Raw genomic sequence first — 72,089 nt, 5'->3', positions numbered from 1 at the left:
CCGCATCAGTAGAGACTGTTTAGGGGTTGCTAGACATGCTTCCAATTTTCTCAGGTATAATCCCACGCATACCGTGCAGGCGTTGTCATGTTGTTTCATCATCACACTTAGAATTGTTTACCTTCAACCTTCTTCTTCCCCGTGCATTCCAAGCCAGATTCTATATTCCTTGCTGCTTGCCAGACAGTTGCTGGGGAAGACCTGTGTAGGCTGCGTCCTACCTTGCTGCTGTGTTCCTTCCTAATAAACCCTTTAAGTACAACTTACTGCATTGTTGTGGACTTTACAATTTGGGGACCTTGTCAAGGAACCCCAAACTCACTTTATGGATAATTTTTCATTTTCATGGATTTCGCTTTCTACCTCGTTGGATTTATTCATCCCTTAATCCTTGGAGCCTTCCTATTGATGCCTTATTCTTGAGAGGATTTATTCTTGAGAGGATTTATTGTATCTCATTTTCTGTGAACAGCTCCACGGGAGGGATTTTCGCACGTTCTGAGTGAGTACACTTTTGTTCTCTGGATGAATTGCGCAGAATTTACCTTATTTATATTTATTTATTTTATCAACTTATATGGCGCAACAGCTACCCAAAAAGGGTTTCCCGGCGCCTAACACACAGCCTGGTAGATAGTGTAGACTGCGTAAGTGATCAGATTACTGGTTAAACAACCAGGTTTTTATCTCCTTTCGAAACCTGAGAGGGTTTTGCTCTTTGCGTATTTGAATTGGGAGTGTATTCCAAATGACGGGACCCAGGTAGGCAAAAGATTTACCTCCCATCCTGGCTAGCTTAAATCTGGGGATACAGAATTTTTCAGCTGCTTTTGATCGTAAATTCCTATTAGGGATGTAGGGGGACGCTAGTGCCTGCAAATATTTAGGAGCGGTACCTGCCTTGAATTTAAACATGTAGTTTAGGGCTTTAAACCTAATGCGATTCTCCACCCTCAACCAGTGCAGTTCACGCAGGTAAGGGGACACGCTGCTGTTTTTAGGTATGCCACAAAGAAGACGAGCAGCCACATTTTGTACAAGGCATTGACCACCGTTTTCTGAATAGGGCTAGGCAGCATCCACAGGATCTTCTTGAGCCATCTCAAGATGGTAAAGCAGATGCTCACTACTTTGTTGACTTGCTGTTTCATGGACAGTGAATTGTCCAGGATTACACCCAGATTTCTAGCCTGCGGCACTGGTGTCGGGAGATTTCCCATCTGGGCAGGCCAATGTAATGAGTTCCAAAGCTCTGGTTGCCTGCCCAGAAGGAATATCTCCGTCTTATCTCCATTTAATTTCAACTGGTTAGTTGACATCCAGTTGAAAATGGATAGCAGGCCAGTTTTAAGGAGAGATGGGGAAGAAGTTTGGGGTTCAGATAGTGAGAACACAATCTGAGAATCGTCGGCATACGACATGAAGGTTAGACCCGCTTTTTCCACTAGATCTGCTAGGGGTCTAAGATATAAGTTGAAAAAGAGCGGGCTAAGGATGGAGCCTTGCGGTACTCCATGAGGGGAATTGAAAATTCCCGAACATGCCGTTGCCGATGATATTTGAAAGGTCCGATGACTCAGAAATTATCTAATCCATTTCAGTGCATTTCCGCCTATTCCATTTTTTCCAGTAGAGCGATTAGCCTTTTATGCGATACGGTGTCAAAGGCTGCGCTTAAGTCAAATAAAATAAGCGCAACCGTTTGACCATCGTCGAGGAGTTTCCTCATGGTTTCAGAAACACCCAATAGGGCAGTTTCTGTAGAGAAACCCGCTCGGAAGCCTGACTGGGTGGGGTGAAGTAAATCATTTTCCTCTGAAAAAAGCGTCAGGGCTGAATGCACATGTCTTTCCAAGCATTTGGAAAAAGCAGGAAGGAGTGAAATAGGCCTATAATTGGCCAATTTATCCGGATCGGCTGTAGGTTTTTTCAACAGTGGTGTCACTATAGCATGTTTCCATATCTTTGGCACTGTGGTAAGCTCTAAAGATGAATTTAGGGTGTCCGCAATGATTTTGAGGGCAGGTGTGTCAAGTAATTTTATTATCTTGATAGGAATGGGATCCTGTGGAGAACCAGATTTTATCGTCTTCATAATTGAGATGAGAGCATCAGTTGTAATAGGGGGCCATTTGTGGAGGGTCTGATTTATGGATGGAGTGTACTCCCAGTCTTCCTTAGGGGCGGTTGTCGAAGTGTTTTTATCTATTTCGACAATCAAATTGTCAATTTTATCAGAGAAAAATTGAGCTAAGTCCTGGCATTGCTTCATGTTTAGGGGTCGCGTTGGAGCAGTAGTTTGAGCCCCTGCGAGGTCTTTAACTGTATTAAATAACATTTTTGATTTATTCGCAGCTTCCATTATGGTCGTGGCTACATATGTAGTGCGAGCTTTCCTACATGCAGTATGATAGAGATTTCTAGCTGTATGATACCTGTTTTTTTTATTAGGATCGAAATCTCTGCGCCAGTCTCTCTCAAGTGCCTTGCATTTAGTTTTTTCGTCCTTAAGAGAGTCAGTAAACCAGGGGGCCTTGGGACGATGTAGGTTCCCCTTGGTCTTAGTCTGGGTTAAACCGGCATCTGCCGCATTGGTGAGCCATAGTTGGGTGGCCATGGCAATGCTTTCCATATTGTGATTTTTATTTGGGGGATGTGAGTTTAGGTTCGCATTAAGATTGGAGATGTCTAGAGCTTTCCAGTTTTTCCTCAGAGAAGGCAGTGACCTGTTTTGGTCTGTTGAGGTACTGGGTATGGTAAGATAGACTTTAACTAGAAAATGGTCTGACCAGCATACAGGGATATTTTCTATCCAGGTAAGTGAGGGAAGGTTTGACAATATCGGGTCAAGTAGGTGTCCTGCCCTGTGTGTAGGCCCTGAGTTAATAAGATGAATGTTTGTGGCTAAAAGATCATCCAGCAAATTCATGCATGTTGTGTTTGATTTATCTTCTAAATGAAGATTAAAATCTCCGATGATAGAGAAGTTTTTGGATGTTAATATAAAAGGGGTAATATGATTTGCTAGTTCCGTAGCCCATTTGGTGCCATTTCCGGGAGGTCGGTACATAAGAATATCGGACAGCGTGAAGTTTGGATTAAGACATAATTTAAAAGATGCAGCCTCACTGTCAGGTATAACTATCGATTCAAATGTGCAAGTAAATTGTTTATTGTAAACAATCGCGATTCCACCTCCGGTTTTAAGGGTTCTGTCCAATCTGGCAATCGCATATTTGGGAGGAAGGGCCATAGCTATATCGGGCCCTGAACCTTAATGTAGCCAGGTCTCAGTGAGAAACAGGGCGCTAGGTTTGTTGTCCATTAGCAGGTCGAAAATCTCAACCTTATGCATAGGTAGGGAGCGACAATTTAAACTGTAGAACAGATGGTTTTCGTTAGTAGGGTGTGCTGGCTTCACCTGCTTACTACGTCTAGTTCTACGAGGGGGGGTAGGGCTGACAGGATGTAATTGTGTAGCTACAAAATGGGCAGGAAGCAGCGCCCAGACGAGGGATTTCAAGCAAAGTGCAATTGTCATGTTTGACGGGGCGCAAAGATTTTAATAGGTCAGATGACATTACCTTTGAGAGCCTGGGTAGAGGAGTATAATCACTAGCCCCATGTCCCGTACTGGCACGGACGGGCACAGACGGGCTCGTCTTTGGCGTGTCTTCGGCGCGGATTCGGCACGGGTGCTGCGCGTCCTCGCTGCGCATGTTAGGCATCCTCAGTGTTTTGTAGGGGCCGCGCTATCAGTCAGCACTGCCTCCCACCGCTACAACCAATCACTGCCTGGCAATGTGAAAATCCCGGAAGTAAGCCTGCACCCTCCACAACAAACAAGCCTAGCGCTTGCGGTGGACCGGGGTGACAGGGAAAGGTTCAACACAACTAACGTGGATGTAAAGGTTCTCCAATGAATTAAAATCAAGGTACAAGAAAATTACATTTTAAAAGTAAAATAAACGCGATTCGTGCAAATTAGCAAATCAATTTACGCAGAGCGCAATCAGCTTCAGTTCACGCTAGGGGCGATAGGCGATCACAAGTGTCTTCTTGTTTATGCCACAGAACCAGAACTCTGAGAATAGCGTTTGCAGAGTTTTTTTATCATTTGTGGTTCAAGAGGATTTTCTTTCAAGTGCGCGCCTTAATTCAAAAGTAAATCCCTGTATTTTCCATCAGCGCTACGAGCAGAAGCGGCTGACGTCCATCTGCTGGCCTCCGCTGTGACATTCAGAACGTCCTATTCTTGCACGTCACTCACCCAAGCTACACAACCACAGTGATTCGTAAGACGCTCCGAAGGCTCTTTTTCAACACGTCTAGCACGCAAGCTACATAATCGCGCAGAGCGCTACGTGGCAGCCATTTTAAGACTCCCTGTATCCATAGCTATGCCGCAAACCTTTTGCCGACGAAGGATTTAATTTAATTACGCAAAGGACTTCAAGTAAGCTTCCGCTTTCTATTACAACAGCCTTTGTTTTTCTTCTTAGGAATCCTTCTAGTAAGAGGTTATTCTACTTTTTTTTTTCATTTTTACCGCTTGGATCTAAGAGTTCATTTCTATGTCTATTCAATTACATAGTCACTTCTTCCATTCACATTGGTTGTATTGACTTTTTACCAGCAAAGTACTTTCCATCTTCTTTTCGTGCTGCAACATGGCTACTCAGAATTTCACAATTCAATTCCCACAAGCCTTTTGGCCTACAGGATCAGCACCTTGCATGAAATGGCCACAGTGGAAGGCTTATTTTCTAAACTTTATTGAGACTATAGATGAAGATGGAAAGATGAAACCAGAAAGAAAGAAGAAACTCTGTTGGTGCTTGTGGTTTAAAGATTTATGATGAAATGACAAAAACCACTGGTGGGGTGATGCAAATGTTTTCTCTGATATCCTAAAAGATTTTAATAACCATTTCTCCCCTAAAGTATTCATAGGTATAACAAGATATACTTTTTTCCATAGGAAACAACAACCAGGTGAGACTATTGATGTTTATTTTGCTGCACTTAAGAAAATGGCTGAAGTTTGTAAATTCAATCATCTTCAGGTGCAATTTATAAGAGATCAAGTCGTAAGAGACCCAGCGATCCAAGACAGACTTTGGATTAACGGAGATGCTGATCTCAAAGATGTGTTGGCTATTGTCAGAAAGGCTGAATTATCTGGTCGTAGTGCTAAGGCAATTAAGAATGAGAGTAAGGAAGCTCCTGAAAAAGTTGTTTCTAAAGTTCAAAACAAATCTAATTTTAAACAAAAGTTGCAACCTAAAACCAAACCTCGCGATTCTAAAAAGAGTGATGATCTAAAATGCTACCTTTGTGGTAGTGATTCTCATTTAGCAAATAACAAGTTGTGTCCTGCTATTAAGGAAAAATGTTGCAATTGTGGATTGATTGGGCATTATTCTAGAGCTTGTAATCGAAAAAAAATAAGAAAGTGAAAGTTATTTATGATTCTTCTTCAAGTGATGATTAGTGCATTGTTAAGAAAGTTATGCACTGTTCTGTTAAGGGTGATTGTACTGACAACCATAATGAAAAACAATTCATCTTTAACATTAATGATTCTTCTGATAAACTGATAAGAAAAAAACAATTTATAATATGTCATTAGGTGGATTTCCTATTGATTGTATATGCTGATTCTGGTTCTCCGTATACTATTGTTAGTGTACACGTCTGGAATTCTGAATTTGTACGTTATTTAGGCAATAAACTTTACACTCCTGATATTTCTCATGAAGGCTATTTTGGAAAAAAAATGACTTGATTGGCTTTAGACCCTTAAAGTTTAGGTTCAAAGGGAGAGAATCTTTAGGTAAATAATATGTTGCTAAACATGGCCCTTCTGTACTCAGTTGGAAAGATCAAGGGAACCTGAACATTATTTTAAATCCTAATAGTCCAGATCCTGTTGATGATGGTAATGAAATTGGGAACATCATGTTATCTAAATTTCCTAAAGTTTTCAGTGGTAAAATTGGCAGTTTTAAAGGAATTTGTACACCGCATAGTTTTAAAAGGCAATTCTAATCCTAAAACATTTAAGGCAAGAAAGATTCCCATTTTGATTCGTGGTGAAGTAGAAAAAGAATTAGAAAAACTTGTTAAGGAGGATATCATTGAACCAATTGAATCCTCTGAATGGATTTCTCCAGTGGTGGATGCCAGAAGCGCCAATGGCAAAATTTGCCTCTGTATTGACATTTGCCATCTAAATGAAAATATAGTTGTAGACAAGTTTCCCCTGCCAAAAATTTCTGAAATGTTATCTTTAGTAAATGTTGCCAAATTTTTTTCTACGATTGATTTGTCATCGACATATCATCAGTTTTTACTTGATGATGATAGTAAACACCTTACTGCATTTATCACACCTATGGTGTGCTTCCAGTTTATAAGAATGCCCTTCGGTTTGGCTTCTGCCGCTGCCATTTTTCAACGCATTATGCATCAATTATTTGGCAAGCATCCCAAAGTGAGATTTTTTTCCAGGACGATATTCTTATTTTTGGGAAAGATACACAATGCTGTTTTAGAGGAAGTTTTAAGTACATTGTAGGAAAAGTGATTGACCATAGAACACTCAAAATGTAAATTTGGTGTTAAATCTGCAATGTATCTTGGCCACATGTTCTGTGCTGATGCCGTTGCTACAAAACCAAAATTAGTAGATGCCATAAGAGAGGCTCCTTCTCCTTCCAATAAGGATGAAATTAGACTATTCTTAGGAATGGTAGAATTGTACGCAACGTTTGTGGATGGTTTTTCCAGCAAGGTTTTCAACATCAGGCAACTTCCTTATAGCAACGTTAAATTTGCATGGTCTGAGGTGTGTGAAAAGGAATTCAACACCATTAAAAAAGCCATCATCCATGCTCCTATATTATGTCCTTTTAACATGGATTATGTTTCCATAATTACTGTGGATGCTGGCAAAAAAAGACTAGGAGGTGGACTTTCCCAAGTTGATGAATTGGGTAAAGAATGTATAATTGCGTTTGCGTCTAGGGCACTTTCGACTCCTGAGTGTAAATTCTCGGTAATTGAGAAAGAAACCTTGGCAGTGGTTTGGGCTTTGGAACATTTTCGCAGTTTTGTATGGGGCAAAGAATGCATTGTCAGATCTGACCATAAACCACTTATCAAACTTCTTACTACTGAGGGACTATTTAAAGCTTCAGCCAGAATAGCCAGGATGTCTATGCGCTTACAGGATTTTGTTTATAAGATCGAATATGTTCCTGGCAAAAGTAATGGTTTAGCAGATTTTCTGTCTCGTATGCTTTCAAACCTACAAGAATGTAATGTGAATGAATGGGATTCCTTGCAAGTTGCCCTCGTTCATGATCAGAGCCCATTTTTGCGTGGAGGGGAGGAAATGGAATGAAGAGTATGTGAAAGAAAGTGATTTAGTATCTGTTATTTCTTTCATTCACCAGGGTTGGCCAGAAAAATCTAGAGTATCTTCAAATCTAGACCTTTCTGGGAGGTAAGAAATGATTTATCCGTTTTGGATGGTACTATTTTTCATGGGGATAAAGCCATTCCCCCACATCATTAAGAAATTCTGTGTTACAATTGTGTAATGAAGACCATTGTGGCATTGTGAAAACCAAACAGAATGTTAAAAATGGTACTGGTGGCAAGGAGTTGATCTCCATGCAGAAAGAATTGTGAGAGAGTGTGTTGTTTGTTCCAAATGTGACAAAGCACTTAAAACATTAAGACCCGATAATTATTCCTGAGGGTCCGTGACATACTGTGGCTATAGACATCATGGGTCCTATAGGTGTCAATCCTAAATACATAATATCAATCATTAATATCTTTTTAAGATGGCCTAGTATTACCATTGTAGAAAAAATTTACTCTGTCAATATTTTAAAGTTTATGGACAAAGTTTTTATTATCGCTCATTAGCGACAATGGAGTACAATTTGTGTCTAAATTAGCAAAATCTTATTTTGAGAGGATTGGTGTAACTCACAGGACCACTTTCTTATATAACCCTAGTGGTAATGGTATATGTGAAAGATTTAATAAAGTTCTTAAGAATGCCATTCAAATTGCTGGTATGAAAGGGAAAGATTGGGAACCTCAAGTTTATAAAGCCATTTGGACATATAGAACCAACATTCATGATACGTTAAAAATGTCTCCTTTTGAGATAATGAGAGGCCGCACTACTAGAACTAAGTGTAATCCTGATTGGTTGCACAAAAATCCCTGTTTAGATATCTGCATGAACCAAGTTTAAAATAACATTCTTGAAAAATATTTGCAATACAAACGCATTTTTGATATTAAGTTTGGTGCTGGTGCTATGGATATCAAGGCCAGAATGTGGGTCAAAGTCAAAAAACCCTGGCAGGTCCGAAAGTGCGAATCTCAATTTTCTGAACCTTTGATGATTAAAAATGTTTCGCAAAATGCTGTTCTTTTGAGTGACGGCAACATTTGGAATATTAAGAGGATTGCTTTTTATAGAGGAAAGAATGACTTAAAGAATAACTTAGTTGTTTCGTCTCCTTCTTCTTGCACAACTCTTGATGATATTTATCAACCTTTTGAGAAGGAGGAACAAGGTGGTGTTGCTGTATCTGAACCCATCACCACTTCAGAATCAAGTAATGTGTGCTCTTCTTCTGAAAATGTAATTGATGATGTGGATACCCCTGTTGTAACATCTGGTAACAGTATTGTTCCAGAATCTGAAATTAATTATGCTCCATATGTAAATGGAAATGTTGTTACATCTGATAATATTGTTCCCATTGAATCGAACAGTAATGCTGATATGTCTAGGAAACGTTTATGCTCCAAACCTAAATGGTTGGAAGATATTGTATGTAGAATTATTACATTTTTTTTTGTTGTTGTTTTTTTTTGTTTTTTTACTTAAGGAGGAAGATGTGTCATGTTGTTTCATCATCACACTTACAATTGTTTACCTTCAACCTTCTTCTTCCCTGTGCATTCCAAGCAAGATTCTATATTCCTTTCTGCTTGCCAGACAGTTGCTGGGGAAGAAGACCTGTGTAGGCTGCGTCCTACCTGACTCCTGTCTTCCTTCCTAATAAACCCTTTAACTACAACTTACTGCGTTGTTGTGGACTTTACAGGCGTTCCAAAGGTTATCAGTTTGGGAGCAGCTCACCAGAGCCTTTTATCAGTGAAAGTAGGTAGCAACGCACTGCTTGCATGTAACAACGCTATTACCCCATAGCTTCTAGGTAGTTGTAGCTTACTTTTTAACACAAAGTTCATCTTATTTTTCAGCTAATGCCGTCTTTTGAAATCGTATCTCTAGACACCAATTTTTCGGGATTCCTCCTTCATCAGTAGAGAATATTTATGGGTTCCATAGCGTCTTGGTTCATGGTTTTGGACAATTATGGATGCAAAGAGGTTTTTTAATTTCCACAGGATCGCCTATTAGAAATAGGAAGAATGTTAAGAATCTATTGGAAGTGTTACAACTGCCAAAGGAAATTGCAGCCATGAAATGCCCAGGGCATCAACAAGCAGTAAATACTTTGCCATTGGCAATAGATAAGCTGACTCAGGAGGTAGGTTGTGTGCCTTACTAGCATACAAAATCAATGGAGGTTTCACAGTAAATGATGGTTTCACTTACAAAACTGATGAAGAATGTGCTAATGCAATGTTGATGGAAATAACTGACACTTGAGAAGAATTGAAGAGAGTAGAGTAAACTGCAACAGACATTTTATAGAATGGGTGGATCAAAGCAAGTTGTACCAAAAATGGCAAGGACATTTGGATGTCATAAAATGAAAGACCAGTTTTGCCAGATAGCCTGTTGTTTAAAATGGCTAGGTATTATCATGCATGCACACATTTGAGGAGAGATGCAATGGCAAGGCTTTTCAGACAAAGTTGTTTTAATCCAAGCTTTTGATTAAATGCTGACGGAAATTGCAGGAGGTGTGTCACATGCAACAACTGACACCAGTCAGAAGCACACACCTAGTGAGAGCAGGTGGTCCTTTTAACAATTACAAATTGATTTTATCGAGATACCTTGCAAAATGGGCTGAGATATAGCCTTGCGATTATCTGTGTATTATCACGGTGGTTGGAAGCCTACCCAACGAGGAGAAATGATGGTCTCATTGTAGCTAAACTGTTACTACGAGAGATCCTCCTGAGGTTCGGAATTCCACACTTCAACAACAAAGTGATAAACATGCTATGTGCTTTATTACAGATTGAACAGAAATTAAACAGCAGCTTCAGACCAGAAGCGTTCCGCATAGTTGAGAAAACAAACAGAATAATAAAATACAGATTAGCAAAAGTTTGTGCTTTAACAACATTGAAATGGCCAGATGCATTACCGTTGGTACTGATTAGTGTCCGATGTATTCCAGATAGAAAGACTGGGTTCTCTCCACATGAGATACTCATGGGGAGGCCTATTGGGTTACCTGCTGTTCCAACTAATACCTTGGTGAACATTACTGATCTGTTTATAGACTACTGCAAAGCCCTGGCTGATGGGGTTCGTTCTATCTCTCATCAGGTAACAGCTGCCACGCCAGATTCCCATCACGAACAGTGCCACAACCTCAATCCTTGAGATTGGGTCTTTATCAAGAAGCACGTTTGGAAGACTTGTCTTGGACCCAGATGGAAATGCCCCAACCAAATTCTGTTTATAGCATACACTGCTGTTAATTGTGCTAGAGTCCCAAATTAGATTCATTCCACACACACACAGAGTAAGCAATCCAGAGGAAGGATCGCTGGTCTATGATCCTGAAAGAAGAGCACTAGTAGTTGCACCACCAGTGGAGAAACCAGACCAACCAGTGGCACCTGCTAGAAATCAAGCAGGAGAACATGCAGCAGAACAAGGAGAAGTAAAGGGTGAAGATGAAAGAGAAGTGCAAGTTCTTGAAATATTGCAAAGAAAGATCGAAAACTCAAGTGGTGAAAGATGAGAGGCTGAAACACAATTAGGAGAGAGGCAAAATGCTGCTGAAGAAACGAGCACTGAACTAAAAGACAGTGCTGACAAGCTGAATAGTCACATATGTAGAGTAAGAAAGAGATAAAAAGTCTATCAATAGTTCGTATTCCAGAAATAGTATCTGAAGAAAGTGAGACAGAGGACATCAGTTTACTTGACCCAAATCATCAAGTTGTTTTAAAATCTAAAATAACTTCAATACCTTGCAGAAGATACTGAGCCCCTGAAAAGGGTTTCTATGTAAACTCAGCATTGATGTGACTCTGTAAGATTTATGCAAGGTAAATCCTGAACTACTAGAACCTCCATGAAAATAAAATAATTTTTCAAGCAGAAAAGATTTCATTAAAATACAGAAGTCCAATGGTACACAAGAAAAAAATTGAACAAGGTCTATTAGATGGTTATTATTTTAGTTATTTGTTTTACAGAAGACTAACCTAGGTCCGAGAAGAAAGTTACAGAAGAATAGTACTAAGAAAAGGTAACCAGTTAAGAAACAAGCGCACAGCAATCAGGGAAAGTAGCAGCCCTGAAGAAGTCTAATGCCCTGTACTGGCTAGACGAAACACGTGTTGGCTGTGCACTTCCTTGTGAACTGGATTTTTTGATTTCATTGAAGAAATAAAACTTGGACATTGTCAACTGGAATAATGACTACTAGAGGATTCTTCTCCATTTAATACTGACTCTTATGAGTGCTTGGAAGAGCAATTCTTTAATTTGTTTAATTCCCCCTATTGGAGGGTTAAGTGTGGGGTTGTGGTAACCGACCCTGTTTCTTCTTGGAGCACCAATTTTGGACAATTGTACTGCTACTTTCCCTGATTGCTGTGCGCTTGTTTCCTAACTGGTTACCTTTTCTTAGTATTGTTAATTCAGTAACAGAGCAGCCACAAGGGTAAACATGAATAGAGATAAGGAAGCCGAACAACTTTTTAGTAACCTGATTGCAGGTGGCTCAATTGGAGCAGCTGTAGGTACCTCTCAGAATATTAAAAAAGAGGGCCTGAGAGCTACGTTCGTGAAACTAGAGTCACTCAAGAGAACAGAATTGAATAAATGGTGTGATGCTGCTACATTAAAACAGTACTTGGCACTTAATAGGATACCACGTGGGTTGAGGTCACAGATCATACCCACATATGAGGAATTGGAACCGGATTTGTATATCACATGGGAGAAAGAATTGAATGCTAGTTCTAGAAATCTAATTAATATTCTAATTGAAAATGCGGATAGAAAGAGTGCAAAATTATTAGTAGAGATACAGAAGGTTGAAGATGAGATTAAAGAGCTCAACCTTCTGGAGGCTACTATCAAGAACTATACGTTATTAGATGAGAAACTTAATGAATTACAGATGGATATTAAGAGGAGGAAAGCCAGGAAACTTAAACGCGACGAAAATGATTACCGCTCTGGTCATGTGTATACATTCGCTAAGCGTTTTGATTACCTAATAATGAAAGAATCCGAGGTTAAACAAAAAGGCAGTGTCCAGTCTAGTAGTGATGCTGATGCATCTTCTAGTAATCTATCAAACAGTGAGAATGAAGACTTGATAGATCCTGCTACAGCCCCAACCCCTGAGATGAATTTTTTAGAGGAAGTACAGAGATTGAGGAGAGGGAATCGAGATACGGGCACAGGAACCGAGACTTGAGTGCAAAAAAACTAGGAGAGGGAAGAGAGGAAGGGGAAGAACAAGGAGTAAGACGGGATGAGAACTAGGTCATTGAAAAAGTAACTGGGGTGGAGGATTTGCTTGTAAGAGACATTGAGATCATGAATCTGTCATCTTATGAGTTATCTGATAATATGACTACATTATTGAAGAAAGGAATGGGGTTTTGCCCAATGATGACATCTGACTGGTTTATGAATAAAATTGATCTGTATAAATTTGTGAGACGGTTGAAACTTAAGAAATTCTTTGCTAATGAACCTGAGAAAGTTAAACATGTGGAAATAAAACCTGTGAGCAATATGACGATTCAAGAGATCAAAGAAACACAAGTACTACTCTCCCTTACGGAGAAAGAAGATGATCCGGTGACAATCTCAATGATCGAGTTGGTAATTTGGTTTGGCCTTGTCTTTCTTACCTTTTTATTATTCCTCTTTTGCACTATGGTTGGTTTAAGGGTGTATTCCTTTATTTAAGATATGTTATAACTATAAGGTACTGCAGTACACTGTAGTGTTTTTGTATGGCATTATACTATCTCTTATATACTGTTATTTGGGTTGCAGCCCTGAAGAAGTCTAATGCCCTGTACTAGCTAGACGAAACACGTGTTAGCTGTGCACTTCCTTGTGAACTGGATTTTTTTATTTCATTGGAGAAATAAAACTTGGACATTGTCAACTGGAATAACGACTATTGGAGGATTCTTCTCCATTTAATACTGACTCTTATGAGTGCTTGGAAGAGCAATTCTTACAGAAGAATAGGGATGACATATTAGGAGAACATAGAGTAGGGTTAAGAATTGTCTGACATCCGGAGAGGCACCCGTCAGGGTTGCCTGCTCTCACCGCTTTTATTTGCACTAGTGATGGAGCCCCTGGCGGCGTTGATCTGGCAGAACCCCCTCATCCGGGGTTGGGCCTGGGACCTGAGCCAGGTCGATAAAATTTCTCTATATGCAGACGTCGTTCTGCTCTACCTTGCAGACCAAGCCCAATCCGTCCCTGGATGCCTGGAGGCTCTCTCGGCGTTTGAGCGGATCTCGGGGCTCCGACTTAACCCAGCAAAATCAACCTTGGTCCCTCTACACCCCTCTCGGGCGTGTTTTGATTGGCAGGCGGTGATTCCTACTACTGACCCACGAGACTTATCGTGATCCACGACTGGTTTACGGGCGGCTGGTCCGACCCAGCTTACCGGGTGGAGCTCAGTACCTTGGACTTTGCACAGATCCAGGGATTCCTATACGGCTGCCCAGTGCCGCAGGCCTTGCCCCCAGTCACCAGGACGGTGCTCACGGCCTGGCGTACTGCCCTCCATCATGTGCGATTGGACCGGAGGCTAACTAGACAAACGCCGTTATGGAATGGTGCCTGGCTGAGGGAGGTCTCATCCTTGGGAGGTTTTCGTCGCTGGGACCTGGTGGGGGTCTCGCTGCTTGGAGATATGTGGGCGGGGGACCACATGCGATCCTTTCCTGACCTACAGCACCGACACGCCCTTCTCCACTCCCAGTTCTATAAATACCTACAACTGCGACATGCTCTCCACACGCACCTCCCAACACCCACCTCTCTCCCGGAATTCAGCCCCCTGGAGACCCAGGTGATGATGGGGAACCTGGGGCGGGTGGGGGAATGGGAGGGGGGGAGTGTCCCGTATATACCGGGCTCTTGTGAACAACAGCGCTACATCTCTTGACCGGCTTAGGGAGCGATGGGAGGGGTGAGTGGGTCCTTTAGAAGAGGCGGACTGGCGGAACGCCCTTATGGCACCCAAAACCCTGACTTCATCCTCTAAGTTATTCCTGGTCCAGCTTTACTACCTCCACACAGCGTACCTCACTCCAGCACGTCTCTTCCAAGCCGGCATGAGAGCTTACCCGGCATGCGCGCGCTGTGTCTCTACTAAAGCGGGCTTCTACCACATGGTATGGCTGTGCCCGGCCGTGGCGCCGTTCTGAAGGGGGGTGGAACTCGAGCTCACACGGGCCCTGGGGTGGGAAGTCCCCCATGACCCGATGCGCTTGCAATTGGGGGTGTTTGATGGCCTAGATGGCTCCAGGGCTAACAAGCGTTTCCTGGGGACAGCTTTGTCAGTGGCAAAGCGGGACATAGCAGCGGGTTGGTCCCAGGCAGCGGCTCCAGCGGTGCGGCGATGGAGGAGGGGAATGGATTGGTGCGGGGTACAGGAGGAGTCTCTCTTTGAGGCCCGGGGTTGTCCGGAACTATTCGGTAAAGTGTGGGGCAAATGGTTCGGCTTAATACCACTGTGAAGGTCCAAGTCTTGCTATGTCACTGTGTTATTTGGACATTGATGTACCCACTCAGGGAGGGCCTACTTCGCCTGTGTTGACGCCAAGGAGGGGAGGTGTTTTAACGGTGATGTGTGATTTGCTACCAATTAATTTGTTTGTTCCAAAAATTTCAATAAAAAAAATAATTGTCTGACAGGGAACAGTCCAGAAGAGAAGAAGAAAAAATATAAATAAACGTCAATAATTTATAATTGCTGACTCAAAAGGATGTGTTGCATTAGAAAGCATGGTAAATGCATTATTTGTGTAGTTTTCGTAGTAAGTTTTATTGATTTCCATAGTGCCAATAGGATTTTATTTGACATCCGATTCAGAAACCCCTAGAGTTAACATTGCTAATATTTATGCACAAAATTTTAGAGACAATACTTTTACTAAACAGTCCACAAATTTTAAGGAAGAGGATTACTCTGCTAATGCCTATTCTAGGTTAGTGCAAGAATACTCAACTTCTTTCGATGTTAAGAATTATTATGTTAGTGCACATTTGCCGGCTTCAGGTTCAGAAGAGGTCACCTACTATCACTTACCTTTATCTTATGCAATCTCATGTAGAATTTTGCTTTGACCACTGTATACACGAGAACATTTTGAATTTTTATACTCCACTTACGATTCAGTGCTATCACAAGTGCCTCTTGGGGAAAGTAGGAATTTACACCCACAAAGAAAAACAATGAACATAGCCTGGTATTATTTCTTCCCACATTTGCCTATAAACACTATAGAAGCTGACAAAAGAAATTTGACGTGTCTAATGCATCCAAAAGAGAAAGCCTAAATTATGACCTTAAAGGAAAGATACATAAACATGACAAAGACTGCTGATCAAAAGCGAGACGTGTTAGAGAATGCATGGAAAAAGTAGAAGAATGAATTTAGGAAGACAATGAAATATCCAAATCTCAGATTAAACCACCAACTTAAAGGGAAGGATTGTTTTTCATAAAAGACAAACTCAGAAACAAACAAAATATGTAGGGATTAGTAGTTATGACCATACTTTCAAATTGCGGGGGGAAATTGGCAAATTTTACAGAGAAGTGAAAATGTAATTCCTGGGGAATACTACATTTGAGGATCGAGTGCTTACTTTTTATTACCTGCTGATTGGGAAAAGACATGTTATTTAGGTAAACTTAATTCCAAAAATGTGTCATGTCAGAAGCATAGAAGCAATAACTTTAAAACTACCATGCAGACATAAGCCAAATGTAGGTAGTGGAGATACCATCAGTAGGGATAATATTAAATGATGAAAAGATCAGGAAATTTGCCACAGATATGGGTAAAATGGCAACCACTGCATCTGGAGCTTTATTACTAATTAATTGCTTAGTGGTCTATGGTTTTACAAGACCGTCTCGCACAAGACATCTATCTGGCTGAGAATGGGGGTGAGCTTTGTCACATGCTAAAGCGAAGTCATTGCCCGTACATACCTGAGGAGAGTAGGAAAATAGAGGAATTTGCAGGTAATATGTCAAATTAGAGACTTGGAAACACAAAGTCTGTATGAAACTTTTCGGGAAGGGTGTGATTACAATTGTTAACTGGTCTCAGCAGCTGGGAAAGGAATATTAAAAGCTATATAAATACCCATACTAATTATTGGATTATGCCTAATATTCCTATATGTCTCATATTTGACCTGTATCGATTTTCTGCGCAATAGACGCGTTTCTTATCAACGAAAACGTTTCCAAAAAGACATGGATTTAGTGGGAATAATGAATGCCGAGTACATGATAACACTCCAACACTCAAGGGGTATAAAAAGGAAGAGACCGGATACACTGGAAGAGGAAACTGCATTTTAGATTCAGTTTTGAAAATGAAACAACAAATTATATGGTGATATACATCATCAAAAGGGAGGGAGTTTGGGAAAAATTACTATATAATTGGAAAAATGTACCTATTTACCATGTTAGATTTGTATTTTTAGAACACATTTAAATGCTATTGAAATGCTTGCTTTAGAAAATGACTCACAAAAAAAGGGTATGCACTTTGTGAGAATATTAATAAATAAACTGAAACTATAATGCATTATAACTAATTCAGAAGTGAAAGGTGTTGTTAGAAATGCTTCATTTATAAATGCATGTTTTCAACATTTTGCACCAAGCAACTATACTCTAGCCTGTGCACTTGAAAAAAGAGACCGGGGAATGGGGTCAAGCACAATTGCACCTATCCTAAGTACTGCTTTGTGTAAATTTTTAGGTACCATGGACCGCAGATTCAAAACCCCTAAATCTCCTAAGACAAGGACTGTCTAACTCTCAAAATGTAGCACAAAATGCCCCACACACTAATTATAGTTATATCTCAAATTTTCAACAGTAACAACAATTATTATGTACAAAGATTAATACAAATCAGCGATAGCAGAATCAGTGGCGTTGTTTGTAGTGTATTCTTTATTTATTCTTCAGATAAAAAGACTGTAGCCGTAGCCAACGCGTTTCGTCCTTCAAGGACTTCTTCAGGACATAAAATCTAGTTGTTTTGTATTTTTATCATGTATTTTCAGTAAATCTCCAATCAGATTCAGCTTGATCTCAAAATCTTACAAATGTTTCTTTCTTTTATTTCCATAACAAAAGTGACGAGTGCCTCTTGCACTGAATAGTCAGTCCTGATTGAGTATTTCAATTCCTAATACATTTCTCAAAGGTTTTGGGCCCGCTCCATAGTGTGGCGTCCTCCGTAGTCTGGAAGAGGAAACTGCATTTTAGATTCAGTTTTGAAAATGAAACAACAAATTATATGATGATATACATCATCAAACGGGAGGGAGCTTGGGAAAAATTACCATATCTTTGGAAAAATTGACTTATTTAACATGTTAGATATTCATTTTTAGAACACATTTAAAAGCTATTGAAATTCTTGCTTTAGAAAATGACTCACAAAAAGTGAATGCACGTTCTAAGTATATTAATAAATAAACTGAAACTATAATGCATTATAACTAATTCAGAAGTGAAATGTGTTATTAGAAATGCTTCATTTATAAATGCATTTTTTCAACATTTTGCACCAAGCAACTATACTCTAGCCTGTGCACTGATCAGGCCCAAAAGCTATCCTTTCACATTCACTCGCAGTTAAGAATTCTGTGCAACTGCCTAATATTGATGTCATCTTAAGAAATGTGCTGATCATGTTCATTTAGTTTCTCCCCTCATGTTAGATCATTTCACTAGAATATAATAAACTTATTGAAACTGTGAAGAATAACTTGTGATATATGCTTTCACATTACTGACTAGTCTTTATCTATCGAATAAGCTTATAGTACATCTTTAAACTTAGGTAAGAAGATTTTAGTGTAATAATGAATTTAGAAAACTGTATCAACCGTGACAACCATAGTGCAGACTGTAATAATCATAAGAAGATGGATCGTATGGCCTATGACACCACGTTGTGGACTGTTCTGATTGGACGTCAAGTGGAGACACCATCAAAGTTGACACTTTTGTGAGAAAGCTATAATAATGAGGTAGTGAGACACACCTCTTTATTTCCTTTGTTCGTTCAGTGGTCCTGCTGCTGTATTTTTCCTAAACCCTAGATTCCTCTTTATGGAGAGTGGATTCCTTTTAGATATTCTTGAGGTGACTTGCCTTTTTTAATTCATGGTCGATGCTACAGTACACATTGCTGTTATAAACACAGTTGGTATAGCAACTGTAGGAAATCGGCTGAGTTTTTCAGACCTACTCTTTATGAGAAGTTCATTCCTCCTTGTTCGCTCTTTTCTAATGGGACTCTTCATGGGTTCCTATTTAGAATAGGTCCCTTAGCTAGTTTATTGTGTTTCTTTATTGAACACGTCTTTCAATGCTGATTTTTAACCACTTCTTTTATTTCTGTAAATTACTAACCTGAATGAAGATAATTAGAAACGCTAACCTTATGATACAATAAAGGTTTTAAAACTTTTCAAATCTCTTGTCAATAACTCATCGAAAATTCTAAATGTCCATGATGTTTTAATGACTCTCTGTAGGGAAACTCTAATTCTCCAAATGGTGGAAAAGGTGACATTTGTAAGTGGGTGTATGTAAAAGGATCTGCACCATCTTGGAGAGTCCTTTTTGATCTCTAGCAGGCACAAGCTCAGAACTCAACAATCAATCAAACACTAACTTCAATGTCCAACCCAGTCCATGTCCTTTTTAGAAATAAAAATGATTTTTAATCTAACAGCAATACTAAATATTACCCAATTCAATTCAGTATTCAGGACAGTGAACCTGATTTCACCTTGTGCTATCTCCTACACAGGTGACTTGATTAACTTGCCCCACCCTGCCCACAGAAATTATGGAATAAGCTTGAATCAGTCTTGGGTGCAGATTTTAGCACCCCACAAATCAAATACGTAATTAGTGCATGTGGGTTAAGTTTTCTTAGCTGTGGTGTTATGGTGAGTATAAAGTTAGGGCCAGATGTACAAAAGAATAGTGACTTGCAAAACGTTCGCAAAGTGGTTTGAGAATTTAAAAACAGACTTATGCAATGTACGAAAGCCATTCGCAAACCAAAAAAACCGATGAGACCGGTTTGCGTGTCACAAATATTTGTGTACAGAGATATCGAGTCGGCAATAAGAAAACACTAATAGCGACTCGCAAACAGGATTAGTCGCAATTTGGCCCGTTTGCACATGCAATTTACCACCAATTCAACTGGATGTAAAGTATAAAAGCTGGCATATTGCCCACAGATGTCCACAAAGTCTGTCCTGTACGTGATAGCAAGAAGGATTGTCATATAGATGCTTCTTTTCTATATACTGTGTTAAGTTAGCATGAGTTTATTAAGTGTTTAAACGCCATATTTTCCTTCGGCTTCAGTTTGCACACGACACATAATTGTTATTGTAGCTTTCAACCTAGACGAAAGATGTGATTTATTTGAGCATAATATGTTATTACTCTGATATCAGTCGTGCTTGGTACACTGTCTGCACAGTGAGTGCTGAACCCTCTAAGAATATCTCGACACAAGGTTGATGGGAGGTCTGATCTTCACACCACATTTGACATAACACAAATACAGTTGCTGCCAACATTGGGCTCTAAGCGGGTTTAAGATAGAGTTACTGGGAATGTAAAAACACACTTGATGATGCTTCACATACAGAGAGCTGGTGGCAGATGATGTGATCCTCTCCTCCTGAGATTTAGAGGTATGGGCCCGCCCTGCTAAAACTCAAAAGAGACCTTCATAGATATAATAATATGCTAAATAGGGAGGGTGAGAAATAGGTGTTATTAATTCCTATTAATTTCAGCATTCTAATATGCTATCACCGTTTGCTTACTATAGACTAGTAACTATGCTGATAACTTTGATTCTTATAATATATTTGCTTGTATTATATAAGATACTGCGTTTGAGAACCTTGCATTGAATAATAAATATTTCAAATGTGCACAAGTCCTCTTTTACTCCACGTTCTGGTTTGAAATGATTATAGAGCGAAAGAGTGTTCATGTGTTCCACGCTACCTGAGGTATCCTAAGTTCATGTTCTGTTTTGTCTAAAGCATTGGGAGTTTGTTATGACCAATGAGACACTGCAGCTAGCTCGGTAAGGGGATTTTGGGTACTGAGGTGAGTTTTGGGTCATCCTAATTTACTGAGGTTCCAGATCTCTATGCACAGTTCTGTAGGAGAACGGAATCCCTGCTACATGGCGCCCAATCGTTGGTGGTCTTATATCATGACATTCGAGTAGTATATCATTCAAACCTTAACCCCTTCATTGCCGTTTCCGGAAAACGGTGGTGTCGGACAAACCTACCTACTTTTGAAATAGGTCTTTTCAAGCTTGAATATATCTAAAACGGTTTCCTTGAATTACTACCCAGTTGTGCTACAAAGTGCTCTTTGTTTTTTGACGTTCCTGTGCAGTCATGGCACAAGCCGTGGACATTCCGCAGCATAGTCGCATTGCGGTGCGTGATCATTTGCGGGCTTATAATGTTCCTTTGGAAGGCTTGGCTGGGATAATGGTGGTGAGTGCGGAACATGCTTATCCGTACGAATTGTTTTATTCGTGGGTGACGTTTCCGGCGGTGGACGCAAATTCTGATGTGTTCCACACATACACAGCCACTCCTGTACCTAATGAGTATACTCCGTACAGGGCACAGGAGGTTCCTATTGATGTTTGGCAGCATGGAGTTTGGTTTGGTGGCGCCCTACCCCATTCTTTAACAGCTCCGAGGTTGGGTCCTTTGTCCATTCCAGGCCTGTTTTGGCTGGATTTACTCCTCACCCTCTGCACGGCAATTGTAACCTAGGTGAACTTCGGCGACTATATGTAGTCGCGATTGCCGTGATTAGAGCCTTAGTGCACTATAGAAACTGTAATCTTCAAGGTGGAGCCCCGGGAGGTGCGGCGCTTCCGGCAGAGCAGGCTGGTTTGAAAATCAGTCCTGTAATGGTCAATTCCGTAATGGGCAAGAAGCCCCAGGATAAGGATGATTTTCCTTTCTGGCTTGCCCAGAAATTTGACCAGCTGGAAGCTGTATTTCCGAATACGACTTCGGGTGAAAAACACTGGATTCTTACACTTAGTTTGCCGAAAGATTTGGCCCCTGAGCTCGTTGACTGTGAGACATGGAGTAAGACTTTTGCAGCGGTCTATGCGAGGTACTACGGCACCCCGTCTATGTCCGTGCTGTCTTCGGTCCTTAAACGTGTTCAAGATGATCACGGGCCGGAGTCTGCGGTTGAATTGGGTATGCGCCTGTGTGGCACCTTTGATGTTGTTTGCGATCTGATCCTTGCAAATGTCAAGGGGGATGCAGTGAACTTTCAGGTTGCTAACGCGTTGGCGGCAATTCCCGATGCCGAGAAACCCCGACAGTTGGCGAAGATAATTGTGGCGGCTTATAAAACAGTTGGTCGCAATGCCAAGGGTCTTAAGCCTTTTTCTGATAAGGAGTAGAAGCAGCCCCAGGGACAATCTTCGGTAATGGCGGTTCAGCCCAATTCCAATAAAAAACAAAATTGGCCTAAAAAACAGAAACAGGGTAAGCAACAGCAACAACAACAAGCTCAGACTTCTCGCTCTGCGTCACCGTTGCCTGCGCAGTCGGAACGCGTTTATGATTTGCGCGACCGCGTGATGATTAAATCTCCTGATCATTTTCAGGCTTCTGAACAACGCTCTCCTCGTTCCTTTCAGGACTCATCGGCCCCTTCAACCGGTGGTGGAGGGGGCGGCAGGGGGCGGGGTGGCCAGCAAGGATGTGACCAGCCCCGCCCGTGCAAGGTGCAGACAAGCAGGAGGGCTCTACACCTAAGAGACAGCAGTTTGCCAAGAAGAAAGTCGCAGCCTTAACGGCGCATCGATATGCCCCAGATTGTGAGAACGCGGCTTCGGAATCTAACGTGGGCTCTGACCTTGCTGGACAGCGCTGCGGAGATTACCATAGTGAGAGAGGCCCTCCGTCCACTACTGAAGGTGACAGCGACTGACACTTATGTTGTGATTGAAACAGCTGATACAAGAGTTGCTCCCCCTGATAGACTTTTTGAAATTGTCCTGTTGATAGAAGGTGACATACAGCGAACCATAAAAGGGGTATTTTGGGAAAATCTTTCATCTATGTATGACATTTTGCTTTCGGAGGCTGACTGGCCCCCACCTTTTGTTCTCGCAGCTCCGCGAGGGGAGGAGGTGATCCTCCCCAGTTTCACGAACACTGTTTCGAGAGTGGAAGCGCTGCACTTTGCAGAAGAGTGAGCTCTGGCGCTTGCACCGGCTGTGTACCGCAATCAATGTGGCTGGGATAAATTGTCCCCAAGCCACGAGATTCCTTTACGGTCTCAGCCGCAGCCTCAACCTCAATATCCCTTACGACGTGAAGCCAAAGCTTCAGTCGCGGCTATCCTTGAACAATTGGAATATCAAGGTGTAATTGAAAGTGTGTGTCACCGATGAATAACCCCCTTTTTACTGTAAACAAGCCAGATGGCTCATATCGTTTGGTTTTGGATTACAGGCATTTACACTCGCATTGCCGTAACTGTGCCGTACAGAATACTCACGTCTCTGCCCTAGTGAATAGTCTTGTGCGTAAACGGTTCAAAACCATGCTTGACATTTCCAATGCTTTTTATGCCCATAGATTGGACGGTCTAAATTCCCAATGGACCTCCTTCACATGCGGCGGTGTGCATAAAATGTTTCGGCGTCTCCCTATGGGCTATAAGAATAGTCCTGGAGTTTTTTCCGCCCGCATTGTCTCTCTTTTGGAGAGAATCGACCCAGATGCTTGTTCATATGTGGATGACATATGGAAAGGGGCGACCATTCGGTCCCCCCGAACGTATGGTGGAGTGCCCCGATCCCCCCGGGAAGCCATTTTTGGGCGGGAGGCGCGTCTCGGCTGGTATGCCCGAAGCGGCGTAGCCGGGGCGCGCCTTTTTCCCGCCCAAGAGAGGGTTGTCCTAGACACCGACACCGCTAGCCACGCCCGCCCAGGAGGCGGATTGGAGGTGGGTCCACGCCCGCCCGAAGAAGGATAAAAGGAGCGACAAGCCAAGAAAGCATCCTCTTGTTCCTGTGCTCTGAAGCTGCACCTACCCGTTGCACGTGAGCTTGAGATGGAACGAAGAGCCAATTTTGAAATTTGTAATTTTCTGTTTTCTCTTTTAGCGCTAGAAGCCTTGTTCCAGGACCTTTCAGTCACCTATCGTGAGAAAAATGCCGGGCAGAAGGGTCGGAAAGAAGGTTAGCACCGAGCAAATGCTCCGTATGCTGGTGAAAGACATGGCGGACATGAAGAAGCAGATGGCGGCCAGGAACGGTACGGGCCGGCCTAAGAAAATCATCGGACCAGCATTGCCGGGGGTGGTCCTTTCCGGGAGAGGAAAAAGGGCCAGGAACAGGGCAACTGGAGACGAGGTACCGGTTCCGGAGGCTCCTCCGGCGAGCCCGCCCAGGCCGGTAGAGGCTCCTGTGCCGATTCCCGACGCAGGGCAGCCGATCCCTGTCGTAGTTACCCCTGTGAACGAAGGGGATATGTCACCGGAGTTGGCCGCCCAGCTGGCGGCATGGTTGGGCAGGAACAACGAGGGTTCCGTTGCTCCGGGGGACACGGCCGAAGATGCCAAATTAATAATGAAGCAGTTGCGGCAATCCCGAGATGCTGCAAAGGCACCTTGTCCTTTTGTTTCCCCGCAGGCTCCCGTGGGTCAACCAGGATCGGGCGTTGGTTTGGCAGGGTCTACAGTTACGGCTGCAGGTTCAGGTAAGCAGCCATTGCCGATGGTGGGGGAGGGATCGGTACCTTCGAGGAGGGAAAAAGTTGTTCAACATATCCCAATGGAGGTGAAAGAGAGGATATGGGCAGACAAATATGTGAACATGTTTTCCTTGTTGACCGATCACTACGAGATTGAGCATGTAAAAAATCAAAAAGAGTTTCTACATCCTAGTGTATGGTGAGCCAGGATGGCCGGTTTCAGAGTCGATGAATCGATAGGCAATTGGGGCAGAGCGTTTGGAATGTTCACTGCAGTTATGGGGGAACGTAGGCCCGAATTGCTGGTGGAATTGGCCGTGTACCAGACACGTATCATGGAATTTTATGAAACTTATGGGGGTAATCAATGGTTTTCTTATGATAACATATTTCGTAAATCCAAGGAGCACGATTCATCCCTGACGTGGGATTGTTTTGACTCCATTTCCTGGCAAAAAATGGAAAAGCCAGGCATGGGGAAGTCGCCATCGTTGGGGGGTGATGTGGTTGAGTATTCCCGCCATTCGTCAGGGGCGCCCTTTCGGGCGGGTTCAAGCAATGACCGGAACTCAAAGAATAGTGGCAGCTCAGGTAAAAAGGGGTCTGCTGGGGCTTTAACAGAGGAAAATGTACTAGGCCACAGGGTTCTTGTAAGTTCAGGCACGAATGTTCGGGGTGTGGGCAGTCCTCGCACCCCGAGACTACGTGCAGAGCCAAGGCTGGTGATACGGGAAGTAGAGGAGGCGCCAAACAGGTCTGAAATAGCCCGAGGGGCGCCTCTACCTACGCCGGTTGATATCATGGCACTGGTCCCTTGGCTAAACGAATACCCGGATCATATCTCCGCTGGGGTGTTGCGAAATGGTTTTTCATATGGTTTCCGCATCCCGGCGGGGGATTTTCAGGGTAAAGCACAATGTAGGAATCAACTATCGGTGCAGCAGAATGCGGCGGTGGTACAAGCAAAGATTGGTAAAGAGGTGGCCCGAGGTCGGGTTGCTGGACCATATGACAAACCGCCAGTTGCTAATTTTGTTTGTTCACCCCTGGGTGTAGTCCCCAAAAAGGATCCGGGGGAATTCAGGTTGATACATAATTTGTCAGCTCCAAGGGGTCTTTCGGTGAACGATGCGATTGACCCGGGAGTATGTTCGGTGCGGTACGCATCTTTCGATGAGGCCGTCGCCATTTTGAATCGCCTAGGGCCCGGAGCGCTGATGGCTAAATCAGATATCGAGTCAGCGTTCCGGTTGCTCCCGGTACACCCAGATGATCAGCGTCTCCTTGGTTTCATGTTTCAGGGTCGCTATTACATGGATAAATGTATGCCAATGGGTTGCTCCATCTCTTGTGCGTATTTTGAGAGATTCAGTTGTTTTTTGCAATGGGCTTTCACAAGAACAACTGGGTTTACACATGTGATGCATTATCTTGACGATTTTCTATTCCTGGGGGCAGCCGGGGACATAGAATGTGTACAAGCTTTGAATGAATTTTGTGATCTCATGAGACGCTTTGGCACCAGGTAAGACAGTGGGGCCGTCTACTTCGCTCGAGTTTCTTGGAATAGAGCTTGATTCCGAAGAGGGGTGCTTCCGTTTGCCTAAGGAAAAGGTGACGAAATTTAAGGCATCGCTTGAAACATGTATTAGCGAGACGAAAGTAAGATTGCATCAGTTGCAGCGGGTTGTGGGTCAACTAAATTTTGCCCTTAGAGTAATGCCGATGGCTCGCCCATTTTCCCGCTCTATTGCACAGGCCATGGTTGGCCTTAAGGAAGGCCACCACCGCACAAGGCTCTCGGCAGAGGTTCGCCAGGACATGCGCATATGGTTGGCATTCCTGGCGGATTTCAACGGTCGGGTCGTGTGGAGCAAACCCGCGGTTTCCTCTGAGGAGCTGGGGTTGTGGACGGACTCGGCAGGGAGTGTTGGATTTGGCGCCATTTTTGGTAATCATTGGTCAGCACAAACCTGGCCGGCATGGTGGCACGAGAGTGGGCTCACAGGTAACATTGCGTTTCTCGAGCTGTTCCCTATTCTGGTGGCCTTGAAAACATGGCCTGGGGGGTTTCGTGATCGCTCTGTGGTGTTCTGGTCTGATAATATGACCGTTGTTGAGTGTATCAATAGTCAGGCTGCCCGCTGCAAATGGATCTTGAGATTGCTGAAGGAAATTGTTCTGCTGTGTATGAGGCTAAACGTCCACTTTAGGGCAAGACATGTGCCAGGGGTGTTAAATCAGGCAGCTGATGCGCTTTCCCGTTCCCGTATGCAGGCCTTCTGGGGTTTCCTACCCTCAGCGGACCCGGTGGCGGCACCATTTCCCGAAGCTCTATGGTCTCTCGGTGCCCCGGACTACAAAACCTCGTGGGAGAGAGTCTAGCACCCAGGACAAGGAAGGCATATGAAGGGGCGTTCCGTTCCTATTGGTCCTTTTTGGGTTCCGCTAGGGGGGAGCTTTGGGGCCAGGAGGAGTATGTCCTGAAATTTCTGTTATCATTACATCAGGAAGGCAAATCAGTGGCTACGGCCAATAGGCACCGGGCCGCCATTTCTTTCATGGCACGGGCTCATGGCATCCAGGACCCCACAGCGTCTTTTCTGGTACAGAAGGCGCTGCATGGGTGGCAACGCCTTGAGGGTAGCAGAGTTGATGAGAGGCACCCGATAGGTCTGGAAAGGTTGGCCCTGTTACTGTCCGTACTTCCTGCGACATGTTCAACTCAATCAGAGACAGTGTTCTTCCGGGCCGCTTTCTCATTAGCATTCCATGGGGCTATGCGGGTGAGCGAGCTGGTAGTAGCAAGGAATAAGCAGGATACGGGGGGAGGTCTGTGTCGTGAGCACATTCAGATTAAGGGGGAGACAATGGTAGTCTCATTTGCCAAGTCCAAGACCGATCAGAGAGCGATCGGAGACAGCATAGTAGTTCAGCGGATTCCGGGATCTCCCATGTGCCCGGTAGCATGCGTCGAGGAGTATTTGGCGCCAAGGGCGGCATCATGGGGGGGAAGCCTGCTGAGGCACGCCGATGCCACCCCACTGACTAGGCTTCAGTTTCAGCGGGTGCTAACAATGGCAATCGCAGCTGCGGGCTTGAACCCGTGCGAGTTTGGGACTCATTCCTTCCGGATAGGGGCTGCTACAGAGGCTACAGCCAGGGGTCTGAGTGTGGAAAAAGTGAAACAGTTGGGGCGTTGGTCCTCGAACTGTTATAAAAGGTATGTGCGGTTGCACATGTTATAAAGCGAATGACATGCACTCACGCTTCTTGTTTTTTGTTTGGTTTACAGTTTCGCGAGCTTACGAGGCGGGGCGGACTGTGCAGTCGACCCGACACCGGGAAACCAGCGGTCAAACATCACCGGCTGAGAAAAGAGTGGTGTGGGTCGTGGGCCACTCATACGTGAGGCGTGCCGCGGACGTATTCAAAGCAGGTGACATGATTCACATGGCTGGGGAATACGGGTACAGGGTGACCTTCTACGGAAGGGGCGGGCTCTGTATTGACCAGTTCCAAACTTTTATGGAGGGCTTGTTAGGGCGGACAGGGTCACCGCCATCTGTAATCATAGTGCATCTTGGGGGCAATGATTTGGTGACCATTGGTCGACGAGTACTTCTCGAGTTGATACTATCCACAGTAAGTTGGTTGGCGAGAAGGGTCCCGGGGTGCACAATTGCATGGTCCCACATGATTCCACGGAAGGTGTGGCGGGGGGCTAATTCTGTGTCTGCTTTAAATCATTCAGTGAAGAAAGTGAATAACAAACTTGGTAGATTGTTCCGTACGAATACATTGCATTCTATTCCTCATGGATGTATTAGGGGGGATCAAATGTATCTAGAGGACGGGGTCCAATTGTCCCGGGTGGGGAATGCTTTACTCATAGGAGACCTCGTAGCTTGGTTGAGGAATTTGCAGCCATGACCTTTAAGTAGGAGTTTTTGTGGGGGGTCCGGATAGCCGGTCAACTATCCGGCCTGTGGCGGTAAGGTCATGATCGGTGAGCAGTAATTGGAAGATCCCTAGAGGTTTGGGCGTCACCCATTATGGATGGGAGCGCCCGGGGGGAGGCGGCCATTGGCCCCTCAAACGGGGAGGCGGTCCCCTCTAAGGATGAGGACGCCGAAAGGGAAGGCGGCCATGGGCCCCTCCCTGGGGAGGAGGGGCTACGGGCCCCTCCTGGGAATTTCCCGGGGCCAGGACATCTGCGACGGCAGATGTGGTAAGTTGTGTGGGGTGGGAGGGGGGTCTACGCTACCTTCTAGACACCTCACACGAGTCCTCGGACGACCACTAAGATGGCGTCGAGTTAACAGGGGCCCCCGCTAAGGCAAAGGAAATTGGAAGTAGGCACAGAGGTACAGTCCGCTGTGCGACCGCCCCTCACAAGTGAGGGGGGAGTTCTGGTATTGGGGATCTGACACCGGTTACGACCTTGCCGTTGGCCCGTAATGTTAGGATGTACAATTTCAATGTTGAGAAATGCATTTGCAGGATGTTTAGTATCGGCTAGGAGAACCTTTGTATTAGAGATATGTTAAGGTCAGCCAAGAACATCGTAATGTGTAAATGAAATTGTACATGATATGAAACTGTTATTTTAATGTTTTTAATTTTGTTTCATATTTTTTTTTTTTTTTAAATTTTTGAAAACCTTTATTCGTGCATATAAAAAGAACAAATACGGGCCTACAACCATCAGGCCGGCCACGATACGGTTAAGCACTGAGACAAACATTGCGGCCCCTTAGCATCCACGGTCAAAAATAGCAACGGTTTATGAACATTACACTGGAGAGACCCATGACACCAGGGGATAGGAGAAATGAAGGTTAATTTTAAAGTTTTTTATATAATTTTATCAGGGAAAAAGTCAGTGAAGAATAAGAACCAAGGAGATTCGAGTCCGCACGGTATCTTCACAACACGGGAGAGCGGCAACATTATTGAAGACAACAATGGAAATTAAAATCCCAGGCAGTGAGGCGGTGCAAATCAACAACAGGATATTCACATCAGCAATTACGCACCCCTTCAGTGCCGCCCCCTCTCAGCCAACCCCAAACCCGGACCCAGATTCGAAGCAAGTAAAGCGCAGAAAACATAAAAGGAAAGAAAGGCCCATAGAACTAATAAGAAATAGTAAATTACCCCCCCACCCTACACCAATGCGGAGGCTACGGCCTGCCCCCCCCCCAGCATAGTGCCTGTCGCCCTTTAAACCCGAAATATAGACAAGAAAGGAGAGCAAGAATAGAATAAAAAGGAAGATAGAAAAACGTTTACACCTATGATAAAGGGGGTGAGAAAAGAATAGAACTATTCTAATCTAAACTCCCAAAAAGAAGACGGTGGGGAGGAGCCTACGTAACATCAGAGCGCCCGAAACCCTCGGCCATCTACAGCTTCCACACACTGAAAACCCACTGCACCAAAAGCAGTCGTGTTAAAATAAATTGTCACAGTATTATAGATGGAAGAAGACAGTTCGCGACGAGTGCACACAGCATATACATAGCAGTTCCAATCCCAGTCCAGCCCACCCGTGAAACCATAGCGTTATGAATCAGCCTAACCCTGGCCTGATCGCGGGCGTGAGATTAAGCCAGCTCCTACATGAAGGCCCCGCATCCCGTGCAAACAAAGACAATATGGCCGCTCAGAAGAGGAAAGTGAAGCAGGAGCATAAAATGGCCGCCGACCATCTGTAGAGGTCCCTTTGTCCACTACACAAAGTCCCAACAGGGCATCTAAAGCACAGGAGTTCCACAGGAAAGAAGACGAAGGCCACAGTAAATGAGTCCACGAGGGTGTCAGGTGCTGCCCAGCCGGATACTTCTGCAGACGCGGTGAGGCAGGCAACAATGAAACAGGCATCGATGGACGGGGAAACAAAGTATCAGCAGCAGAGCGGGAGAGTAGCTGATCATGGGTGCCGGGAAAGCCAATTGCAGGCACCAGTGTAGCACGATCACATGTAGTCATTGTATCCCCGCATGAAGACAAAGGCAGACCCACGCCTTGCTGGTAACAAACGAGGCGCTCACGACCCGCAGCCGATAGCATGGAGTCAAACTGCTCACTCAGTGCCTGCAAACCAGCACGCATTTGCAAGTGAAAGTCCCGTAGGACGGCCAGAACGGAGCCGCATGACAGTGGAAGTTGCATCCCCGCATTAGCATCAATCCGGGACGGCACTGTAGAGCTGGTGCCTGATGTAGGGAGGGCGAAGCAGGCAGCGGGCAGGACCGGGCTATCACCCCCCAGCCGCGGGCAGGCAGATAAAGTCATGTTTACCGCAGGACGGTATAATGGCCGGGGGGGGAGGTCACAGCAGAAAGCCAGCTCCCCTCAGGTCCGCACCGCCACAAAGAAAGCCGGGAGTCGCCACCCGTCCCTCAAGTTCCCTTTGCAGCCGGTTAGACGACAGGAAAAGGGGGCCGGCAGCTTCCCACAGCGCGCTCCACAGGTCGGGGCAGGAGACCCGTTCCTCCGGGGCTTCCCTCACAGCCCTAGTCTTTCAGGCGCAGGGTGCAGCGGTTGTTTGGCCATCACTTCCCAGGCACAGCTGACGGCAGTCCGTGGTGTGGAGTGCGGTCAGGACCGCGCGGCTCGGAGTGGCGCTAGTGGGTCCGGTCACTGCGGAGCCTCCAGGGGCCGGCAAGGGCGACAATGGAGCGAGGGTCCAGGGCGGAGAGCACAGTCACACACAACTCCGGCATCCGGGCAGGCTGGAACTTCGGGAAAGTACCGGCGTGGTCAGCGCGTCGTCGCACACGTTTCGCCTCCAGAAACGATAAGGATAGCAATCAGGATGTTGTTACAGAGCCAAGGGCCGACGGAGCCGGGCGCTCAAGCGTCTTCTCCGGTCGCCATCTTGGCTCCTCCCTTGTTTCATATTTTAATAAATACGGGCGGGAGGGTAACTCCCTCCCGCCTTCCAAAAGTTCAGAACCGTTTCCGTCTTCCCATCCTTGGGGATTGTGTTGAGAGGGGGTGGCGGGCATCTCAGCCATATGGAAAGGGGCGACCATTCGGTCCCCCCGAACGTATGGTGGAGTGCCCCGATCCCCCCGGGAAGCCATTTTTGGGCGGGAGGCGCGTCTCGGCTGGTATGCCCGAAGCGGCGTAGCCGGGGTGCGCCTTTTTCCCGCCCAAGAGAGGTTTGTCCTAGACACCGACACCGCTAGCCACGCCCGCCCAGGAGGCGGATTGGAGGTGGGTCCACGCCCGCCCAAAGAAGGATAAAAGGAGCGACAAGCCAAGAAAGCATCCTCTTGTTCCTGTGCTCTGAAGCTGCACCTACCCGTTGCACGTGAGCTCGAGACGGAACGAAGAGCCAATTTTGACCCACCCACCAGCCCCTGATGACAGCAATTTGTTTTGAATAAAGTTGAGTGACGTGATATGGTTTCTCTTACAGGTTGTACCGAATAAAAATGGTAATTTGGTATGTAATAAAGTGATAATGTTTCTTTTTCAGCTTGTTTATTCAGCAAAAGTGGTTGCAACTGAACTGAACAGTGATGCCCAGTAGAGATTATACTTTGAAGTGCTTAAATGTGATTGTCTTTTCTCCTCGTTAGCTTAGATTGTCATATTTATTTTGGTCGGGCGGTAAGGTCATGATGGGTGAGCAGTAATTGGAAGATCCCTAGAGGTTTGGGCGTCACCCATTATGGATGGGAGCGCCCGGGGGGAGGCGGCCATTGGCCCCTCAAACGGGGAGGCGGTCCCCTCTAAGGATGGGGACGCCAAAAGGGAAGGCGGCCATGGGCCCCTCCCTGGGGAGGAGGGGCTACGGGCCCCTCCTGGGAATTTCCCGGGGCCAGGACATCTGCGACGGCAGATGTGGTAAGTTGTGTGGGGTGGGAGGGGGGTCTACGCTACCTTTTAGACACCTCACACGAGTCCTCGGACGACCACTAAGATGGCGTCGAGTTAACAGGGGCCCCCGCTAAGGCAAGGGAAATTGGAAGTAGGCACAGAGGTACAGTCCGCTGTGCGACCGCCCCTCACAAGTGAGGGGGGAGTTCTGGTATTGGGGATCTGACACCGGTTACGACCTTGCCGTTGGCCTGTAATGTTAGGATGTACAATTTCAATGTTGAGAAATGCATTTGCAGGATGTTTAGTATCGGCTAGGAGAACCTTTGTATTAAAGATATGTTAAGGTCAGCCAAGAACATCGTAATGTGTAAATGAAATTGTACATGATATGAAACTGTTATTTTAATGTTTTTAATTTTGTTTCATATTTTAATAAATACGGCCGGGAGGGTAACTCCCTCCCGCCTTCCAAAAGTTCAGAACCGTTTCCGTCTTCCCATCCTTGGGGGTTGTGTTGAGAGGGGGTGGCGGGCATCTCAGCCATATATCTCATAGACGACGAGCTTTGGGAGCATCTGTGTCGAGTAAACAGTATTATTTGTAACTTTGCAGACATGGGTTACAAGTTTAACTTTGCAAAATCGCACATTGCAGAGTACACAGTGTTGTTTCTGGGCTATGAACTCAACAATGAAGGAAAAGGTTTGGCTCCTCACTTACTGGAGAAATGCGCACAGTTGCGCTCTCCGACAACACTGAAAAAATTACAGTCTTTACTGGGCTTCTTAAATTTTGGAAGAACATACATTCCGGAATACGCCCAGCGTATCAAGCCTTTGTATGCTTTGATACAACCATCTTTTTCCAAATCATGCTGGCTGCCTGAGCATTCAGCTATTCTGCAGTCTTTGCAAGCTGATTTGCTCGCTTCTGAATATTTACAGACTCGTGATAACCAGACCAACCTGGTGATAAGAATTATCCCTGGGACGGTAGGTTTCACGTACCTAACTTTTAATGAAGGAGATACAGTACCTATTGACTACAAGTCACACTTGTACACTTTGGCTGAAATGCGATTTTCCACTGTGGAGAAAGTTTTGACGGCTGTGCAGATGGCAATTCTCAAGGAACGTGCCCTGTCACAGGGAAAACGCATGTTGGTTGTTACCCCGTGTCTTGCCTTGGAGGCAGTTACGAAAGCCAGTGTACCAAATTCCAAAGCTTTGCACCCTCGGTGGATTCAATGGGCTGTATCCTTGACATCCCAGCATGTCACGTTTATTTTTGACGCCACTTTACGGTCGCATGGGTACTTACAGTATGAATTCGTTCATCCGGCTCCTTTAGCAATGCGGCCGTTGGAGGATTCCCATTGCATCATTTACACTGATGGTTCGGCGCAGGTTGCGCATGGCTCTAAACATGCGTACGTTTCCGCGTGCGCCATTGTGGTCGGTGCCATGGTGAACGATGAGTTCAAGTCCAGTGTCGTGCACACGCAGACACTTGGGGACTGCACCGCACAATTAGCAGAACTTCGTGTTCTGATGCTTGCATTGGAGTACTCTGATCCTTGTGTGACGACTTTAATCGTAAGTGACTCTTACTACTGTGTCCAGTCTTACAATGAGAACTTGTTCTTTTGGATTCAGAATGAATTTCGTGATTCCAAAGGTAGCACAATAAAACATAAAATGATCTGGGTCCGAGTGGCTGAACTTAAGGTAAAGTTACCACTCGTGTTTGTGATTCATACTCTTGGCCACCAGCGTGTGGGAGTCCACGCTGTCGGTAATTCGCTTGCTGATGAAGCGGCAAAGTCAGTAGTAACCAAATACTTAGTTTCAGCCGTTACACGTTCAAAAATTAAAATAGATGATGACATCTTGGCGGCTGTAGCTGCCACTGAGAAGGGAGGTAAATATCCTGCGGGGTTCCCTTCGTAGTACACATACCACTTAAGTCCCGAAAAGGTTCCTTATGTGAAAATTCCTGGTGTTGGTGAACGTTTGATTCCCAACATGGATCGCAGAGCTACTTTCATTACAGCGGCGCATGAAGGTGTGGCGTCTGCGCATGCGGGCGTCTCAGCCACTGTAACTCAGCTACAACAAAGGTTCTGGTGGCGGGGACTTTACAAACAGACGTGCGATTATGTCCTTCAATGTGACATTTGCCAGCAGATTAAGCCTTCAACTGCTGCGCGTCCGCCTCAGACACAGTTGTACATTTCTAATAAACCTCTAGGATGTGTTTATTTAGATCACTGCGGTCCTTTTTCTTCTGATACTGCGTATAAGTACATCTTAGTAGCAGTTGATTCATGCACACGCTTTGTGTGGGTATGGCCCCATCGCAGCGCTGATTTACGGACTGTCATAAAAGATTTGCGTGTCTTTGTCGGGATTTTTGCCTGTGGTACCTTCCATTCGGATCAGGGTCTGGCTTTCGCCTCTAAGGCGTATAAGGATGCTATGGTTTCGTTGGGGGTCCAAGTCAAGTTTTCGTCTCCATACAGGCCTGAGGGTAACAGTGTAGTGGAACGAATGAACCGTGACTTAAAGCAATCTTTGACAGCTCGAGTTATAGGCACTGGCAGAAACTGGTTGGCCCATCTCAATAGCGTGCAGCGTGCTCTTAATAATCTCCCTAGAAGATCTCTGGGTGGGCGGACCCCATACGAAATGCTCTTTGGTATCAAGATGTATGTACCTGACCTCGACGGTCTAGACTGCTAGGCCCAGGCCGCGGCCTTTGACGTAGATGAACATTGCAATGTTTTACAGCACAGCTTTCCAAACTTTTCATGTTGGTGACACACCTTTTAGACAATGTTCATCTTGCGACACGGTAATGCGCGTGAGCGCCCAAAAGACCTAAGGGGGACTCGGGGGGAAGGGGGAGGGGGGAGGTTACACCTCTCCCCTCCGAGACATTTTGAAAAAATAGTGGGAAAATGGTGCATTTTCTAGCAAATTTAAGAAAGCAGGAAGGTTAATAAAGGAATTGTGAATCTGTTCTAACATAGACAGTGACTGGCAAAACTGGGTGTGAGAAAGGTTAGGTTTGTGCCTGAAACAAGAATATAATCATGCACACATTGACACATGCCCCAGTGATTTACGGCACAAAAAGGGGGGTTGAATCCATCATCATGCTTTAGCTCACTTCGCCACCTCAATTCAGACCCAGCTATATGACAATGAATTTACACTGGAAGAGTAAGCAGTAAACACAGACCTGGAATCTCAACCAATTTTGAAAGTCAGAAATATAAACAAAGCATTTACTTAACAGCAAAACAAAAAAACTGCTTCCGTGAAACGTGACTTTCAGAAAGTACAAACCAGAGTGCAACACTATCTTGATGGCTAACTGAACAACTCTAGTTTTACAGTTATATTCACAAACATCTCAATTCAGCATACAGTAAGGCATACAGTAAGGCTCACTTTAGTGCACGAGTAACTGAGCAGTCATAGGCATAGGTTGAGGCGTAGGTTGAGGACCTCTGCTGCTCACCGAATTACCACAGTAAAGGACAAACTCTCCTCCACTAGGAGCCCAAGATGGGACTTCAAGCCCACTGGCCTCCTGCAAGTCCATGTAGAAGACTGTCATCATCACAATGGGAGGGCAGAGGGTAAATCATCCACATCCACACAATCATCTTCTCTTAGTGGAAGCAAGCTCTGGCCAGAGTCGGAGCAAAAAAGACAATGGAGCCTCATATGTTTTCTGTACTCACAGCATGGTTGGAAACCAGTTGTTTTAGGATAGGACACTGTTTCCTTTGCACACTGAATTTCATTTTAAAAGTCAAAGACTGACAAAAGTGGAAGCGGAGCTCCAGAACCACATTCCAATGAGAAGAAAGAAAGGAACTGACGTCGGCCTACAGTGGTGAAGTAGTGTGGCTCACTGGTTAGAGGCGGCAGACCCGAGAGCAGAGGACGGCCCGGGACCAGGGTTCGATTCCCGGCGTGGCAGGTTTCTGGACCAGGGTCAGCGGACTCGATAATTCTCTCGCCTCGGTGCCCACTCTGATCAGCGATCACACTCGGCAACTCTGGGCATTAGCTTGCCTCATTGAGGAAATATAAATTTTATGGTCAAGATGTGTTCCCTAGCGCGTACCCCACCGTCTCCATGTACGAGTTAAAGTGCATGTAACTTCCCTCCTGTACCAGCTATGAAGACGCAAATACATTTGCGTCCAACGTTAACATGTCCTCTTTCAGACCCACCATGAATGGGTTGAATGGTCCGTTCCTAAGTATGCTATGCCAACGTCTTTTTGTAGTGTACTTCTACGTTTTCCAGCTCTGGCTGAGTAGGCCCCTGAATCTCTGCCACCGAGCCTCTTTTCTGGCTTCTGACTCCGAGGGCCTCTGCCCAGGCTGCCTCTGTACCCGTGAACTCTGACTTACTTTCAGCGCGGCCCCTCGCGCTCAGCTCAGCCTGCTGCCTGCCAAGATTGACTATAACCTTCGAGTTATCTGTTCCGCTCCCCGAAAATACATTCCTGCCCGCCAGTTTCAGTAAACATTCCCCTCAGCTGCAGAGCCAAAGGGCCGACCTGTCTCTATGCAATTAAATCAAGTAATTCATAGCCCTTGTTGCCATGCTTCCATGGAAGGCCCATGCCCCCACGCTTCTCATACAGACACTCAGGCGCTTATACACGCACTCACAGCAAGTATAGAATAGCTTCTGCCCTAGAGACCTTTCCGCCCAGATAGCTTAGTTCCTAAACATCAGATACCAGATATGATAGAAGCACAAGTTGATCTGACATTCCCAGACTTCTGTCTCTTTCCGTCAGTGTAAATGTCAAGTCCCCTGCACCCTCCAGCTTCACGTCAATCACACGTCATGCAGCTGCGCGCGCATCCAAGCTTCCGATTTCTGCTGACATTGCAACATTTCTGTTAGTGCCACCCCTTTTGTGACACCTACCTGTGACGTTTCTAGCACACACCTCTAGTTCACGCCTCTTGATTACGCACTTGTATCACGTGTATACTGTTATCTTGTCTTCTCTCAGCTGTTACGCCTTCTATACTGTTTCCAATGGTGTAAAATAAGTATATAAGCTATGTACTGTTAATAAAATGGAGCGCTCTATCCCTTCTGACACCCCTGTGGTGGTCAGAACATGATATCCTGGCCATGACCATTCCTTTTTAAGGAATAAAACCCCTAAGAACTCTAACACCACGGACTCTGTCTTTTTCTTCCGATCTGAGTTATTATTGATTAAGTACTTACCTTGCATAGAAATTATGAGAGTAAATTAATTATTTACGTCATTTGGCGCCCGAATAGGGACCCCTCCCCCACCTCACGCGCCGGTTGGCGCATTGCAAGCTCTGTCCCCTGCCATCAGTTAGATGGACCATACGCGTACCGGCAGGATTTCCTGCATCTCCCTCTGACCCACGGAGGTGACGAAGACTGCGATCAGTGCCCAGACGAGGCGGTGAGGAGTGCGGAGGATCCCGACCAGAGCCTAGCCGAAAGAAACAAGGTCCGAGGTGTCAAGAGGCCCACCAGGTTTCCGAAGTTTTCCGAAGTTTTCCCGAAGTTTTCCGAAGTTTCGAGTCGAGTCCAGTCGAGTTTTCCGAGGCCTTCTGTTTCCGTGCTTCCCGGTGAGTACCATTGCTGGGACGTATCTAGACGGGTTTGGGTACACAAGTCCGGTCTGCACTGTTTTTAGGCAGTGTATCTGTACTGTTTAGCAGTATATCTAGTATTCCGAATTTCTGAATTTCTGCACTGTTACACCAGTGTATCTGTACTGTTTAGCAGTACATCCGGTATAGGGGGTAGTCATCTATGTCTCCAATGTCTTTTCGTGTGATTAATGTTGTGGTATGAATGTGACCGTTTTATGTGCATTATTGTGTTTTCTTGTATAACTAGTTATATTCAGAATTAAGTATCAAGGATCGCGCATTCAGTATCAAGTAGGCACAATGCCGTTTTTCAACAAGTTAAAGCAGATAGGAACTAGGAAAGGGATGTTAGAGGAAGAAATTCCTATCCCCCCTAGGGACACTCCAGGTAACTTTATGTATAATAAACATGGCATAGATGCCATATTGTATCTAGAATTATGGACCGATTATACAAAACACCTAGACGAAAGACACCGATGGCCAGCTAATGGAACATGGGATGCCGAGTGCATCATGAAGGTAGAAGAGGCATTACGGAAAAAGAAAGCCAGACAATCTCAGAAGGACGCCATAGAATTTTGGCGTAAGGAATCACATAAACGTGCTGAAAGAGCACTCCGTAGAGAAGACAGACTTAGAGAATCAGATAAAGCTCAAGAAAACGAATTAGTTACTGAAGGAATCAGAGTAAAAACAGAACAAATAGATCGCATCCGAAATAGCCAAAATAAACGGCATGTATCTTATGGCCGAGGGTACAACTGACGCCATTTCAGAAATACCGAAAAATCTGCCGCCACCACTGGTTCCAACTAAAGTAATGCATAAGACTACTAAAGATATATTCCTGAATTCCTACCTAGAAGATGTAGCTCCAGCTTACACCAATCTGCCTGTTCGTGCCCTGCCTACTGACAGGGACGGGGGTGGCACCCCGCCCCCAGATCATGCTTCACCAGTACCACAACAGACCTCCCCCGTTCCGCCAGCCCCGCCGCTTCCTGCACTCAAAACAGATCTACCGAAACCACGTTTACCAGATCCTACTAAAAGACAAACTCAAATACAGACTGCACACAGAGATGATACCCAAGCCTCCGCTTCAGGGGGTGCGACCGCGGGTCCTCGGACCCCGCCAGTGACACACAGATTAAATGTCAGGGATATACAGAGTCCCCTCACGTTCAGGTCTCCTCACTTATCCCGCTTGGACGCATTCAAGGAAAACATTTCAGTTTGTAGATACGATCCAGTACCCGGTAAAGACGATCTAATGATATTGGCATCACTACGGTTAAGATCTGCTACTGATATCTTGCTAAGCTATGTAGGAATGAAGGACCGTCTAGACAGAATATACGAGTTTGTTCAGACAGGGAAAGACCCTGACAGTATCAAGAATGCCATGGAAAACCAGAAAGTTGACATACAAGCACAGATACTACGATTTTTCATAAATTGTCTAATAAGAGAACGAGATAGGCCTGGAACAGATCAAAGTGAATTAGATGCACTGAACAAGTGGGGTCAAAATATAGCCGATGGAAAACATGACAAACAGAATTGCATAGCCACTATGTACAGAAAAATAAGAAAAACAGTAATAGAGGTACACCAAAAAGAGAAAGACAAAGCTTCCTCCGAGGAGGAAGAAGAATCTGAAGAACCAGAAAAAGCTGCAGGTACTATAGCATATGTAGGTAAGGGAAATTACCTTAGGAAAGGCATCCGTCCAGAAAGCAAGAGAGTTTTCTTTTCTGCCTTGACAAATCCGAATTCTGCTGAGCATCAGTTCCAGGAAACTGATAAAAGGCTTCGAGATCGAGTTGGGTACCATGTACTCAATTCTATGGATGAACAAGAACTGGCCCGATCGGCTGTATCATGGGCCGAAAATGCAGACATATATAATGATGACACCGTGGCGCAGACATTTCTGAATCTCTCCCCCGACGAACAGAAATTAGCAGGTGTATACATGATTCAACACCTTCTCATCAAATACAGAAAACATTATTCTGATCCAGGTCCCTTACACGAAACACTAGAAGCACTACTCATGGATAGATGGAGAGGTTTAAGCACCAAATTAATTCAAATAATTCTAGAACAACGACACAGATATAATACCTTTGTAAGCTCTGAATATGTTCCAGCCCCGCCCCCAGAAAGGAAAATGTATCACATGCAACGCCTGAGTGGCGTTGAAAGTCAGAACCCCTTACGAGAAGTGCACCCTGTTATGGGTGAGGATCGTGTCTTGAAACGTGTATATGTACACACGCCATTGACTAAATTAGAACTGTTAGAAATGAAGAAACTAGTCCCGTGTCATGATAAAGACCCTGCAGGTTTTCACAGAGAGCTTAAAGACATGTTACTGATGGGGGATTACACATATGATGACATCATGAAAATGTTAAAAGTACTGTTACCCACGGGTATCTTCGAGAAATTGAAAGAAAAAGAATGGGAGGTGGGGGACACAAAGATTGCATGGGCAGAAATAGAGGAGGAAGAAAGAAAACGGGTCCCGGGGGTAGGCCTTGGGGACAAAACTAAAGCATTACCAGGTTTGATAGTACAGGTTCTGCCCAGATTATTGACGACTAGAAAGGAAGATTGGGACGCCATCTCGTCCTGTAAACAGAAACATGATGAAGATACTAGTGACTTCTATTCAAGATTCGAGAAATGTTTCATTATTAATAGCGGCCTCAAGCCAAGTAGCGAATCGTACCCGCATCTTTTTGTATCAAAGTTAGTCGAGAATTCCCTACCGTTAGTTAAAAACCGTGTATACAAGGTCGAGAGTACATGGCAAGCAAATACGCCATCACAGATGTTACAGATGTTACAATATCACCAGAACGGAATTAGAGAAGAACAAGATCAGGAACAGAAACGTATGAAAGACACAAAGATGAAAATGTTAGTAGCACAGACGGTCCCAGCCGACGGTCACAGAAAGGGTACGACCCAGACAGGTCACACCGCAGCTCCCGTTAAAGGGACATGCAATTATTGCAAGCAGCCAGGTCATTACGTACATGAATGCCCAGTTCTGAAACATAACATAGCGACAGGTAAAACTAAAGAAAGACCGCATCCGCCTAGACAAGACCATAACCAGCATCAGTCTTCACAGAATACACAGAATACACAGCCTATGCATGCTTCTTCGACTCCAGCACAGACAGTAGCGGTACCACAGCCACAGCCCATTGCCGCGTCTCAGCAAGTTTCACAACAGATGTACCAGTATGCCCAGTCCGCTTATCCCGAATATTCCCGATATACATGAAACAGCCTAGAGAGGGAAGGTGACTTGCCTCTTATTGAGATTCCTGTAGATCAAGAAGGTCCTTACGTACATAGTCAAGTATTAGGAAAAGACAGAAAATTCTTAATTGACACAGGGGCAAGTCGCACCACAATCAGCCATGATGAAGTCCCAGGGGCACCCCTCTCAGGCTCACAGAACGTTTCCCTGGGTTTTTCAGGACAGCCCATTGTAAACGAGGTATCCGAACCAGTCCCCCTGGCTGTGGGTCCGTTATCACGTGTTACAGACTTGTTACTCACAAAATCATGTCCAGAAAATCTGTTAGGAATTAAAACATTGAAGGCTCTAGGAGCTATAATATGCTGTTCCCCGGAGGGAGTTAGACTCTTTCTGCGGAATTTCAAGGGTCATTATGTTTTGCGAGAATTCGATGTCAGATTGAAAAATGTACCAGATTACTTGTGGGCAAAAGGCCCAACTGATGTAGGTTGCATGCATATTACTCCATACCGTGTCACGCTCAAGGCAGGTGTTGTATTACCCCGAATCAGACAATACAAGTTACCACCCGATGCTGTAGTGGCTTTACTGAAAATCATTGACGAGCTCATTGCCCAAGGAGTGGTCGTCGAGACCGACTCCAATGTCTGTAATTCACCCATCATTCCGATTCTTAAACGTACTGATCCCAATGCACCGCCAGTGTATCGGCTGGTGATTGATCTTCGAGAATTAAATAAATGCATTATTCCACAGTATCCCGTGGTCCCCGATATCTCATCCCTATTGACTGCCATTGATTCAGAAGCAACGTTCTTTACTGTAATTGACCTCAAGAACGCCTTCTTCAGCGTGCCTATTGATCCAGAGAGCCAATATCTCTTCGGATTCAGTTTAAATGGACGCAGCTTCAAATTTTCACGCGCACCTCAAGGATTCACAGAAAGCCCCAGCATCTATAGTCAAGCACTAAAAAGACAACTAGATTGTATTCAAATGCCAGTTAACACCGCTTTACTGCAATACGTCGATGATCTGCTGATCACCGCACGAAGTGAGCCCGAATGTGAACAAGCATCACTGACAGTCTTACATTTTCTGGCCGACAAGGGGCACAAGGTGTCTCCTTCGAAGCTACAATTCTGTGTTCAGCAAGTTGTGTACTTGGGTCACTTGCTGTCCAAAGTGGGGAGACAGCTCACTCCCGATCGCATTCAGTTAATTGTAAATATGCCGCAACCCCAGACACAAAAGGAAGTGCGGGCCTTCATAGGCCTCACCTCGTACTGCAGACAATGGATTCCTCAGTATGCATTTCTAGCCAAACCACTCATCCAGTTAACGACACAGGAGGCAGCAACTTCAACTGCCCTCCCTTGGACTCAGGAACATACACAAGCTTTTGAAGAATTAAAGAAAGCATTATGCCAAGCACCAGTTTTAGCGACACCATGTTACAGCAAACCGTTTACACTTTTCGTTACAGAACGTGATGGTACAGCGTTGTCTGTCCTCACCCAAGATCAAGCAGGTTCACATAAGCCTTGCGCTTATTTTTCTAGTACATTGGATTCAGTAGCTCAGGCACTCCCTGCGTGCTTAAAGTCAGTAGCAGCAACAGCATTAGCAATCAGACAAAGCGACTCAATTGTTTTAGGTCATCAGTTAACAGTACAAGTTCCACATTCTGTAGAGGTTCTGTTAAACAGAACCCAGACTCAGCACTTGACCATAGCACGACTGACAGGTTATGAATTAACGCTGTTCCAGCCACACATAGAAATCAGACGCTGCAGCATCCTGAACCCCGCAACACTGTTACCTACAATTTTGACAGACTCAGTCCAGCATGATTGTATAGAAATCATTAATGCAGTAACAAAGCCACGACGAGACTTAACAGATGTCCCACTGACAAATCCAGACCTGACACTTTATGTGGACGGTTCATGTATGAGAACAAGTACAGGAGAATTAGTGGCCGCGTATGCCGTGACCACTGAAACTGAAGTTAAAGAAACACATCGTATTGACACACTGTCTGCTCAAGCAGCAGAGCTCATCGCTCTGACCCGAGCTTGTATTCTAGCCAAGAACAGAAATGTTAACATATACACTGATTCACGTTATGCATTCGGAGTTGTACACGACTTCGGAGTCCTCTGGCAGGAACGAGGTTTCCTGACCTCTCATGGGGCCAAGATACAACACGGTCCCCTCATTCAAGCACTGTTAGAAGCAATACATTTGCCCTCGGGCATATCAGTCATGAAGTGTAAAGCACATACTAAAGTTACAGATTCTGTTTCCCAGGGTAACGACCTGGCAGACCAGACAGCAAAACATACAGCACTGACTCACACCCAGATTACGGATGTGACAAAGACAATAGTACCGACAAAGTGTATGGCAGTTAGAGATCCCACCCTAGACGTAATCGATATCCAGACACACGCTACTCCAGATGAAATAAAGAAATGGACTGAACTAGGAGGGATCCAGACAGATCAAGGTTGGATGACGAAGGGAAAATCTACATGGTTTCTCCCTGACTCTATGGTTCAAGTCATGATTAATACAGCACATAGCCCGGCACATCTAGGAGAGAAAGCGATGTTAGACAGTTTACAAAATCTCTGGAGCAATAAACACTTACGAGCAGCAGCAAAACAGAAAGTGCGTACTTGCATGATCTGTTGTCAGTTCAATCCAGGTAAAAGCGTCCCTGTAGAGCAAGGTGGATTTCATCCTCCCGATCACCCTTTTGAAGTCCTCCAGATGGATTATATCCAGATGAACAGTTGCCGAGGATTCAAGTATGTCCTTGTAATTGTTTGTGCTCTGTCCCGCTGGACCGAAGCATACCCAGTTCCAGACTACACTGCTCCGACCACTGCCAAGCAGCTGGTTCGTGAATTCTTCCCACGGTACGGTTTGCCCCGTGTCGTGTACTCAGATAATGGACAGCCATTCTCATCCGAGTTAATGAAGCAGGTTTCCCTTTTGCTAGGATACCAGTGGAAATTCCATTGTGTCCGACATCCTGAAGCAGCAGGCCTTGTAGAAAGGCATAACCAGACACTAAAAATACGTCTTGCCAAGATATGTCAGGAAAAAGGGGTCGACTGGATAGTCGCCCTGCCCGTGGCACTATTCTACATGAGGATGGTCGCCCACTCGAGATCAGGGCTATCCCCGTACGAAGTGGTTTTTGGCAGACCACCGAATATGTGGGGGACGCCCATTCCGAAGAAAATCACTGATGTTGATTGTAATATGTTGACAGATTACCTTGCCTCCTTGATGTCTGCACTCCAATCATGTCGTTCACAGGTTGCCGCAGCCTTCCCTGACAACACTGATGTAAAGCCGCACGAGGTCCGTCCTGGGGACCTGGTACTCGTCCGGAATTTCGACCGGAAAGGTCCGCTGGAGCCCCGCTGGAAATCTCTGAAGACCGTCCTTCTCACCACGAGGACCGCCGTGAAGATAGAGGGGAGAAAGGGGTGGGTCCACACGAGTCATGTGAAGAAATTTTGTGGACTGAAACCTGATCGAGACTCGTCCACCCCCACCAAAGACTGTGTTGAGGAAAAGGACTTTACAGTATCCGAACGAGAAAAAACTCCCCAAGAAGAATACCGTATGAAACTCAGATCTAGCAAGTCAGACAGTTTAATTGTTTAAGTCCTCCCCTAGGTGAATCGGTTAAATAGTTTCTGACATGTATCCCCTAGATCGAGATAGAGAGAGAGAGAGACAAGTTAAAAAAGGTGCATATTGTAAATCACTCCGTAGTCACTGTATAGTGACCCTATTAATCATGTTTATTCTAAGTATTTTAGTTATTGTTGCCAGCTTTCTGCTACCTATCTACTGGCCTATTTTCAAGCGTGAACAATCTGTTTACAATGTCTCTGCTGAACACACTTTTAGTGAACTACCTGCACACGAACTCTCTTACAGACTTGCGCTGCGCAACAATACATTCATTAGTATGTTACACCACTCCCATCAGACGAACAATGCTACAGACTGCTGGATATGTGGCCGACTCCCTCCCTACCAGAATTACAAGGGAGCTCTGCCCCTCTTTCCGTACCCGTTCACTCACAATGGCTCCTGTGGGGCATGGTTTAAAATAATTAATTCCTTAGATCCTGATATTGCTGTTTTCGATGGGGGCTGGGTTTGGGGAAACTTGAACTTAGTCCTGCTCGACGTCTGTTACCCTGATAAGGAGGGACTCCCTACTCGAATAGGAACTGATCTAGAAAATGAAGTATATGGATTAGGTAATTACACAATTAGCCTTATGATCCTTACTGTTGAATCCGAAGCTGCACCAGTTCTGCCCCATATGCTAGTATTACCAGTCACTGGTGAATTATGTGTCCGAAAGAAAGGGTCAGTACACTTAGGTCATAGTAAATGCACTACTGTGGTCGAATTCAGTGATCATGGTAAATCGTCCTTTAAAGCTATCAATCATTCCTATTTTGTTTGTGGTCATACCGCATACATACGTTTGCCTCCAGATTGGGATGGTACCTGTTATATTGCATTCCTCCTGCCACCTGTTTTTCTAGCTCCCCCTGATTACCATAGAAATACGAATCTAGTAAAGAATAGATCCAGAAGAGATATTCCACTTGTCGACTACACAGAAACGGCATGGGAACAGTACACTGATTTTAATAAGGGATTCTTTTTCTTTCTAGGACCTGTCCAAAACAGTAAATTAATACGTAGATTAACTAGAACACTTGAAGCTGTAGTACATGAAACTGCCTCCGCCTTAGGTAACTTAACAGAGGAGCAATCTGCTATGCGGGTTGTTGTCCTTCAAAATCGTCTTGTTATTGACGTCATCTTGGCAGATAGAGGTGGAGCCTGTAAGGTCATCGGGTCAAGTTGCTGTGTTTTCATTCCACAAAATGAACCATCTGTCTATCAAGCTATTACCCGTCTGCATAAAATTGCAAATCAGATACATCAGAATCCAGGCACCTGGACTTGGTCCGGTTGGTTCTGGACAACGTTAACTACCTGGGGATGGAAGATCCTATCCTTCCTAGGTTTCGGCCTTGTCATAGTATTCAGCTGCTGCCTGTGCCTACAGTGTGGACCGGCGATATGTGGACTGTGTGCCACATCATGCATTGAACATTCCAGTTTCCTCTCAAACCGTCAAAGAAAGAAAGATGAGCAAATGATGTTGCAAGAACAAACAGATCAATTTATGATGATTAATATATCATGAAGGGTCCGTAGGGAACAAGGAGGGAATGAGGAAATATAAATTTTATGGTCAAGATGTGTTCCCTAGCGCGTACCCCACCGTCTCCATGTACGAGTTAAAGTGCATGTAACTTCCCTCCTGTACCAGCTATGAAGACGCAAATACATTTGCGTCCAATGTTAACATGTCCTCTTTCAGACCCACCATGAATGGGTTGAATGGTCCGTTCCTAAGTATGCTATGCCAACGTCTTTTTGTAGTGTACTTCTACGTTTTCCAGCTCTGGCTGAGTAGGCCCCTAAATCTCTGCCACCGAGCCTCTTTTCTGGCTTCTGACTCCGAGGGCCTCTGCCCAGGCTGCCTCTGTACCCGTGAACTCTGACTTACTTTCAGCGCGGCCCCTCGCGCTCAGCTCAGCCTGCTGCCTGCCAAGATTGACTATAACCTTCGAGTTATCTGTTCCGCTCCCTGAAAATACATTCCTGCCCGCCAGTTTCAGTAAACATTCCCCTCAGCTGCAGAGCCAAAGGGCCGACCTGTCTCTATGCAATTAATTCAAGTAATTCATAGCCCTTGTTGCCATGCTTCCATGGAAGGCCCATGCCCCCACGCTTCTCATACAGACACTCAGGCGCTTATACACGCACTCACAGCAAGTATAGAATAGCTTCTGCCCTAGAGACCTTTCCGCCCAGATAGCTTAGTTCCTAAACATCAGATACCAGATATGATAGAAGCACAAGTTGATCTGACATGCCAGACTTCTGTCTCTTTCCGTCAGTGTAAATGTCAAGTCCCCTGCACCCTCCAGCTTCACGTCAATCACACGTCATGCAGCTGCGCGCGCATCCAAGCTTCCGATTTCTGCTGACATTGCAACATTTCTGTTAGTGCCACCCCTTTTGTGACACCTACCTGTGACGTTTCTAGCACACACCTCTAGTTCACGCCTCTTGATTACGCACTTGTATCACGTGTATACTGTTATCTTGTCTTCTCTCAGCTGTTACGCCTTCTATACTGTTTCCAATGGTGTAAAATAAGTATATAAGCTATGTACTGTTAATAAAATGGAGCGCTCTATCCCTTCTGACACCCCTGTGGTGGTCAGAACATGATATCCTGGCCATGACCATTCCTTTTTAAGGAATAAAACCCCTAAGAACTCTAACACCACGGACTCTGTCTTTTTCTTCCGATCTGAGTTATTATTGATTAAGTACTTACCTTGCATAGAAATTATGAGAGTAAATTAATTATTTACGTCATCATCTTCACTAACGGCCCCACCAGACCGCCGGGGATGCCTGGTCTCACCCTGGAGATACCCACTAAGGGACCATCTCTCAGGGAAGCCAGGAAGGGTTTCGCAGCGGTCGAAGCGCCTTGGGACCCTACGGGTAAGTAGTGCGCTATATAAATGCCAATACATTATATGTGGCTCCACTCTGTCACTTCTGGGGTGGCACAAAGTCTACTATAAGCCGCACCACGCAACTTAGAGGCGCATGGGAGCCTTGTTATGAAAAGTTTCCAGATATTGTCTGGCTCCTGAGGAATATTATCAAGCTAAGAAATATATGTTTATAGTTATCCATCAGGAGTAAGTGGCTTATACATTAAAATCTTGCCCCCCATGTCATTTTAAATAGCAGAACAAACAAAAAAACAACTATATTAATTTGGCAAATCCCCAAAGCTTTGTAACATTCTATTTCAAAGGCATTTTCAAATGTTAAGTAATGTATTTATACAACAACATTCTGGATTTTCTGTCAGTTGTGTCACCATAGCATATGTCTGTGCAAAAAATGACGAGAAGATACACAACACCCTGGCGTCCCTGTGTCAGGTGTAGCATACCAAGGCATATTAATCTATACTCAAAGGTGGAAAGGTAAGGGAAACATGGGAATCGGTGGAGCGGAGCCACAGTAAAGTAAGTGGACCCCATGAAAGCAAGACTAGACCATTCAACAGCCGAATTACAATCAACACAATGCAGCAGTATGAATGATTGGCTGGATTATTAGTCATGGGGCGATTAGGCAAGAAAAGTAGATTGGATACATCACAAACTGCTTTCAAAGATATGGAAGGAACAGAATGCAGTCAGGCAGCTTAGAAGCGCTCTAATATGTGTCACAAAATAATCATAGGTACTGAACAGGAAGTGATAAAACTTATGGAAAGTCACATTTGGAATTGAATGGCTGGAACAATCTTGAGGGAGTGAGAGAAGCCTATTCAGTGTTACTAAACAAAGACCTGAGAGAAACTGCTGCCTCTTATGCAGGCAATTTGCAGGAATAGTTGACAATATGGCTACTGGTGTAAAATTAAAAGCCACCATATCATATGCTTACAACTATTTCCACATCATTTTTCATCAACCACCCCTGGAGGGAAGATTGGTAACTTTTTGTAACAGACTGCCCTGATTCAGCAAGCCAGACAAACTAAACAACAGTCAAGGTGAATCTTAACATCACTGGTTCAGGTAAGCAGGTTATGGTTACATTTTGTCATTCTGATGCAGGAAGAATCTACAGACATTCATAAGTAATTCTTCAGAAAGATGTTGAGCTTTCTGTGCCATAGCTTACTTAGGGAAAATAATCTAACAGAATATTCAAGGAATTCAATGAAACTCCTTTAATATACCAGTGCCTCGTCTGTGGATAAATCTGTGTATCCAGTCTATTGACAAGTATGACTTACAGCAGTAAAAGACTGAATCTAGCAATGATTTTCATAACTTTAGATGAACTTTCATTATATATGGAGTGTTTTACATCCGTTTAAAATTCATAAAAGTTCAAGGTATATGTTGGAGATGGAACGGAAAAATAATCTTGTGAGTGGAAGTGAGCTTGCCCACATAAACATAATAATGACTATTAGAAGTTTAAGGAAATCAATCTCTGTATTTCACTTTCTAAAAAGACAGCTGCAAATGAGGTTAACATATATCTCTCCCATCACAACTCATTTGTGTTTGCCAAATATGGTGACCATTAAGTTTTAGTAAGCACGTCTGTTTGCTTTTCTATGTCTGACTTTTAGAGCTAAGTTTATGATCAACAATTTGCAGCATCCTAGATATGAACACAATGTGTGGAAATGGGGTGTGGAGAGGAGCAGAAAGTAATCAGTAAGCCTGCAATGATGGTATTGCTGCCTATTGTCTAAAGAGAAAACACGTTTTTTAATTGCTCTGTACCAAAGGACAAGCATTATCCATTAGGAAGGTATTGGAAAGCTGTACATGACCTTTGCAGCCCTCGTGTGAACAGGATCACATCTGCCTCTGAGAGGAACTCCGGTGCCCTGCAGACATTCACCAGCAAGAAACCCAGTGAACCATTGCAGGAAACTGGAGCCCCAGCTCTTAAACCAGCACACTTCATCTGAAACGGGTTCTATTTTTTCTAGGGGCCTACAGAGTTTTACCATTTACAAAATTAACCTGTGGAGCAGAGCTCACCGTAGCTAAGGAAACAAGGCCGCCCCCTCGGCGCATCTGAAACAGGGTCTATTTCAACGAGGGGCCTAAACAGAGTTAGAAAATTTCGAACATTTACCTGGGGAGCAGAGGTCACCGTCGCAAATGGAACAAGGGCTCGCGCTCGCCTAACGCTTCTTGCTTCTCCTTCCTCCACCTACGCTACGCCGAACTGCGTCACTGAATGAAAGAGCATTCCCCTAATCTGGCTGCAGAAGTCATCGTCCCGCGACACACCCACAGACGGGAGGCGACACAGTACTGTGTCGCGCCACACACTTTGGAAAGCTCTGTTTTACAGGATCTACAAAAGACCAGAGACAGTCTAGCTAAGGATCATTTGCCCTCCACATCGGATGTTGCGTTGCAGATCCCGGTAGTTGGCTGGCTACCCCAAGTTGGAGAACTGGTTCGAGAGAAGATCGATAACAAGAAAGAATTTGGTCCTTCATATCGTGCACCGGTTCGAGTTCTTGGAGTGAAGGGCACGAGAATAGTCATATTACCACCGCTTCCAGGTCGTAAGGAAAACAGATTTATCTCAATTGACAATGTCAAGATACACAGGGTGGCCGATTCTTCATAGCATGACACCGGCAGTATCCTGTCCTTCCATGGTGAGACATTCTGTGTTGGCCATTACTTCTAGTGCTGAGCCAGAGGTGACCCTCGAGATGCCTGTTGTTTCCAATCCTTTATTAAATACTTTTCCTGTTAATGACACTGATGACCTGAATTACACCTATCCAACTGATTTATCAATGCCGGATTTGCAGACTCGTTTGGCCACAGAATCCAGATTCTCTTTTGACTCTGTTTCAATACGTTCGAAAAAACCCTCACGTATTGCAATTTATGCCACATTATTTAAAAAACATTTTTTGATTCCTCCTTGGACTTATATTTGGGTGATTCTTTTTTCAATTTATCTTTTTATGTCAATTGGTTTTGTGTTTTATTTTTACCGTCTGATCGATGGACACTATGTCAAAGAGAGAACAGGAATTCGGCACCATAATGGAACATTGACCCCACTTTCCTCATCACATTCAGCACACAGACTGAAAAGAGAGTTGAATACAGTAAACATCACTGCTTGGCCTGTCCTTGATGGGATTGTGTGGGATGCGGTTAGGTTTCAAATCCATGGCCCCACTGAAGTGATTAATGTTCCGAATGTGCTTAGAGTGAATATGGGGGATGTAGTGAAACAAAACATCCGTTTTGATGATTGGGATATTCAGGCCGTGGAAGCATTATTCTCTGATTTGAAATATTATGCTGCCTTTGATGTTGAGGATTTATACTTAGATTCTGTTAATTATGGTGATTTGTTTTGCTTTCAACATTATGGTAATCATTTTCTGCATAAAACAAGTTCCAGAAGGGGTAATGTATATTACACACAGTGGGAACATTGCCCTGCTCCATTACAAGGCAGCTCCAGTACATTTCTGGAAAAATACACTTATTTTACAGATTTTAATCAATCAAATCCTGAGTCATTTTATTTTAAAATGACACAAAAGTCCATGTCCAAAGTTAGACTTACCGACACAAACTTGCTGTATTCGAAGTCCTTTCTAGACAGGTTAGCTGTGGATGGCTACGAGCTATGGAAGGAAATAATTGACCTTAAATCGGTTTGGGGTACCAAGAATTGGCAGGTACAAGGCATTGAGGCTTTGCACCGTGCATGTCTCATCCCGAATCACATGTTGTTTCTAAATTCTACCGTTTCCCAGACAACGTGCTTTGGATTGGCGACTTCTAAAAAAATTAAATACACCAACTATCCCCGGATTGGAAGAATATTCAGGTTGGAGTAATTACACAAAATTGTCCATTCGTGATATACAGACACTATTGCACAATTTATCCTTTAATGTATCCAGTTTGGATCCGAAGCTCGACCTGTGAAACTTTTGTCCTTCACATAGCTAACAGACGCACAGAGGTGCAGGCACTTTTAAATACTGACTTGCCGTTTCATTTTTGCGAGCTGGTTCATCAAATCTTTAATGCCTCCTCCACGTCTGGCCTCGCTCATTTTTTTAAATTAGTTAGCAGTGGTCTCGTGACTACCTTTGAAAAAATATTTGGTGTCATCCCGCGTTCTTTCATTCTATATTTTCAAGTTTGTTTGGCGGATTCCCTGTTTTGCTAGCTTTGGCTGCAGGCATTTTGATATTGTTTTGCTTTATAAAACATGGATACCCATCCTGCGCAAGAAGCTGCTCAACTCCTCCTGACACTGTTTCGTAACCGGATGCTTGATTACTATGGCACCCTGCCGCTTGCGACTTTAAGCACGGCATTTGGATTATCGTTTCGATTTTCCTATTTCACATGTGTCCAGCCTGTGTTTCATTGCCTGAGCTGCGATTTCGACTGGGCCATTGATTTGTGTCTCTGCTTGACGGTATCTCCTGACGTCGATTTTAATCACCTGATGAGCCCCGTAGTTGCTCACGAGTTGGTTTGTTCTGGCGAAAGGATTATGGCCTTGGCAGCGATGCATGGACTAATGGGTCATTGGGACATTCTCGCAGCGGCGCATGAGTTTTTGGCACGGAGCTTTTTTGAGAACCCACTGAGTTGTCCTCTGATGTTGCTAGAGGATCCGGTGCTGGAGGAGCACGTATGTTCTTTCCCATTGCTTAATTGGATGGCTGAACTGTTTTCGTATGATGACAGTGATTTCATGTTGGAGGCTGTTGCTGCCTATTTTGCATATTCTGTCCAATCATGAGTTGCCTTGGAGACTTTCATTATTATGGCACGTGACTTTTTGTATTTTTGAAAGGTGCCTTTTTCTTACGAACATTTGAATTTATACGACCCAGGCCTATAACTTTGTACTTCAGAGGCCTTCATACATACTTTTATATATTTAGCTTAGCTCAATATTGTTGAACTCTGCTTTCATGTTATGCCTTTATTCTAGTGTTGGCTTTCTTTTTTTTGACCGTGCTCGGATCATTGGGGGTGTCATATAGATGCTTCTTTTCTATATACTGTGTTAAGTTAGCATGAGTTTATTAAGTGTTTAAACGCCATATTTTCCTTCGGCTTCAGTTTGCACACGACACATAATTGTTATTGTAGCTTTCAACCTAGACGAAAGATGTGATTTATTTGAGAATAATATGTTATTACTCTGATATCAGTCGTGTTTGGTACACTGTCTGCACAGTGAGTGCTGAACCCTCTAAGAATAACTCGACACAAGGTTGCTGGGAGGTCTGATCTTCGCACCACATTAGACATAACACAAATACAGTTGCTGCCAACATTGGGCTCTAAGCGGGTTTAAGATAGAGTTACTGGGAATGCAAAAACACACTTGATGATGCTTCGCAAACAGAGAGCTGGTGGCAGAGGTTGTGATCCTCTCCTCCTGAGATTTAGAGGTATGGGCCCGCCCTGCTAAAACCCAAAAGAGACCTTCATAGATATAAAATAATATGCTAAATAGGGAGGGTGAGAAATAGGTGTTATTAATTCCTATTACTTTCAGCATTATAATATACTATCACCGTTTGCTTACTATGGACTAGTAACTATGCTGATAACTTTGATTCTTATAATATGTTTGCTTGTATTATATAAGATGCTGCGTTTGAGAACCTTGCATTGAATAATAAATATTTCAAATGTGCACGAGTCCTCTTTTACTCCACGTTCTGGTTTGAAATGATTATAGAGCGAAAGAGTGTTCATGTGTTCCACGCTACCTCGGGTATCCTAAGTTCATGTTCTGGTTTGTCTAAAGCATTGAGAGTTTGTAATGACCAATGAGACACTGTAGCTAGCTCGGTAAGGGGATTTTGGGTACTGAGGTGAGTTTTGGGTCATCCTAATTCACTGAGGTTCCAGATCTCTATGCACAGTTCTGTAGGAGAACGGAATCCCTGCTACAGGATGTGCCTACTGTCTGCTCATCAGAGGAGGAGTCGAAGCGAAGAGAGGATATTCAGAGTCAGACTGACCATTTATACCAGGAAGAAATATATGACAAATACAGGCTAAATAGCACTGTTATTTTGGAGTTAATTGCCCTCTTAAAGCCACACCTAAAAAGCAGTATTCAGCTCAGCAATTCCTTCCCCACACGTGTCCAGATGTTGTGCTTGCTACACTCATTAATCACTAACTGTTACCAGGATGTGGTAGCTGTTGCAGGTGAGGTGTTGCGCAGTGCGCTTCTGCATTTCTTCTGCTTATTCCTCAATGCAATGCTTCTTAACATCCACCACCACAAATACATGCTCTGGAATGATGAGGAAATGCTTATTACCAAATTGCAATTTTACGGGATTGCCAAATTTCTCCAGATCATAGGGTATATAGATGGGGACACATGTACCCATATGCCGCCAGCCCATCTTGAATACCTTTTTAGGAACTTGAAAAACATGCATTCACTTTATATACAAGTGGTTTGTAATGCCCACAAAATAACAACTGACATCGTATCTCAATATCCAGGGAACACCCATGTCTTCATGTTTAGGTACATCGGAATATACTGACAACTGAAAAGTGGAGAGTTTGATGATGGTTACACATTAGGTACTGATAATTAATGAAAATGCTGATTTGTAAGTGCCCAATCTTCTCAAAATGTATGTTGTCTAACATTTATATCTGTGTTTCAGGTTAAAGTGCATATTCCCCACTACCCTGGATCCTCTCACCCTACCTCTCTCCCACCCCCCAAAGATGAAAGGCGATACAAGGACCGTGATGGGGCAGACATTTGGACTCGCAAAGTCTCGTTTTTGCTGCCTCCATAATAGTGGGGGGAGGGAGGGGTTGGAATATATCCCATAAGCTGCCAACAGAGGAGAGCAAAGTAGTGGAGGGGAGAAGGCGCAGGGACCACATTGATACACATTACTTCACAAGGTAAGGCATTCTGATATCCACAATACCGTAACAAAATGCCACCACACTTGCTTGAGTGCCTCAAAGTAAAGCTCCCTTTAATGGCAGATGTTACCAAACAGTTGACAGACAAGCTGTATTTCCCAATAATTCTGACACCATGAAATCAACATGTAGGTTGGTTACTTCACCGACAAAAAAAGGGAAAACAAATATAGCCACTCCCTGATTGGCGCCCCTCAAATCTTTTTTGGGAGTGTGTCCACTATGTTGAGTGCCACTATGTTGAAGTGAAGCACATGTGCATCTGTAGCTGAGATGCTGCTGACACTGGACAACTCACTGTCAGGAGCCTCTGCACCCACACCACTTGCAATTTGTGCAGTTTGTATTTCCTCCACTGTAGCAGTTATCTGGCCTAGGCCCCTTGAGACTTCCCCACTGAAGTGGGCCATCTCCATCTGTAGCGCCACAGTATGCTACAATAGTGTAATGCTGGCCTCTATGAGTCTTCCAATGGCCCTGGTCATGGCATCCATGTGCACAGAACTGCTTCTCTCCCTGCTCATTTGCCTGCTCCTGTCCTCTGACATCTCAGCGCAGAGTTTTTCAGTGGCAATTGTAAATTTGTCCATTTTTGTGTCCATGCAGGCCTGATCGTCTGCCATCTGATTGACCACTGTTCTGAACCCTCTGAATGAACTGTTGCATTAATTGCAATTTCTGTTGACTATTCTCATCTGTTTGTGCTGCAGGAGCTGAACCTGCAGCATCGACGCCTCAATCCCAGTATACACTGCCTGTTGTTCGGCAGTCGCCTGAGACCCAGAAGCCTGCGAACTGTGACTGCGCCTACGGGCATGTGCAGTGGAGGGCTGCTGTCGGGACCTGACAAATGGCTGAAGGGTTCGAGTGGACGGCTGTATGGCATCCTCACCCTCTACTGATGGTGGCCGTGGGGAGAAGTATACCTGCTGGAGTGGGCATGAGGTATAGTGAGCAGACTGTCTAGCACTTCTGCTTCTTCTTCCACCATCTGTGCCTGCTCTTCACCCTCATCTATTGGGCCTTCAATGTCTTCCCCAGGTGCACCCAATTTGATAATACCTTTTAAAACGTTACATGTGGAACACATTCTCATTAGTTGTACAAACCTTTCACACTACAAATGTCTGACACTGACTACACTGTTTTTGTTTATGACTGTGAGTCCCATAATGCACAGTCTGGGCTATTTTGGACATGGAATAATCCCATATTGATATGTCTGTTTAAGTTCCTTTTACATGCATGTGGACATCCGGTCCAAGCTCAGAAATCTTGCCATAATTAATGTTTTGCACTTACTTTGCAATGGTATAGGCGCAGACTTTTCCAGGTTCGCTAATCCAATAACAGCCTCTGGCTCCATGGTGAATTCCACCATTGACTCCAGTGTTGTGAGTTGAGGGCAGTTGAGTTTCCTCATCCTGTGACATGGTTCTCGTTCAGGCCTATTGAGACATATGTATGGAAGTCGTACCATCCCTTGCAAATCTCTTCGACGGAGCGCTGTGCCTCACCAACAGCATTTATCTTTGCTGCATCCGCTTCCATATGTTGCGAGTCTATGTCCTTGACACAGTCATGAATGCCCTCCCAAACCGAGGTCTTGGTTGTTGCAACACTCCTCACTCCTGCGCTTCAGGAAACTGTTAAAAACTCATCTTTTTCCCTAAATCGTGCACACCCCCCCCCCCTCCTCTCTGCTCCAGTTTCCCCTTTTCTTCCCTTGTCCTTCTCAGTTTCTTGCTCCGATGTTCGGGTGTATTCAGGGTTCATCAGCGCTGGGATACCTCCGGGTGACTATCGCGCTTTACAAAAATAAATAATAATAATAATAATAATAGTGAGATTCGCAAGTTGCTACTCTGAGAACATCAATTTTCTCTTCCTTTCACCTGCATCCTCCCCTGCTCCTGGCTGGCCATTCTTGGTGTTGGATGACTGGTGTTTGGGGTCCCCAGATTACTGCCTGTGCTCTGCAGCTCTAAAGCTACTCTCTGCCTCCCTTCCTGGCTGCTCGGATCCTGCACTTCCTGTTTTAGGGGTCATCTCCCTGATCCAGGATGCAGACTTGCTATTTTTTCAATGCATTTGCTATTTGCAACCGCATTTTGTTTTTTTGTTTTGTTTTTTGTAACACCATATTTATTGCAATGAGAGCACAGAATTACAGGGCACGTGAATTATAGCATACGCATGTGCATCAGCCTACCCCCAGACCATTACACATTTCATGTCCATGGGCATCAGTGAAATTTGCATATACATATCTCTTGTACTCTGGGCCAGTAAATATGGTAGTACAATCAAGACAACGGCTTGAAATAAAAAAAAAACGGAAGTCCTCCTCCCCCCCTCCAACACCCATTACCTATTCCAACTAAAGTTTCTCCCCACCTTCTCCCCTTCCCCCTGTCCCCCTCTCCTCCCTTCAACCCTCCCTCCTCCCCCTAAGCGTGCCGTACCGCATTTGCTATTTGTAACCAAATGGTAATTGCACATAGTGATTTCCTATTGTGCGTGGCAACTCGTTTCCGAATGGCAATTTGAGCCCAGTCAGCCTTCGTACATGGAGTTTAGCAATATCCTAATTGTGATTCGTTAAAAATTGCAATTCTAAAACGGATATTACAACATCTGTCCCTTAGTCTCTAGTATTCGACTAATCTGGAGCTCAATCTCTCCCTCCTCGCAGATGGAGGCCTGTTCTTGTAAACTAATGCAAGAATTAATATCAGGAGGAATAATGTGTCCTGTACCTCCTGTTTTAGAGCATTAACTATGATATGAGTTTACCAATTGGTTTGCTCAGTTCTAAGACAACCACAGAAGTGTTCATAAATGAGTCGCATGGGACTCTTAACTTTGGTTATTACCTTTACAATGTTACCTTTTTGGCGATTAAGGCACTCCCCGCGGGTAAGACGGCAGGCCCTGACAAATTGCCGCTGGAGATTTATAAAAGCTTCTTCCAAGTCTTAAAGGACAATATGTTAGCCATATTTAGGTTGGCTCAGACCAGCGTATATCCTAAATCATGGGATGAGGCCAATATAGTGGTTTTTAGAATAAAGGAAAAGCGAGCAGATCTTCCAGCCTCATATCGTCCTATTTCACTTCTAAATACAGATGGAAAGATTTACTCCAAAATCTTGGCGGCAAGGCTGTCAGCAGTGATTTCGCCACTGGTGTCTTTGCGCCAGCACAGGTTTATTCCCAAACGTGGAACAACTGACCACGTTAATCGGGTGATAGCCTTAATAGATTACGCCAACGGTACAGGTGAGGCCTTGAGTCTCATGCTTTTAGATGCAGAGAAGGCTTTTTACCAAGTTTCTTGGGATTTTTTATGGGCCACAATTCATAAAAGCCTTACAGACATTATATCAACAACCAACTGCCAGGATCTGCACTATGGGGCTACAATCTGCAGTTGTGTCTATACAAAGGGGAACAAGGCAAGGGTGTCCCTGCTCCCTGCTGCTGTTTTCTCTATATATCGACCCACTCTTAAAGATGATTGAGAGCAACTCCCGGATACCGTCAGTTATAATACACCAACAAGAATATCGGGTATTTGCATATGCTGACGATGTGGCTGTCGTTTCCCCCAAACCATCAGTGGCAATGCCAGAGATAGAGCACATAGCGACTGTATTTGGGTCTGTCTCCTGTTATAAATTAAACACTGCCAAAGCCCAGATTGTATGTGTTAATACCGGATCCTATGTAGACCCCAGGGTTTTGCCAGAGGTGACGTACTTGGGGGTACGGATAAGAGCCTCTTCCTCTGCCTTGGTACAATCTAACTGGGAGAGGTTACTGACTGGGATTCGCAAACAACTGGTCCAAGCTGAATGCTTGCATTTAACAATGATTGGCAGATGCAATATTCTAAAAATGATGGTTCTACCCAAAATTTTTTACTTTTTTTGGTGTGCACCATTGGAGATACCTCAGGCTAGTCTCATGAAGCTTCAATCTATGTGTATGAGATTTTTATGGGCACGGGGGAAAGCTCGACGTGCCAAAAAATATATGGTTTTACCGAAGGCTGTAGGAGGTTGGGCTGTACCCGACTATGTTCTATATTATTATGCTTGTATGCTGCAGCATATGAATATTCTTCTCACTGGGGTAGGTCCGGTAGATCCAGCCGAACAGCCCTCAATATATAACATACTGCTAGGCGCTGAAGCAAGAAACCGCCTTTTTCTTAACTTGGACTGGTATTACTTACAAGCGCACAAGATTTAAGGTATTAATGGCTGCATACAAGCTTTGGAATGTTGTTAAAAAATTATACAAGCTAGAAAAGGTTTCCTGGTATACCCCACTAAGCGCTCCGATTTGCTTTCCTAGTGTTTTTTGGGACCGAGTTGTGGTTAACTGGCGGCTTAAAGGTTTAAAATGTGTGGTTGATTTATACTCAGAGGGCGGGTTAAAATCATTCGAACAGCTCAAGGAACAATTTCAGCTTCCAACTTCACATTTTTTTAAATATTTACAAATTCGTGATAATTTGCTGAAAGCCTGTCTCTGCATTCAACCCATCCCTCTTATTGAAGCAAATAAGAAAGCTGCTCGGATAGGTTTACTATATAACTTAATGCCTAATGATTTAGAAGCACATGTCAGCAAGCGGGAGAATAGACTAGGATGTCAAGGGTTCTCACTCGAGACGTCAATTGATTTAGCTGGACGATTACTCATGTCTGCCAACTTGGCCGCTCAACACTATAAAACTTTATTTTATCTGTATCATACGCCAGATAAAATCTCAAAATGGGGTAGCGATCGGGATGGAAAGTGTTTCAGATGTGGCGCTTTGGCAGCTGATGTGATGCACATCTTCGGTACCTGTGTGGAATTGAGGAGTCTGTTCGCGCATGTGGGCAAGTTCCTATCCGAGATAGTGGGAACCCCTGTCCAGCTTTCACTCATGCAGATTCTACTGGGGGTGTAAACGGATACTGGCTTGGTTGCTGCGCCTTGTAATATCGTTTATTTGGTTTTTGTAGCCACAGCTGTGCTTAGATTATGCATAGCTTTGTGTTGGCTGCAAAAAGATGCACCCTCATTTGAAGCTTGGCGGGCGGTGTTCCTCTTTATCTTTAATATCGAACATAGTTTATATGCCCTGAAAGGGAGGCGGAAAAGGATACTGAGGAAGCAAATTTAGGGGCTGGTTAGTTCCTATATGGAAGTGGATGGCTGAATATCCCTGATTCTTTTTGTATCTATATATGTATTTTGTTTAATGCTTTGTTAAGATCCAAGACATTCTGGTTCTGAAGTCTGTATAAAGTACGGTATAGCTGAATTTTGCCCTTTTTAATTTCCTTCGCCTTGCAATCTGTTGATGTGAAATATTGTTCTGTACTCATGCACTTTCTCTCAATAAAAAAAATAAAAATAAAAAATAAAAATACAATTTACCTTTTTTCTGCTTATACTAAGCACCCTTTTTGGATGGATGGCCTTCGTCAGAACAAATGGGTCCCAAGACTATTTGTGAGATATGTAGTTGATGGGTCACATTCTAAATTAGATACACAAAATATAAAACAAAACAGTGGTTTACTCGCCATGTAAAAAGCCAGTGGAATCTTTCCGAGGGGTGAGAGAGTGCACATAAAGGGAGCAAATACAAAAACAGTATCATTACACAAGAGCATACCTGCATTATTAGACCAAATTATGTTAATGTTAGACACTTCTTGGGAGTCCGAAATATGTGATCAAGATGCTCTAAGTGGTGCAGCATTCTGTGGCTATAAATCTTTAAAAAACAATAAAGCCTCAATCAGCCAGACCAGCCCTTGTGGTCCTCCACTAACTTCCAGTTAAAAAAATAATCTACTTCAAGGCTCTCTCTATATCAAACTGGGCCATTCATAGAAAAGGCCCATTTATCATTCAGTCCATGCTTACCCCCTATGCTCCTAGAAGGGCTCTTCATTCTAGCAATCGGGTGCTTCTGTTGGTGTCCACGATCAAAAGGGCAAGTGGAGGATGCTCTTTTGCATTCCTCACCCTCAGGCTCTGGAACGCTCCTCCAGCTTCCCTTAGAAGTTAGCAGTTGAAACTTATTTGTGGAAATTGCTAAGAAACCACCAGTTCTAACGTGGCTTGAGGAAATGGCTCATCACATTTTCATGATGGGATTGTTTTGCATCTAGCGCTGCACGACTCGTTTATGTAGCCATGCGCCTTACAAATACAACTGAATTGAATTAAACGTTTCCTCTATAGGTCTAGTTGATTCAAGAGCATCAAAAATAATTGGAATTTATATTTATTGCGGAAACAATGTTCAAAATGCAGTACTAGGAATGTAATATATTATATTTCATGCCCATGTTATAGGTTTTACATTGGGGAGACCAGCCAACCAGTAACAAATCAGATCCTGCAGCATTGATCTAGGATTCTATGTAAAATCCTGTGGGTGCCAGTAGTCCACACTTTGAGAACCATTACTGTACTGAAAATGACATTAAATGGTCTGTAATTTGGGCGGCCATGACTTATGCAAGGGGCGGGTCCACAGAAAATACCCTACTGAGAATGGTAGCCACATTCATTGAGAGATGTAGGACTACTGATGGAGCAAGGTTTCGTAGAAAAGAAACTTGCTTGAAAGCAATCCACTTGTTAACTTACTAACAAAGTTATTAATCATGTTTTACGAATAACTAATCCTCACCACATGAACATGCGGGTTAGTGAAGCTTGTGTATGTGTGTACTAACGTGGATAACAATGAAGACTGACTAATACCGCTTTAAGCAGGGAACTGTTGTGGTCATGCGTCAACTTCATCTACGTAGTATGACGTCTTAATGCTTGGAGGGAAATTCTGGCGCATGAGCAGAAGACACTAAAATGGAGTCTTGAAGACTCGCATGCATGGCATCTGCTTGTTTGAACTAAATTGAGTGGTTTTACTAATGCTAATGCGGGAAAAGATATCTATACTATACTATTATAAAGGAAGAACCTTGAACCTTTGAGGCGGGTAAACTCGGGAAGCACAGCGCCAATCCACACACCCGATACATCGTTGTAATCGTCAGGGTGTGCAGATGGACATAGGCTATATAAACTTAATAAATATAAGTTATTTTAAAAATTTACAGAAAAAAAGTAGTCCCTTGGAGGAAGCGCCGGCCCGACGTGCCTGCCCGATGTGAAGAGCGTGGGGAGGAGCGGCGTCCAGGAGCGCAAGGAGGACCGGCGGACATGGCGCGGGGAAGAGAGGTGAGGAGCGGCGGACAGGCGGTGAGGAGCGGTGGACAGGCGGTGAGGAGCGGCGGACAGGCGGGGAGGAGCAGCGGACAGGCGGGGAGGAGCAGTGAGCGGCGGATGAGGTAGGTTATTTATTTATTTATTTAGGAGCGGTGAGCGGCGGAGAAATGAAGCAAAAATGAAAATCGTGAGCAAGAGGAAGCAAACGGAGCATTACAAAAGTGAGCCAAAAGGTACATTACAGGAGGAAAAAGTCACGTGTGCAGGTTACAAAAGCGTACATCGTGAGCAAGAGGAAGCAAACGGAGCATTACAAAAGTGAGCCAAACGGTGCATTACTGGATGAAAAAGTTACATGTGCAGGTTACAAAAGCGTAGAAAGTAAACATAGAAGTATAGGAGGAAAAAGTGACGAGTGCAGGTTACAAAAGCGTACATCGTGAGCAAGAGGAAGCAAACGGAGCATTAAAAAAGTGAACCAAACAGTGCATTACAGGAGGAAAAAGTTACGTGTGCAGGTCACAAAAGCGTACAAAGTAAACATAGAGGTATAATACTGCAGTTTAAGGAGGAAGGCTCCGGGGAACCCACGGACAACGTCGGGGCGGGCGTGGGCCCTTAAGCCTAATTGCTCCCGGACCACGTCGGGACGGGCTGCTAGTTAATAAATAAAGAGGAACAGAGTAGAGGTGGGTGGTATACAGTGCGACCATTTATTTGTGAAATTAAGTTCGAGGCATGTGGGCTGCTGAATTCATATCTGTGCATGGATCGCCGCCTAGTGTTGGGTCCGGATGATTGCACATTGTTGTCCTGGAAGAGTCTTCGAAGTATCACGAGATAGGTGGCTCCTCCCCTGGACTACAGTGTGCATGGGCATCGACTCCATCCCCAGATTGTTTTTTTCCGCCATTGGGTTCGGATGTGTTCGGTTCCCTCTGTCGGAATCGATAGTTGTTAACTTTATTTTGCTTGAGACCAAAAGGTCTTTAGGTCTTGCGTCGGTATTGTCTCTCGTTCGGGTTCGTAATTTCCTCGGCTCCGAACCAACATTGTCCTTCCGCGTGCTTTCGGCGCGGACGGGCCTACTCGACGCTCCAACCTCTTCCATCATGGAACGAAGTCCATTTAAACGGTGCCCGGTGTGTGCCTCGAAGTACCCGCATATCGATGCACACGCGGTGTGCAACAAGTGCTTGTCGCCGGACCACGACGAGGCCAAATGTATGGCCTGTTCCAAGTTCCGGTCCAAAAAGACACTCAAGCTCCGCCGAGCTGCGCGCCTGGAGGCCCAGCGATCTGCACCACCTCCTATGGACATCTTCAACGCTGGGGATGTCGGGGACAACGCTATTCAGGAGATCACGGAATCTAACCCAGCGTCGGAGGTCGAGGACGACTACGACGCGGAGGACGAGGATTTCGATGACGTCGTCGAGGAGGTAGGGGACGACGACGGGGCCCTTGCCACCGTGGAGGATAGCTCGGACTAGGAGCTTCCTCAGACTGACTCCGGGGCCGTCCGCCATTATGAGGCCCAGGTCGAGGGATCGCCTTCGGGCCTTACCCAAGACCTTGATGAACGTCCCACAGCATCACTCCCGGTACATCCAAAACCGAAAGTGAAACCTACGGTCTCGGCGCCAGAAATATCGAAACCGAAAGTGCGGATCGCACTGGTCGGATCGAAGACTTCGGAGGCCTCGGCGCCGAAGAAACCAAAGATGGCCGTCGAGCCGAAGAGCCATGCCAAAATGGCCGACCCGAAGGCTACTGCATCGAAGCCAAAGGTTAAGGGGACTGACGCAGCTGCATCGGCGCCGAAGATGGTCGACGCCAGTAAGGGTCTACTCGATCACAAGAAGCAGGTCGACGACCATAAGAAGTCCACTCTCGATCTGAAGAAGCGGCAGGACGACCCCAAGTCCCTCTCTGCCTCGCTTCCACTCGACAAAGCCAAGGGGGCAACGCCAAGTGCGTTGACTCCGAAGAGCGCATCGTCGGTCTCCACCCCGAAACCAGCTGCAAAAGACTCTCTCGAGCCGGTGCGTCCCTCCGCCTCGTTCACTAAAAAGGTTACGGAGTCCCTACAACGAATTAGGGAGGGGGCCGCAGCAGTCGAGCCGAAGGACCCTGTGCCGCCCAAGCCTCTGGAGAAACCGGCGAAGGCGCCAACGCCGATACTTTTCACCTTGCCGCCTAAGACGGCGCCGAAGGCTTTCGCAGCGAAATCAGGGGCCGGAGTGCCCGTGAAGGTGTCTTCGACGCCAAAGCCGTCGTTGGTGGTCCCGGGCCCACGGCAACGACAACTAACAGAAGAGGAGCGTCAGGAGGTTTTCATCGACGCCAACACGGGCAGGCTCTCCCTCCTAAGGAGAAAGATCACCCCTGAACCACAATTGGAGTCTTACAAGATTCCACTCAAAAGAAAGATGGACTCTGTTGGTGCCTCTGCCTTGATGGAGCCCGTTTCACCACAGGCTCCCGAACTCTCACCCACTCATTCCAATGTCGAGGCAGGTGACGGCGACGACGAGGATGAGTATAGCTATCCCGTCTACACAGACCCAGAGGACGTGACTGAACCATGGTCTGCAGGTGGCGATCCTGGGGACCCGCATTCAGGGCAGGAGCCTCAGCTTTTCTCAGCCAAGACTTCCCCCACAGAGGACTCTGCGGTTTTCAATGCCCTCATCGAGAGGGCAGAGGCCAATCACGACGTCGATCTCCATGCTGACCGAGTGGACGTCGACTTTCTCTTTGACACCTTTTCGGTCTCTGAAAAGACTGTAAAGACTCTGCCGATGCTGAAAGGGGTGTTGAAACATGCGGCTGAGGTGTTCAAAGAGCCCACCCGGGCAAGGGTCATCAACCCAAGAATCGACAAGAAGTACAAGGCAGCGCCCACTGATCCTACTTATATTAAGGGACAGCTGCCTCTGGATTCCCTGGTTGTCTCTAATGCACGCAAACAAGCCAACTCACAGACTACGGGTGATGCTCCTCCCCCAGACAAGGAATCAAAAGGCTTCTGGGAAGAGGGTGGCAGCGCAGGCAGCCAACATATGGCGCATCTCCAACACGCAGGCGCTACTAGCGCGTTATGACAGGGCACACTATGATACTCTAGAGACCTTTTAAAGCACTTACCCGATCAATATAAAGAAGCGGCAGAGATGTTGATACAAGTGGGGAAGCTTATCTCCAATGCTTCCATTAAGTGCGCTCTGGACGTGGCTGACACCGCCGCGCGCGCAATTAACACTAGCGTTATGCTTCGTAGACATGCATGGCTGAGGATATCTGGGTTCAAGCCGGACATTCAAACTACCATCTTGAACCAAACGGTCAACCCAGATCACCTGTTTGGCCCCGAGGTTGATACCACCCTTGAGAAGATGAAGAAGGACACCGACACTGCAAAGTCTATGGGTGCCTTGCAATCCCAGCAGTTTCGGGGTGGGTCCTTTCGTCGCTCCAATACTAGAGGCACCTCAAGGGGTCAACTTTCACAGTCAACGCAATTCTACAAAAGCAACACCCAGACTTCTTATACCAACAAAGGTCGGGGTGGATACCTTGGCAACAACGTCAAGGGCAGAGGACGTGGAAATAACAGCTCCAGGTCCTCCACCGCCAACAAACAGTGACGCCTTGTCACTGCCCCCGACCATGCAACACCGGTCGGGGGGAGACTCCAGCAGTTCCTGCCCATGTGGAAGTCCATCACCACGGACAGGTGGGTCAGAACACTTATCCAATTCGGTTATTGTCTGGAGCTCACATCCACTCCACCCAACATACCCCCAAAACACCGTCCTATGTCCGGCGAGCATTTGCACTTATTGCAGCAAGAAGTCAGCGTTATGCTGCAAAAAGGGGCAATAGAGCTCGTGCCCTTGCAGGAAAGAGGTGCAGGAGTTTACTCCCTGTACTTTCTGATTCCAAAGAAGGACGGATCCCTCAGGCCCATCCTAGACCTCAGGCCACTCAATTTTTACATCCTATCGGAGCATTTCCACATGCTCACACTGCAGCAGGTTCTTCCACTGCTTCAACAGGGGGACTACCTGGCAACTCTGGACCTGAAGGATGCGTACTTCCACATTCCACTTCATCCTTCACACAGAAAATACCCCAGGTTCACCATCACAAACCAACACTACCAGTTCAAGGTTTTGCCTTTTGGGGTCACCACGGCACCCAGCGTTTTCACAAAGTGCCTAGCGACGGTGGCGGCGCATCTAAGACGTCAAAACATCCACGTCTACCCCTATCTGGATGACTGGCTCATTCAAGCAAAGTCGGCCCAGCAGTGCGCCGACCATGTGTCCCAAACCATTCACCTTCTGCACGATCTGGGGTTCTCACTGAATTACCCAAAGTCCCATCTCCAGCCCGCCCACATACGGCAGTATCTGGGTGCGACCATAAACACTCTGGCGGCTACAGCACAGCCGAATTCAGTGAGAATCGACAGCATTCAATCGCTGATCCAAAAATTCAGACCTCAACACTCGCTTCCAGCAAGAGTGTTCATGCAGTTGATAGGCATGATGGCCTCCTGCATCTCCATTGTCCCGCACGCAAGACTACATATGCGTCCGCTTCAGGAGTGCTTGGCACGTCCGTGGACGCAGGCTCACAACCAGTTGAAAGACCTAGTTTTGGTGAGCGGTCGGGCATACAACTCTCTGCATTGGTGGAATCCACGAAACCTTTGCAAGGGCCGACCATTTCAAGAGCCTGTGCCACAGATTATCCTGACAACGGACGCTTCTCTCCAAGGTTGGGGAGCGCATGTACTCCAATACACTGTGCAAGGACTATGGACGCAGCAACAGGGTTAGATGCACATCAATGTTCTGGAACTGATGGCGATCTTCATGGCACTAAAAGCCTTCAAGGTACATCTGTGCAACAAGGTCGTGTTGATTCGGACGGACAACATGACAGCGATGTACTACATTCAGAAGCAGGGAGGCACACACTCTCCGCAGCTGTCTCATCTGGCTCAGAGCATGTGGAAGTGGGCCATTCAGAGGAACATCTTCCTCATGGCAGAGCATCTCCCAGGCAAGGTCAATCAGATGGCGGACCTGCTCAGCAGGCACAGCCACCAGATGCACGAGTGGGAGATACATCCATCTGTACTCCAACCGTACTTCCAAAGGTGGGGTCATCCGGAGATAGACCTGTTCGCCACAAGGAAGAACGCAAAATGCCAAAGCTTCGCCGCCAGGTTCCCACACCCACAGTCGCAGGGCAATGCGATATGGATGAACTGGTCAGGCAAATTTGCGTACGCTTTTCCCCCAGCACCTCTGATTCCGCTGGTGGCACGCAAACTCAGGCAGCACTCGATGACTCTCATCCTAGTTTCTCCAACGTGGGCTTGCCAACCATGGTACACCACGTTTCTGGAACTGTCTGTGGTACCGCATCAAAGGCTACATCTCACAGCCAGCCTTCTGACGCAGAGCCATGGCGACATTCAGCACCCAGATCTGCAACAGCTCAAACTGGCAATCTGGCTCCTGAAGTCCTAGAGTTTGGCTACCTCAACCTTCCTCCAAATTGCATGGACATCATTCGGGAGGCTAGGAAGCCCACTACTAGAACCTGCTACGCGGCAAAATGGAAGCGGTTTGTCATCTATTGTGCAAACCACAACATTGATCTGCTGGATGCTTCTATTCAGAACATCATCTGTTACCTGTTTCATCTGTACAAGTGTAATCTGGCCTATACTTCCATTCGCATTCACCTGTCTGCAAAGGCCGCATATCTCCAAAATAGACAGCACCTTTCACTTTTCAAGGTGCCTGCCATCAAAGCATTTCTGGAAGGCCTCAAAAGAGTCATTCCGCCACGGACTCCACCAGCTCCTGAATGGAACCTCAATGCGGTTCTTACAAGACTGATGGGTCCTCTCTTTGAGCCACTGCATTCCTGCGAGATGCAGTTCTTGACATGGAAAGTGGCTTTCCTTGTAGCAATTACATCGCTACGGAGGGTTAGTGAACTGCAAGCCCTCACTATCCAAGAGCCATTTTTCCAAATTCATTCCAACAGGGTAGTGCTCCGCACTAACCCTAAGTTTCTGCCCAAGGTTGTGTCTCAGTTCCACATCAACCAAACGATTGAGTTGCCGGTTTTCTTTCAAAATCCTGAGTCACTGGCCGAGCGGATGCTCCACACCCTTGACTTTAAACGGGCCCTAATGTATTACATTGATAGGACCAAGGATTTTAGAAAGACTAAGCAGCTTTTTGTCGCCTTTGCGCCACATCACAAAGGTAACCCTATTTCCAAGGCTAGTATTGCTGGGTGGATCGTGAAATGTATTCAAATCTGCTATGCAAAGGCAAAACGCACTCTTCCCATTCCACCAAGAGCCCACTCCACCAGAAAGTTGGGGGCCTCTATGGCTTTCCTTGGAAACATTCCCTTAGAGGACATATGTAGAGCAGCCACATGGTCTACCACACACACATTTACTAAGCATTACTGTGTAGACGTGCACTCCAAACAGCAGGCAGCTGTAGGGCAGGCTGTTCTCAAAACACTTTTCCAAACTGCTGCAGCTGGCACAGGCGGCCGCCGCTAATGGAGGGACTGCTATGTATTCTATGCACAGATATGAATTCAGCAGCCCACATGCCTCGAACTGAAAATGCTACTTACTAGTATGCATCTGTTCTTGGCATGTAGGGCTGCTGACATTCATATCGCCCGCCCTCCTCCCCGGCGCCTGTAGCAGCTGCAGTATTCACATATATACTCATAGCATGGTCATCATTCACTGAGTTTCACTCCATCTTGGCCACTATGGCTAAAAATAATCTGGGGATGGAGTTGATGCCCATGCGCACTGTAGTCCAGGGGAGGAGCCACCTATCTCGTGATACTTCGAAGACTCTTCCAGGACAACAATGTGCAATCATCCGGACCCAACACTAGGCGGCGATCTATGCACAGATATGAATGTCAGCAGCCCTTCATGCCAAGAACAGATGCATACTAGTAAGTAGCATTTTCATTTTTGTCTTTCTGACTTTATCACTAGTGCATATTTGGGCCTCTCTTACCTAGCCGAATTGAATGGAGTGATGCGAAGTCCACGCATGCCCACTGAGTAAAGCCACGAAGGCCATCACTGTGCCACTGAAAGGGAGCCAAAATTGAGTGCTACAAACGTGGGGACAGATGGTGAAGAGTTCAACAAAGAAGACTCTTATTCAGAATGGTATTAAAATTGTTGCAAGAGTAAACTAAAGGCGTATGAGAACTAAAATTATGAATAAAAATTAAGGGGATGGGTTTGCGAGCAATAGTTGAACTGTTTTTATTAACATGTAAGCATGGTGTGATCGAGCTTTCCCCTTTCCTGACCAATCATATTTCATATTTTTACGGTATTGAAACTTTAGTGGATGGAACATGAAGAACGAAAGGTATAACTAAGATAGCTTTAGTTATGTAGTCAGATGACGAATTGCTGAATGCAGAGAAGTGAGAATCAGACACAGATGCTGCGGGAGAGGCTGTTGCTGGGAGAGATGCTGTGAAATGCTGAATGCAGAACCTGAAGCAAAACTTTCTATCCTAATAAAATTGGGTTAGATCAGAAGATCGTGGAAGAATCTCGAGGAGGAAGAGAGTGTCAGAGAGGAGTGCCGCTCAATCGTCAGTATTCTAGAGGGGTCAACTATCCTGTCCTGAAGTCGTTGTATCCTGACCTATCCCGGGCCAGTGGGTTGGTCTTTCACATCATCCCTGGTAATTATAATTTCTCGTTATTTGCAGATGTCTTTTCCCTTTGTCCTCTCCCCTTCTGAATATTGATTATTGCTTGAGTCCGAGGAAAATGTTGTTTGTGTTTAATGAATTTAATTTTCTCTCCTATGAATGTTGGTGACTGCACTGTATTTTGGAATGGTTCCCATGCATTTAATTTAGATAAAGATTTAAAACTTCCTGAGTCTGTGGTTATTTACTCTAAATAAAAGACTCATTAGAGTTTTGTTAATTATCAGCATCAACTAGTTCAACTAATGATCCATCGACCAGAGGAAAGAACTTTTTGATCAGTGAAACGGTTAATTAGGAGTATGAAATAACTAATCCTGAATATTGTGAGAAATATATATAAAACCTTTAACCGAATCCAGCGGTTTACTAGAAAGTGTGTTATTTTATGGGCCCAGGTGAGTATATGTTAGTGGAGTATCTGTTGTCGGTATGCCGCTGGATCACTACTAGTAATGGATTGAGTGAGAATGGTGAAATATGGTCTTACCCCAGGTAGGAAAGCCCTTCTTTTTTTGTCTTACTACTTTCACAATTGCCAATTTTTATCTTATTACTTTCACAAATTGCAATTCTATGTATATGTACATATAATATATTCCCTAATATGTATGTTCTGGTGTCAGAATAGCTTTGTTTTATTAGCAGAGATCATTATTTCCTTTACATTTATCTATACGTTTTTGTGATGAACCTTCAGAAAAATTGGATTGTGGAATGATTTGTCTCCATTCTTCATGGCACTGTTCAGAGTTTCTGCATATGGTCTTATCCTATTCGGTATACTCCATCTGTTCGAGATTGGCAGTGGTTAATCTTCTAATATGGAGCCAGTCTAGGCATTCTTCTGTGTCACATACATACGATAACCCTATTTTATTATTTTTAAGCCAGGATCTCTTAGTGTATTTCAGTTTGTATGCTAGATCTCAGCCTTGGTTGGATCAAGACATCCCCGGGCCTCCCACAATGACGGTCCTGCATGTTTAAACCTAGTCACGCTCCTTCATTTCCCAAGCCCTTTGCACATTGCTTGTGACATGGCTGATACGCGATAGCTTTTGGCGGTCCAGCTCGTTAGCGGTCTTCTGGATTGAGGAATCTTAAACTTCATGGATCATGACGAGCTCAGCTCGTCATGAGCACATGACCAGTGTACTGCATGACGAGCTGAGCTCGTCATGAACATCGAAGGAGTTAAGTTGATGGTTTTTGTTCCATGCTGCAATTCAGATTTGTTTACAGCATATCCATTTACTGTGTGCTTTTGCCTTAAATAAATAGTTGCATGCCAGCAAGACTAGCATTGTCAGAAACACTTTCCGTTATAGGGATACCAGGACTAGGAGTGTGTCCCCCAACGCACATATGGCATTAATCAGTAGTTCGTAACCTAGGGTCCGAGGGCCACTGGGGGTCCGCGAGGCCTACTGGGGGGGCATCCACTGTTTTACAAAATTTAATAATATTAAAACAAGTACAATAAAATGAACAAAGTATATTAAAATAAAGTCGCAAAATTGAAAATTGTAAAATGTTTTCTATATTTGATTGTGAAGTACACGTAAATATTTCAATATTTGAGCGTTTGTTTAGTGTATACATGTTTCTGTATTGCTTTGAGGTTCGGATCATAGAAATTTCTTCGGCTCGAGGACCCCGGATTCCAATAATGACTCTGTGGAGGCAAAACGGGCAAAAAAACGCTGGCATAACTGGTAGCTGTAAAATAAATTGTAAACACTTCTCAGTCATTCCACATTATTTTTCTGCAAAGAGACTTTATTGAAACATTGTCAATCTTCATCCAATATACAAAACGAAGTGCATCGCATCTCACATCGAGGGGGCCTACGGCACCCCACACTGTAGTTCCAGTAGTACAGTACAACTCCCTCAAAAAAGATAGAATCCCTCCACCTGAGTTGCTTGTTTAGTCCTAGCCAAATTAGCAGGCAAGCTTGGAACACATTCTTGCAATTGCAGTAAGACCCCTTGATCATGTAGAACAATCAAACACTTTCCTCCCCTCCCTTCCCCGAACACTGAGGTACCCACCTCCTTCCCTCTCCTTTCCATGTGCTGCGCCGGGACGTGTGGACTGAGACAATAATCTGCCCAATCAAGTGGAGAGTGCCATGTGGGGCATTACTCAACCTCACACAACTCACTACGTGCACTGGCTGGGACAGCCATGTCCAAATGCCTTCTCGCGACGGCCTCCT

The sequence above is a fragment of the Lissotriton vulgaris genome, chromosome 2_2, assembly GCF_964263255.1.
Source record: "Lissotriton vulgaris chromosome 2_2, aLisVul1.2, whole genome shotgun sequence".
Taxonomy (NCBI): Eukaryota; Metazoa; Chordata; class Amphibia; order Caudata; family Salamandridae; genus Lissotriton; species Lissotriton vulgaris.
This window is presented reverse-complemented; position numbering follows the sequence as displayed.